Here is a 72,089-nt window from a genome sequence, read left to right on the forward strand (position 1 = left end):
ATGTGCACGTTTTCATTTTGCTAAAAAAGCAGCACTGCAGAACATGCACCACAACGCAGATATTGCCGGTGTTCCCAGGAGCTTTCAGGTCGTGCTTCACCAGAGCGAGCAGACACTGTTTATTTGTGCTGGCAGTATGAGTGTGCACTACCTAGGGGGTGGACCTCCTCATTTGGATGGAGACGTGATGGGGTCTTGACTACTGGGGAGTCAGCCAGAGTGCAGGCCTCTTTTAATGCTCCCAGCTCTGAGAATTGGAGCAGACACACCGGCTCCTGTCTTAACAGCTCTCACTCGCTGCGGAGGGTTTGATACGAGTGTCTCGTTAGCCGTCTCGGACACCTGCCCTCATCACCACGAGCCTCGCATCCAAACCACAACCAAATCAACCCCTCATCATTTAGTGAATGACCTAATACTGGAGTCGATCGGTGACGTCAAGTCTGTAAACTTCCAACAGATCTCCGTTACTTCCTAAAAATACTGAAATAATATTCACTGTATAATCATACTGCAAAAAAGTGATCTTTCTCAGAATAGATGTCTTGTTTTACAGTGCAAGTGTCTAACAATTCTTAAATCAAGATGCAATTACTTGAGAAGCAAAACGACAGAAAATAAAAAAAAGTTTGTGGTTAAAAAAGAACAAATACTGTATTTGCCAGTGGGTTCAGAAAAATCTACGTAATACAAAGGGAAATCTAGTTTTAATATCCCACTGGCAGATATTAGTTTTGCTTTAAGAACAAACTCGATCTATAATTTCGATCCATTTCTCAGAAAATGTAAAAAAAAAAATGCATCTCAATAAATCTTGATGTTTAAAGGATGTTTAGATATTTCAATTGGAAAACAAAACAACAACAACAACAAAAAGACCTTAATTATTAAAAAACAAAAGACCTTTTAAGACGTTCAGAAACCCCGCAAAAGGAAAATTGTTTTATTATTCTGTTACATATTTACATCTCTTAAATAGAATTCGACTGATAAAAAGGGTGCAAGTCAGCTTTTTAATTTTAATCAAATAATTGCAGTGCACTGTAAAATATTTCAAAATTTATGTTGAAAATGTTTGTGCTGCATTAATTAAACTGTGAACTGAAAATAATACATAAATAAATAGTGAACCTACTGTTTTAGTTGAACCAATTGAATAGTGTACTATAAACTATAAAATCTCAAATCATTTCATGAGATTTTGGTCTGCAAATCTGAGCACAGTTTGAGACTTTGAGACCTTTACTAAATAGATATGTGAGATTATATTCTGTTTTCTCAGGAGAAATATCTTATAAGCAAGAGAATTAAGACTAAAAGTCTCCAATTGGAGACTAAAAATAAATGCAGACAATAATAGCTCACATCATGTAATGAAATCTATGACTTTTGCAGACTTTGGGGGAATGTGAGCACAATTTGAGACTTTTCTAAAATCGACTTTCCCCCCTAAGAAGCATGGGAATGAATCGCAGCTGAGATCGTAAAGATCTCATTCGTACCTTCTTTCCTCTGGGATGTCAGTGTTTGTTTGTGAGGGCTAATAGTTCACAGCTCTGCATCAGAACAGAAAGCTAACAAATCCTTCTCAAACAATCTTCTCTTCTGGCAGGTAGCAGATCGGAGTTTCTGCCAGATATCACATTTCCCTCAACTGGCAGCTTCTTCAAGTGAAAAATCACTCTTTGTTTCTAAAAGCTAAACATTCACTTTATTCTGGACGTCTGTTATAGTAATGATGGTAGCTTTGTAATTAACTTCACATCACATTCTAAAACGAGTAGGTTCAGCTGTTTGGGCTTCATCTGAACTTTCTCAGGCCACGAGGAACATTTGAAACGGTTCGACAGTTTCTAAATATTAAAAATTATTTGTCTGTGTAATGAAACCTATGAATACAACAAGCAACTGTACATCAGCAGAATACGAAATCAAATCAAACACTGTAAGAAAACGGTGATTGCGTGACATTTTCGACATTTCAAATAAACTATTTGACGTTTATTTGTAATATTCTAAGAACATCTTAAATGTGTTTTTGTCGTGATTTTAATGTTATTTAACAATGATCAAGTACAAATAACATCGCGAGGTTGTCCTGAGAATGTTAATCTAAGGAATGTTTTCTCTCAACGTTAGGAGAACGCATATCAAATATTAGATATAAAGTTACAAGAACATTCCACAAACGTTACTTAAAGAATGTTTTGTTCTAACATTTAGAATACTTTTAAAAAACGTTAGTAGATTTGCGATAATGTTGAGAGAATGCTAAGTGTATAATACACATAATCGGTGTGAAATTATGTACTGTATCCAAACACATTTACACAGATGTGTAAGTAAAAGTTGCAAACATATTTTTTGCATAATAATTTGCATGTTTTAAAGTACATTTGTGTCCCTGGAGCACAGAACAAGTCTTAAGTTTCTGGGGTATATTTGTAGCAATAGCCAAAAATACATCGTATATGTCAAAAATATTGATTTTATGCCAAAAATCTTTAGGATATTAAGTAAAGATCATGTTGCATGAAGATAGTTTGTAAATTTACTACCGTAAATATATCAAAACTTCATTTTTGATTAGTAATATGCATTGCAAAGAACTTAATTTGGACAACTTTAAAGAAGATTTTCTATAGATTTTTTTTTTGCTCCCTCAGATTCCACATTTTCCAAATATTGTCCAATCCTAAATAAACCATACATCAATAGATAGCTCATATATTCGGCTTTCAGATGATGCATGAATATCAATTTTGATAAACTGACCCTTATGACTGCTTTTGAGCTCCAGGGTCACATTTGTGTTATTTTAAAGATGGAGCTTCGCCCCTCACACGCAGTCTAAACGAACAGAACTGCATGAAATGCTTTCAGATTTTAATGATGATCATTTTTAATGCTGGTCGGAGTCGGACGGGTGTAGGACCCGCCAGCGAAGGCCTGTAATGTTTTCATGCTGTGTAAACCATGTCTCCGGAACATTGTGTTTGTCAGGTCATTCCCTTAAGCACCCTTCATCCTCACGCTGTTATTCTTTTCTATCCCTTTCTCCGTTTGGGATCTACAGATCTACTGCAACCTTTCACAGATTTCCCGCTCGAGTCCTGCCACTGCATGTGTCACAAGAGACACGATGAGGGCGGTTTATTAAAATAAAACTGCACACTTGGTCCAATTTATGCATTTTTTCTTTCAAATAAACTGTTTAATTGTAAAACAAATAGCCTCATTATGCCTCTTCATTAAGTCTCACCAAGAGTCACATTCAATCAATAAATAATGTCTTAAATAATGCCTGAACAGTGTGCTCGCTCTTATAATGTCAGAAAGATTAAAGCATGACTGCTTTTAGTGCATACTTAAGAATATAGTCAAATATTACAATTGGGAAGATATTTTTAGAGCTTTAGTTCTAACCATGCAATTAACCCTAACCTAAGGGTACAATTTCTAAACAAATTAACAAATTCATAAAATGCATTATTGAAGTGTTTTTTCTTAAAAAAAAAAACGTTTGTAATGCAGAGCAATCAAAGAAGCTATTCATGCAATTATTTACAAGAAATCAGATTGTTGGCATCTGCCTACAATAATCTAACCCTAACTCTAACCCTAACCCTAACCCAACCCAACCCAACCCAACCCTAACCCTAACCCTAACCCTAAACATAAACAGTTCCGTTAAATCTGTGAAAATCACATTTGTATTCTTTGTTGTTGATGATTTTAGTGGTCCAGTGTACTTCCACCAATATACCTCAACCAAAATCATTTAGATCTAGTCTTTTAGATGACATATAGATTTAAAACATGCTATTAAACAGACTTCTGAATATTGACATCTACTCACAAATCCCCGTCGAATGATGTGTGTGGTCTTCATGTTTGCCAGATCTACAGAAAAGCCACATCAAAAGCAGCTTGAGTTCTTATTTTGAAGATTTTCAAAGACTAATTTTCAAAGATGCTATAAAGAGAAATGGGTCACGGAAAAGAAAAGAAGCCATAATTGCTATCATAAAAGAGGGCAAAAATAAGATAAATCGCAGTGAGCGTGGCACTTCTGATGGTAACAAAGTGTCAAAGGTTTTTTAAATTCATTGCATGAAAAAGCAGTATGTCTGAAGACTACAAGCGTTGCTACTCTGCACCAACATCTTTTCTTTTAAGTTAAGTCATTTGCATATTCATGAAGTCATAAAAATGCATATTATTAAGCGAATCATAAACCTTTGTGTGTTTAATAAATACTATTGATGCAAATGCACAAAATGAAGAATATCTGCAGATTTGGTTTGGTCTGAAATGAATCAGTGGTAATGAACACACCCATCATAACTGTAATAAAATACATTCTCGTTTTTATTTTACGAGGTGGGATTGATCGTTAGATATTGATGTCAGCCCTGAGATAATTCCTGGGGTTTCCCATTCCCATGTTTCCTACTCCCAGACACATTTTCTCGTACTTAATTGGTGTGTTTTCTTGTTTGTCACTTACTGATGTAATACTGTGGAGAGAAATTATTTTATGTTCCATGTGAATCAAGCTATCATCCGCATATTACTTTTCCAGATGAGCTTAACCACGATTCCAGGAACACCCCGAGTCTGAAGAACAATCCTCATGTGCTTGGAGAGTTGTGTTCTTGTTTACTGTGTGTGTGTGTGTGTGTGTGTGTGTGTGTGTGTTTCTCATGAATGGAAAGCTTGGAATTGCTGTGGTAATGGAATCCCATTGCCTGGTTATTCCAGTTACTGTGAGTAGCGTGTGAGGAGAGTTGGCTACAACTAATTGTATCTCACTTTCTCATCCACAGTGGTTCTTGACTGCTTTTACTTCAGGGCCTGGATTTTAAAGTACACTGGACAGCAATAAAATAATGTCTTTAAATCAATCGTTGAAGTTTAGTAATATTACCGTAACTGCACTGGCCCAGAAATATATTACGTTATTAGTCTAACATGTTTGTTTTTTCATATAACTCTGAAACTGATGGTTTCATGTTTTTCGCCCATCATTTTTGGTAGATGCCATTTTTGCAACCTTTTTAGTGACTTTCTCCCTCAAAACAGCACCTAGAGACTTTTTAGACAGTTGACGATTTTCTCGAATGTCGTTGTAATTATAAATCCGAATTTGAGTTTAGAAGTGACTTCGGTTCAACATGGCCACATTTCAGTCACTATTTCATACTTGTTTTGTTGTCTGACAACAGAAACAGAAAAATCTGTAATTGAAAATCATTTATTGGGAATTTGGCTTTGATAAAATACAGATTGTGAGCACTGAGAATAGGAGAGAAGCAAACAGATGTAAATTACCAATAGTTTTTATAACCTTAAAGTCGATATACGTTCTCAATTTTGAGAGAAATGTTTTTAGAGCAACATTTTCAATTTGTACTTGATTAACTAAGAAATGATTTTGTAACTTATAAATAACATTATAATCTCTACAGGTAGTGGATATTTGATTTTTTTTTAGAATATTAAGCATTTTGTTAAATAACGTTCGATTTCGGGTGATTATAAATATAACAGATAGCTGTAAGAAACTTCTTTGTAAAATTGAAATAATGTCATAATCACCACAAGAAAACTGGACATTTCAGCGTTTTAGAACCATTTTCAAATGATTTTCCCACAATGTATTTATAACGAAATTTGTAACCTGGGATGTTTGCATCGCGCTAATTTTACAGGCAGATTAAACAAATTTGTTGCAAAAAACTATGGTTTGATTGGACACATCACTTTTGACATCCACAACAAAAATAAGGAATAAATCACTTTAACCCATCAAATTTGCATCTTATTCGCATTTAATGTTTTCCTGATGTCGACATCTGCCTGTTTTTTTTGGTCTCGAACCACCAGATCTAACTATCTGAGAGTTTCTGAAGACGGTTTAACAAAGAGATGCGTAAAAGTACAAAATAATTGTGTTGGTTTAGGCTCAGCTAAACTAAATCTAAACAAAACCCACTTAGTGACTTGTTGAAAAATCTTCTTGACCCATTTATGTATGTATATATTTGCAGAAATGGCTTTGCTGTAGACATCAATCAAACGTGTTTGGCATCTCTGATAGATCAGATTGGTTTGCTTGTAAAATTGATGAGAAACAAACAAGCATTATTGAAGCAATGTGCATCTGATTTGTTTGTAGTCCTGGGAATTTCACTGTGAAGCTTAGTCTGGGATTGTTACTGGTCTACAGTCTGTCTTTCACATAAACCCTCTTTGCTCGAGGGTCTACAGGTAAAAGATGCGTGTGAACAGACACTTTTCATGCTTGTATGTTTGTGCATTTGAGTTCCTGCTCTTTGATGTCAAGAAAAAACATTTAAACTTCAATCTAGCAAACATTTAGATTAGAATGGCAAGCGTTCAGTGACTCTTCTTGCATTGGAATCAAATGGATTTAGATTTTTTGGACAGGCTTTTTCGGTGCCCCACTAACAAATGAATAGATAACTAATTAAAAAGTAACTAGATTGTGCAATATTTCCCTGAGAGATCTTGAATAGAGACTGATCACATCATGAATAGTGTTGATAAACTTAAAACACCAGTGTAATGTTCACACATTTTCCAGAAGTGTTTTATCTGTGCTCTGGTTTAAATCAGTTTAAATGTGTTTAAGAGTGTGTATTTTGGCTTTCTTAATCAGGAAATTCTCTAAAATGAAAATGCTTTCCAGAAACCTGCTTTATCTGCCTCCTGCAGCTGCAAAATAATTGTATAGTATTGCACATCTATCTATTAAGCTGTCGGGCTCATTGGCTTCAGTCTTCTCATGGGAATTGCCTCATCATCTGTAAGCGCAGGAGTGATTTAGGGAAACACGGATGTGTGATAATTCTCAGAACAGAAGTGTTGAGTCACTACGGTTTGGCACTGTGTTTCTGCTGTTTTTGGCAAGTGTTTGCGTGATTGGCATTGCTCCGCATTACCCAAAAAAAAAAGAAGCTTTTCCCAGCTTGTCATATGCATGCTGCCTTGAAATCGTGTTAAGATGTTCTAACCCACAAGCTGAGAAATTGTAATTAAGATTAGATGTTTATGAGGTTTTGGTCAGAATATATTGATGCGGTGGAATATTTCATTCCCCAACCCCATCGTATTTTATTGTTCTTAAACAGATTTTACGCATAGTTTTGTGAAACAAATTGTCTAACTCAGCAAGATTTTGCAAACTTTAACAGGATGTTTCCAAATTAAACTGTACAGTCAGAATTACAGCTTAAAAGTATCTGTTAATTAGTGAAATATACAGCTGATAAAACTAAACTGTATGTCATACTGTAAGTGTGTCATCAACTTTGAACATCATGTGGTTTCTTACAGTTTACTTTAAGTCCCTTGTTGAAGAAAAATACTAAAGTTTGCAAAAGTGAGTTTTCCATTGAAAATTGATAACTTTTGGAAAATCAATCCACTGTAATCCCAATTGATCTCAAACTGACTCTACCCTGTTCATGCCATAACCCAGACAGCAAGCAGTTTCGGCTCAGATCCGGCCCACATCTGGCCCACATGGACTTTACAGGGGCCAGATGTGGGCCGGATCTGAGCCGAAACTGCTTGCTGGCATGGTTTAGACATTTCTTTCTCTTTAGCATTTTTCTAGTGAATAAACACTGTAAGTGTATACAACACTGTAACACTGTTTTGAGCTTTAATAATGATGCACAGCTCTGCAAGTGCAAGAGATAATGCATGCATACTTTAAATATTACATGCAGTAGCTATTATAATAATATGAATATGATAGATTTATATCGTCTTGTGCTGTTTCAAGGTCTCATTGGTTCAGATGTCCATTTGCAAAGCATGTAAAGACCAGATGAGAAGGGAGGATGTGTTCTTTGATTGATGGTTTGAAACGCAGCCATCAGTGTGTTCATTTATTAAAGCGTACTTCTGTCCAAAACAACAAAATTGTCAGCTTCATATCAGCTTCATAAAAGCAATCTCGTGAAACTTGTAAAATGCATCCAGCTCATATTTCACCTCAAAACCTTTTGTCCTATTAGTTGTACTGGTTTTAATAAAAAAGTACTTTAATGCAATGTCTTTTTCTGCATTGCAGAATAAATAATCACGACTTGCGAATAAGAATGCAAAACAATTTTCCCCATTATTTGGAGTTGAAATATGACCTCTTTGTGTGAGGTCAAAACAGAGGTGAAAACATCTGATGGTACAAGCTGTGTTTTTTTTTTCAAAGCCAAAACCTCAGCAAATCTACAGGCCAACGATGGGCACGTTGAAGATTGACCGTTTCTCATTGGGAAGGTTTATCAGAAAGACATGTCTCGTGAGTGTGCTTTTGCATGTGTGGTTCGCAGTAAATCAGGGGCATGTACTGTGGCTACCCTGCGTGGTCCAAACCCTCCAGAGCGCTGCGGTGTCATGACAGGAAGCGAGAGGAAAGCAGCATGTGTCTGTTGTGAATTAACCAGTGTAAATGTAAGACTCCCTCTGAGACTCCCTCTGTGCATGTGGGCCGCAAAGCAGCTTTGCACGTTTTTGCATGTGTGTGTGTGAAAAGATGCTATTCAGACGCCACCACCTGTACTATAGAAAAGTAAATTTCTAAATATATTTAGACCTTTAATTTACACGAACGACGAGCAGTGTTTTATTAATATTTATGTGTGTTTGTACAGCCAACTAGCAGATGTGGCTAGCAAAGCATAGCTGTTTTGGAGCAACTTACTGTGCATTAATATAAATATTTAATTTAATGAAATACACAGTATTAAAGTCAACAATGCATTTTATTTACATCTATAAAAACCGTTTTAAGTCACTTTTATAAATAATCTTTTAACATCTTTTTAAAAATTATGGGCTTATGAAAACAAAACAATCATTTCTGACAGTGAATCAATAATAAACTTGGGATTTATTTTGCCATTCTTTTATATATTTATTAAAAGCAATATATTTTAAATAGCTCTTTTAATGACGAGAACTTTATATATTTTTTTCTAGAAAAATACTTACGTATATTTTAGAACCTGTATTTTTGCACAGTAAAATAGATTTACATTACAAACATTGTTCTAAAGTACTATAAAACACTGCTGACAGAGTGGTTACTTTTGCTTTTAAAACTTTAAGATTTAGTCGTACATTAATAATTCTATATAATGACCTATATTTATAATCTGAAGTCCAGTATTGGTAAATATGAAGTACATACCTGATTTTGCATAGAGTAATTTATCAGAGACAGTGGGTTTGAAAGTACACACTAATTTACGCTTCATCAAAGACACTTCCTCTGAGATTTTATAATCAAATCCGTTGCATCCTCTATAGCTTGCTGTAGTCGGTGAACGCCATGCTCGTCCCGTAGGAAACAGACTGGAAGTTCTCCATTGAGAAGCACTAAATCACTGCTTCCCAGTCTAATTTGGTACACATTTCCGTACCTCTTTGCCAACATGGAAAAGGTGATGTGGGGCATTTGGCCAAGCTGCATGGCGTTACCCACAAGCGGCCCAGCGAAGGGCCCTGGAAGCATCTTTTTGAGAGTGAGATTCCTGACCCAGAAACAAGCCTCCAGACAGTAGAGGAAGATGAAAGATGCTCCATTCTTTGAGGATGCAACCAGTATTCATGCCATACTCTGTGTCTGAAAGCGTCATGATATTCTGAAGCTCCGAAGGCTTGTTTTTACATACATTTCGCCTGGTATAAGTGTATTATGAGACAGGAAGAATTTCGGAACCCTGCTGTTTTTTCCCTCTTTGTTTGTGGGGTTACAGGAAGATGGGTCAGGGTTTGCGGAGCTGTGGTGTCTCTCCAGAGATGACCCATTACGGCCGGAGAGCAGACGCCTGGACACACACCTTGAGCCATCTACTGATGCATAATGCTTCAGACAACTACATTTCAGTATGCATTAGATATATCGCATTAGACAGCGAAATACCAAAGCAAGAGTCATTTATTTTAAAGTGTTGAACTTGTTGTTGAACTTGAAGACAGTCAGCAATGTGTTGGTTTGTGGTTAGTGGATCTTCGTTGTTTCTCTACACCTGATGATCCAGGACAACTGCGTGAACTTGAGGAGAACTGACTTCATGCATCCACTAACATCACCAAAATACCAGCTTATTCAAACGTGATGAAGAAAAGTGAGCATTAGTGAGAAGATCCTGCAGCATCTGATTGATGTTCAAACACTGTTTTATCGACTTTTTGGTAGTATCTACTCTATTTGTGTGTATATACAAGAAAGTAAGAGAATATCAGTCATTAGGCTAAACGGAGGCGCGCCTTCATTTAATGATGTATTTTCCTTTCTACATATATTTTTTTAATAGATTGTTCGTTTTATTTGTCTTGCTGTAAAGTGTTGAATTGTCTGAGTAAGTTGAAAAAAAAAAACGTAAAACCTGAAATGCTGTCAATTAATTTTTTACAGAATACATTGTCTAACATATGAGCACAGTGAGTCTGCTCTAATTGGGATTTCATCGTGTTTGTAATCCACAATGTGATGCCCATTGAACGCTAGTGGAATCAACTCACTTTAGGTTTTCAGTCTGTAAACTCTTCAAAGTTTGAAATGTTTTTTAATGCCTCGGACAAAGAACAGATACAAACAATGGAGTTAAATATGTACCAAGACTGTATATTTATCATGAGCTGTAGTTAGAATAATGACTGTTATATAAATTTAATAAGATAATTGGACTTGAAAGATGTGGCTTTACAGAAATACTTCAGCAAACTGAAATATTGGCCATAAAACTAACAATAAGGATATATAGAGACAATATGCATAAGTGAAGACAGATGCAGAACATTTAGATAATAAAACTGTCTTTTAAATGCCTGCCTGGTTTGGTTTGATGTGAATGTAATTTCTTATGAAAGTTAAGAAAGAGAGTGAGTGCATCTGTAAAAAAAGCACTTTATTTATTCCACTTATAGCTTATTTTCCAATAGTAAAAAAAACACATTCAAAATAATACCTGAACGTCAAAATAAAATAAAAAACTGAGCTTGCAAAACATTCAGTGTAATCATTTACCATAATATATGCAATATGATATAGGAGTATATCTTGAGATAGTAGCTCTGATTTATAATACTTGTTTTATACATTATTTTGAAGATTTGTGCATGTGATGAACCTTCAAAATGACATAACGCGACACTTAAGACTTGAGAAACAGAACAGACTCATTGCATTGGTTGCAAATTGGCATTGTCACATTGTCACAATTTGCAGTACTTTTTAAAGCATTAAGTGAATAAAGGTCTATGCATTTTATAAAGAATAGGATTTATAGACACAGTTGTAAAATAAACGATTACATGCCTATAATCACATTGTTATGCAAGTATAATTAAAAACACTGCTATGCCAAATCTGGGACGAGCTCATAGGAAGTAAACGTTCTCCAACAGCTGCTGCCCATTAACATGAATGAACACCATCTACAAACAATTGCATGATATTATATAATAATTGATATGTCTACAGTGATAGTGGCTTAGCATTCGACCATAAACATTTCATATTAGTCTTTTTTTCATTATATTGAAGCTTAAACAATGTTTTATAAACATAAATCAATTAAAACATTACCATTTAGGAGTGTAGAAGAATCTCTTCAGTAACCTGACAACATATTATATGAATCAGTTTATTGAAACATGTATAAATATTAAATATAGATTTACTAAACAGCATTCAGTGCAGCTTTACTAATACTCATTGCTATGTGGAATATATTTGTAGTATGTGCAGTCTTTGCTGGGCTTTAGTCACAAATACAACTCATGCCGGCGATACCAAGCCAAACAGTTTTCCTCGGAGCTTGGCTGAGATTGTGTAATGGAGCGGCTTCAGTGTTAAACCATACGAGCAGTCCATGGAGAGATCCTGAGACGGGTTGCTGTCAAACGAACACTGGTGCAAAAGGATGGCAGAGAACAGAAAGACCTCCACTTTGGCGATCTGATCGCCGATGCATCGTCTCTTACCTGTGGAGAAGACCATCACGCTGTTGGTCAGGTCTTTATCCAGAGCTCCGGTCTCGTCCAGGAATCTCGACGGGTCGAAGACGTGAGGATCCTGCCACTTTTGAGGGTCGTGGTTGACGGACCATTGGTTGATGAACACCACGGTGTCTTTGGGGATGTGGAGACCTTCGATGGTGACGTCTGCGGTGGTGGAGTGTGGGATGGTGACGGGGACGAAGCTGGTGTAGCGCATGGTTTCGTAGATGAAGGCGTCCAGGTAGGTCAGGTTGCTCTTGTCTTCTATTGATGGGAGTCTGTCACGACCGACTACTTTATCAATCTGCTCTTGGAGTTTGGTTTGGATTGATGGGTGTTTGACTAGAAGCAGAAGAATCCATTGCATGGCTGTGGACACCGTGTCTTGTCCTGCTCCGATTAAATCAGTGACCGTAGACTCAACAAAGTCTTTAGTCAGCATGCTCTCTTTCCCGTGCTCAATTACGCCGATGATTGCATCGCTCATGTCACGGGTGACCGCAGGGTCGTACGTGTCTCTATGCTGCATCACTTTGTCCTTCACATAAGCGAAGAACTCTTCGTTAAGGAGCTTGAAGTTTTGATAAACGCTTCGTACCGGATTGGGAAACGACTGCAGCCAAGGCATAACATCCACCAGGCTTCCAGCGCCAACAGTTTCGCCAAACTTCTCCACTCTTTTCAGGAGAGTCCTGAACTCGGGATCGTCGTGGCCATAGCGTTTCCCAAAGCAGAGCGCGCAGATGACGTTTGCGGCGGCGACGGTGAATTCGTGCGAAGGATTGAAGTGTCGTCCGTCGGCGCCGAGCCTCAGAAACTTCTGGACCAGATCCATGGCTTCGCCAACAACGTGTTGTTCGAATGTGTGTTTGGTTTGAGTGTTAGCTAACGAGAATGCTCTTAAAGTCGATTGAGCTACTTTCCGATGCACCTTCCACTGTTTGCTGTAACTGCTGAACACCATGCTCCGTCCGCCGGAGATCATCTGAAAAGACAGAAAGTTTGGCCTCCCGGCAAATTCAGTGCTGTGTTCAATAAGCGCCTTGCGTATAGCAACGTCTCCATTCAGAACCACAATGTCGCTTCGCCCGAGTCTGATCTGGTAGACGTTTCCGTACTTCTTCGCCAGCTTGGAGAAGGTGATGTGTGGCATTTGTCCCAGCTGCATGGCGTTGCCCACCAAAGGCCAGGCGAACGGGCCTGGAAGCCTTTTCTTAATCGTGAAATTCCTGACCCAAAGACAGGCCTCCAGGAAGAAGAGGATGATGAAGGATGCTATCAAAGCCGGCTGAACCTGTCCGCTCCATTCCTTCATGATGCTGCTGCTCTCAAACTCAGCTTCAGTCAGAGCCATTCTTCTGATGCACTTTTATTCTTCTGATGAGATGCTGTTTTCTGCTTAAATAATGTTCATTTTCTATGCTATATAGAGAGAGAAATGTAAGCATCCATTCTTCTTTATGCATGCAAAATTAATGTAAACCAAATCTCTCGGTTCGCAGTTCAGTCTCTTTTAATTATGTTATTTTTTTCCAGGATAAGCTGACAGGGTTTTCTGAGCTGCTTGGTTGGATCCATGTCTTTTATATATGTTTGCAGCACAGGGGGCAGGACCCGATGATAGTCTCACTCCTCCCCTTGTGAAAGCCGCAGAGACTCAGTCAGAAGAAGATCTGAACACGGAGACACAAGTGCGGGAAACCGGGAAACAACGGAACCTGCGGTGAAATAGCGCGTGAATCATCTCTGTTTCGTTGCACGCGCTCTGTGCGGAGTATTTCTCATCATCCTTGCGGAGATGCAGAGAACTTAACTGTGCGAAACTCTTTCGGTCTGTGCCAATCATCATAACTCAAACAGACTGATGCATTAATCCTTTTATGTTGCTGAATTCTCTGCATCTTTTTATTTGACGCGCGCGACTTTCTAGTAGTCTGCGCACTCTTCTAATAGTTATTTCTGCTCTGGTTTGCACGGGATTACAGTAAAAAGTTATTTTAAGCTTGATGCAATCATCGACGGCATCCCAGACTTCAGACTTTTGTCTTGGGGAATGTTTCGTAATAAAAAGACGCTCTGTTTTGCAGACCCACTTTACATAAACCCTAAAAAAGGAAAAGTATGCATGCATGGAGTTATGAAGCACGACTAGACATTGAAAACCCACGTGTGTCCCTTTGTGTATTTAAGCCCGTTGTACAATATATATAATTTATAATATGAATTATGAATATGAATTTCAGTCTGGAATAGCATCGTATGTCATAATAAACATCAAAATGTTTTATGCATATTGTAAAAAATGATCACAGAGTGAAAGTTTTCAAAATAAATAATTTAACATCCATAATTCAGTGTCAATACAAATTTGATCTCCGAGTACAAACAGTTGATTTTTAGTACATATGTCAACATTTTACAACAGAGGGAAACAATAAAGTTTGTGAATGATCTTTAAGAGCATAATCTGATGTTGTGTTCACATGTGGATGGTGCATGGTGTTCTGGGGTCTGTGATCTCATCATAAAGCACCCCAGGTTCTCTCCTGGCACTTTTCCTCTCACAATTTTAGGATAAATTTTCACATGTGTTTCTGGGTATGCAGTCGTTTAGAAATGGATAAATTGCAAGCGTGCTTTCATAACGTGCACTAAAGCAGATCCTCTCAGACACTTATTCTGGAAGAATTAATGGGTCATTTGTCTTTAAAAGATGTAAATGCATATGAAGAAGCTGAAGGATTTTTATTGTGATGCATGTGTATATTACATTTGATTACATTTTTCCATTGCTGTGCGTTCCCTTTGTACAGACTCATATCAGTTTGCATTTGTATTTTTTCATACATGTTTGCACTTCCATTGATATATATTTAATCAAAGTCAATGAAGTGCTGTGAAATCTCTGTAGAACTGAATGTTCTTGATGCATTTGTTTCTCTTCTGAGCGCCAGGCAGGACATAAATGTTCCTTGTTTTCTCAGCAGAAGGAGTTTGTTTGTGCAGGGATCTAATGACTTTAATTGCATCGCTGCAGTGTTTCTAGAGTCAGAGAGACAGTAGCATTGATTTCTTGCTGATAGTACACTTTCCTGGATGCAAACCTCCACTAAAACGAGATGTGCCTGTGAGAACAGAGGAAGGAGAAGCTGCCAAATTCAATCAGTTCCAATCCGCTTGGATTTAGAAGCCCACTGTTTTTGCTCCCTAGGAGAGAATAAACATCTTCACCGAAACAGGATTAGATTTCACCGTGCACTGTTCAGGGAACACTAGAGACGAGGAACTAGTGTGCATTAAACTGTCCATTAATAATCTGTGTTTGTAAGCAGTGGTAACACTGTTAGAAGCCTTAGTTTAATTCATTACAAACATATTTTAATGCATTAATTATGTCTTGAAATGCACTTTATTATGCATTATCATCTCACGAATAACAATGAATCTGAATATGCATTTTAACTTTGGTTAAATGAAAAGATATAATCCATTACAATGCATATTATGAATATGCATTATGAGTTACCAATTGTCTTCTTTAATAAAATAAAAAAAATATTATTCTCTTAAAACTTAAAAGTAATATTTTAATACGTGGTTTTTAAAAGATCATCATTTTGACTGTAATATTTCATATTATGTTACATTTACAAAAGCTTTAGTATTTTAATTTAGTGTAACTTAGTCCTTTATTTTATAGTATAAACATATAACGGATTGTAACGATAATGAGATATTAGTGTGAGATAAGATAATATTTATAATATGTTACAAAATGCAAATATTTTTATATCATTATCTAAATCTAAAGTATGAAAATTATTCTCGTAAATCTTGCAAATAGCATTAAGATGCATGATTTAAAAAATATAGGCAAAATAAAACACAACTAAACCTTTTATATTTTAATTTAGTTTAATAAAAGTGTGATTAGTTAATATTCTGTGTAAAATAAAAACATATTTGTATCATTATCTTCTTAAATCGAATAAAATAAAACATGTTCTCACAGATCTTAATATACATTTTTAAAAGTGCAGCATTTTGACTGACTGTAATATTTGCATCATAAGACAAAATCTTTTAAGTATTTTTGTATTGGACCGTAATCTATTATATTATAACATCAGAAATGATGGATGCATGTAACAAATGTTGATGACTCAGTTTCGCAGTGTTACTATCAGAGCTCAGCAATGCCAGAATCCCATCACATCTTTCCGTTCGGGAGAGTCCTCAGGAATCCCGTGATTCACATATGGTCTCTTACATCAACGTCCGCACTAATCAGAGCCAGCTTTACAGTGTGTGTGTGTGTGTGTGTGTGAAGCTGTCGTGCTTGCCTGCCATTATTCTCTTTAACCTGGCTGTGAAAGGCTGGCCGTGACCCCGGAGGGTCGGGAAGGTCGAGGACTTGGCAGCCGGCAGCGTGTGGACGAGCAGATCCTGGTCTGGAGCTAATCACTGTTTACTAGAAGCATTTCCACTTTTCAGCGAGCTACTGTCACGCACGGCCCTGGGAGGGAGGAGGAGGGAAGCCCGGGGTCCGACCGGCCGTTCAGGAGCCGGCGGGATTCAGGGGAAGAAGGATGAGCTCAAACTAACCACAGGAATGTGAATTCAGATTGATCCAGAAACTTAAATGAGCGCCTCACACTCGGAGAGAGGAAACGAACACACACACTCTCTCTCCAATGCTTTATGACTCACCAGTGCCTGTGCAACTAGGGGAAGTGTGTTTATTCACTGAATGCAATGTGTGAGAAATATATTTTTATGATATGCATGGACATTTTGTTTTTATTAAAGAAATCACATCACACAGGCTATCTTTAACTGAATCCAGTGAGGTTATTGAATTATTGAGAGAGTCGCCTGGGGGAAAACGGCTGCACAGACGTCTCTCAGCGGGATGTTTGTGCTTTCGCCAGGTACATTAAACCACAAATCTCCTCTTACTCTGACCTCTGCTCGACTCTGGGGCCATCGGCCAATCAGAAGTGAGCTGCGCGTGTTTCCTCCAATCAGAACTGACTGTGTGAGCACTAGCGATTTGATGTGGCCTGACATTTAAGAGAGATCAATTTCTATAACTTGATATGTCAATGATGAGCGCTCGTGATCAATCCCCGTGACTTTGGCGAATGAGCGATGATGGAAACTGTAGAGCTGAGTTAGCAAACGCATCAGAACGGTGATGTGCATTAACAGATGCTTTCATGCTTCATCATGATCATATTTATTATTCATTTAGCAGATGCTTTCATATCAACTTATGCAGCATTGCAAATAATTATATAAAATTAATCTCATTTATTTTAAACTGACTGAAGCATTGATTAAGATTAGCATGATGCATCTAGCTCATACTTTAGCATGCATTTTTTGCAGTTTGACATTATTTACATTTATACATTATGCATTTTCAAAAAAAATATTTTCATTGTTTTATTATTATTTAAAAAAATATTTAAAATTATCAAATGATTTATTTATTCGTAATTAATTTTTTTTTTAATAATTTGTAATGTTTGTGTAAACAAATTAAATGGTAAGAATATTATTCTTAAAATCCTAAGTAATTAAAATTTTCTCTGAAATACTTTTTTTCCCCTTTGCATGAAGAGCAGCTTGTTCTTCAGCTGAAGTTTTAAGCCAAGTTTGCAGGGCCTGTTTTTTCTCTTATGCCTAATTATCTGCTGAATTCTGTTGATCTTCTGCATCAATATTTCCACATCAGGAGTATACACTGTAGTGCATTTCATACTAGACTAAAGTCATTCAATGCATTTGTTTCATTTTTATCTGCGGAGTATTAAATGCATCACTATGTGTTGTGATAATGTCCTTCACGTTCTCCTTCACTCCTCTATAGGTGTGTTCTGATGTCTTCTGCAGAGGTTTCTTGCGTGCGAGGATGAGTTTGCGTGCCACACCGGCCTCGCGTGCGCAGATCCCGGTCACCGGCCCCGACCTCCCCTGGGACGAGGAGGAGGAGATTAAAATGAGACGGGGAAGGGGAAAAAAATACGGCGAGAAATGGCTTCCAGATGACCCCGATTTGAGTTGGTTAGCTCATTTGTAGCAGGCAGACGGACTTTGACAGGAACAATTACAGCAGCCTGAAGCTCCACACAGCAGCAGCAGCAGCTCACTTTCTCACTATAAATAAACTTTATTCTGATCTACATTCTGGGCTTTAATAATACAACATTTTAAGGTGTTTAAATGAATATTGGAAGTGGTTTTACACTACAAAAACAATCTTTAAAATTCAAAATAGACTTTTATTATTTGTACGGCTTTAATTATTATAAAAATAAGTTGCCATGAAGTTGCTCTTCACATTGTTTAATTGTTTGGATGATTAATTCTTTAGTTCACTTCTTTCTTTTTTCCATTTATTTGCCATATGGCAAGACTATATTTTCAAATATATTTCAAAAGTGATAGCAAAAATAGCAAAAAATAAATAGTAAAAAATAAAAAATAAAAAAAGGCCAACAAATATTTACTACTGACACAGTACCAAAATATTTTTGAAAAAAAAATTGTATAGTTTTGAAAATGTTTTTAAAAGATAACAAATTAATTTTGACCTCCATATTTTTTTTCAGTCAAAATAAATAAATAAATAAACTTTCTGATTTTTTATTTTAAGAAAAACATTATTTATTGTCTGTAACATATGTGAACTTATAAAACATTTGAAAAAAAAAAAAAAAAAAAATCAATAAACATTAATGATTGATTATTATTTGCATGCGACATAAATTTAAATAAATAAATAAACAAATAAATTAAAATGAGATGTTTTTCCAGTGATTATTTACTTTATTTATTTTATTATTTATTACAGAATGTCTACTTTATTTATTTATTTGCTATTCCGTCTGCTCATTTGGTATGTGCATGTATGCAGAAAAACCCAAGATGGAGAAATCTCATGCAAACATGTTTATTCTCGGTTCATCTTAATGCACTGATAGCAGTTAATCATGTAGGGCCTGTCATGTGTCGCAGCTGGGACAGTAAATGCGGGTGGTCTTTGTGGCAGTGTAATCGTTTTTGTCTTTAATGCCGAATATCACGCTGACAAACCACAGTCATTTACAAGCAACCGTGTAAACGGAGAAGTGCAATTAGAGAGTCGAAACCTGCTCCAAAAGCAGCCCACTTCATATCACAGTACACCCTGGGAAGTCTTTCCTCAAGGGATCATGGAAGAGATCTGATCTCTGTTCTCACTTTATTCTGGAATGAAAGTGTGTGGTAAGCGGCTGCATAAGCCTGTTCTGAATCTTGTTTACAGGCTATAAATCTGGTGCTTATGTGCGACACGAGTGTCACGATGTAGTGGGACAGTAACAGCTCGTAATGACGCTTGTTATCAATCACAGATTCTTTCAGCTCTGCATTACAGATTCTCTGAAGGGAAAATGCAATGAAGCAAGGACTTTCCACCCAAAACAGAAGCACATGTAACCTTTCAGTTGATGAATCATAGTACATTAAGACAATTGATTTGCATTAGAAGGTTTTCTGAAATTATATTCTGTAATTTAATATGGAAGCAATGCATTATTTGATTCATTACTGAAGTATGCATACATTTGCATAATTTTATAGAACAATTAGATGAAGCCAAGTTCAATAAAATAAACACTTATAAGTATATTTTGGATGTTTAATTTCCACTAGCCTAGAACAACATGTTAGGAAAAGCCAAAAAGCCCAAAACTTTATAAAAAAAAAAAAAAAAAAGGTTTTATCCTGTAGTGCCTCACCTTAAAAATTACAATTTATCAAAAAGATACTCAATAAAATATTTGCTTTAAGAAACTTTAAGTGAAAATGTTCCCTGAGAAACTTTGTTCTCTCACGAAACATTTTTGTTCTCTCACAAATGCATTGTTTACCCCCAAAAATATTTGCACTTTCTCAAAACATTTGTCTCCTTTTGTCCATTTTTTTTCACATTTTTAGGAATAAAGTGTTATATAAATCAGTGTGAACGATATATAAACCAACCCTTCTATAAAACCTTCAAAACATAGATAGGAATAAAACAGTAAAATCTGGTTTATGTAAGTCCTGCTGAAGTAGAGATTTTTAAATATAATCACCGGCCAGTTTATTAGGTGCACCTGTTCAATTGCTTGGTAACACAAATTGCTAATCAGCCAATCACATGGCAGCAACTCAATGCAAATCAATGCATTGTAGTGAAGACGACTTGCTGTTCAAACAAGTCGACAAACCGAGTTCAGCGAATAGAAGTGCATTCGTTTTTTCTCCACTAGTCCAAAAGAACATGTGAAAAGCCAAATATCTCAAAATTTGCTGAACAGTGCAAAAAACAATGATTTTGGCTTTAAGATAGTAATTAATTCAAGGGAAACAATTAAAAAGTGTAATGCCATTACAAGCATTTCTTTAAAAGTACAATGATTTTTTTTGTTGTTGTTGTAGGATCTCTGTAGAGGACAGAAAGTTATTCTAGCTGAAGGATTGAAGTGATCCTCAGTCTGAACTCTCGTCAGAATCAACTCCTCAATCACGTTTCCCACATGGTCTCCAGAGCGTCTTTGGCTCCAGCTCCGATTTCCGCAAACATTGTGTTGATTCTGATTCTTGTCTAGTTAGTGGGGTTCCCTTCCTTTGTCTCGTGAGCTGCTAGTCATTCCTGAGGGAGCGTCTGACGGATGGTTTGGAGTCAGTCGTTATTACACTGCAATTAAATGACTCTCTGGGACACTTCATATAATGAACCATTTCCTCGGCTGAAACGTTTCTCCAGCGTTGCCCAACATGTGGTTAAGACAGCATGTCACCATCAGCACGGTTCCCTCGCCTGCTTATAAGCTCTCTGGAGTTACTTCAGGTTCAATTTGTAATAGATTTCAAATGACATTGTCTTCTTTTCGTTTATTATTTGCTGACTCTACTGTTTCCTCAGACCCTGGAGAATCCAGATGTTCAGGTAATAATGAGATGAACAGCAGCAAATGATTCACTTGTTTCTTTCCAAGAAAAATATACGCTATTCTAAGTGAAATATGAAGACCACATGTTTTCTTTGTAGAGAAATGACAGTCACTTTGGGGGAAGGTTTGTGATGTTCCTTAGGGGTGAAAAGCATCAGATAAACAAATAAATGTAAATGTCTTTTTCTGTTCATTGTTTTCAAGACACCTAAATGGTTTCAAGAGGAAATAGTGTCATTGCTCCAGGACTCAGATGTTATGAAACAACATAATCTCATGGCAATTTGTAAATTATTATGTTTTGGCGACTTGGTGGCTAATTTGCATGAGTTCATTGCCGTTCTTTCACAGAATTATGCGGTTTTCCCAAGAAATCTTTCAACGCTGTAACAAAACATTTACATTTCCTGATAAGCATGGCAGTCTTACCAAGAAACTTTGCATTAGCGCTTAAATATTGCATTGTCTCGGGAAACTTTGAATTCCCTCATAAAGCATTTGTGTTCATTTGCAAAAATCTTGCATTTCCTCAAGAAACGTTGCACTTTGTGTTGTTTCCCCAAGAATATTTACACTTTTCATGAATTATTTGCATTCTCTTGCAAAGTATTGTACTCATTCAAAAATATTTGTTTGCTCACATGATGTTTTAGAAATTTTATAATTTCGCTCTCTCACAAAATATTTGCATTTTCTCTCAAAAGTATTGCATTTCCCAAGAAGCTTTGCGTTTGCAAAAATACTGTTTTCCCAGGAAACTGTGTGTTTTCTCAGAAAAGCATTGCGTTCCACCAAGGAACTTTGCGTTGTTTCCCAAAACTTTAGCATGTTTTTGCTCTCAAAATATTTGCATTCACTCACAAAAATATTGCTTTCCCCCAAGAAACGTTGCCTTCACTAGCAAAAGAACAGAAATTGTTTACACATATTATTTCCTTCACAAATGTTATGCAAGCAAATGCATAGTTTCTCAGGGGTAATGCAATTAATTGTTTATTATCTTAATTAATTTTAAGCTTTTCATCAAACTCACAAACCTTAGTTTGGGGGAAACCGCTCTATAGAGCGACCTATTCACTTTTTCCACTTTTTTCGTGCTGGATGCTGGATGCGGTCGGATTGGACGGGTGGTTTTTCCTTCACCTCATCAGGGTCACTGAGCGCCCATCCCAAAGCCATCCAGGACAGCCATTGTCTCAACTTCAGCATGAATATAAATAGAGAGCTCTCACCCCAACACATGTGGAAAGATCAGGGGCCAACGGAGAGGTTTTTCTCTTTATAATGCTCTGAGGTCACATGGACACATACAGTAACCACAATAGTGGAAGCAGAGGTCAGAGGTCAATGTTTGGAACAAGTCAGACCATAGTTTAAATATCGCCATTCAAACGGAATTACTGTACAATTTCCACTGTGTTCTTTTAACATCCCAGATGACTTAAAAAAGGAAATGGCCACTGAAATAATGAAATAGATGTAGCAGGTGGCCCGTTCCAAGATAGCAGCAGAAAATTATGTGTTTTGTAACCTTAAATACATTTCATTACACCAAATACACAAAATAATGTTATTTTTAGCTACCTCATATGACACCTTCAAGATGTTACTATTTATATAAGTGCTAGAGCTCCTGGAGAAACACTTTCTCATTCCCCTATAGTTATTTTTAGAGTGGCTGAGATCATCCTGTGCTCTGCTGGATCCTGCGTGACAAGAGCTGCTCCTGTGTTCTGTACGTGACCGAGTTCTTCCCGTCTGTCACCTCTGGGCCGCTTTCACACCCTCGTTAGGCGGCACACTGCTTGTTTTGGCCCGGCACCCGTGAGACCGTTGCTTTTAGACTGACATGCACAGGACGGGGTCACGCAGAGTTCACAGCGTCACACTGACCAGCACTGATAATTGTCTCGAGGTTTCCCATGCATAGAGGACACCGGGGCTAGTTGTCATTAAATAAATGAATACTCCTGAACCCTACTACAAATAATATAAATAAGAAATTCATTATTAATTATGGGATTAGTTTTATTATATATATAAATTATGGTTTATATTTTCAGGATAAGTTTACTTCATAAATTTAAATTTCATTTTTTTTAATTTAATTTAAATAATTTATTTATCTTTGAATTTTGTCAGGGTTTTTTTTTTTTTACTCATAAAAGAAACATACGTTTTTATTTTAATTTTATTAAAAAAAATTTAATTTAAATGCATGAACCAAATAATACAAAGAGGAAATTAAAGAATAATGTGGTAATCTTAAAGTAATTTTGCACCGATCCGTCTGTCAATCTCACTTTCCATCCTTCCCTCACTCGTGAACAAGACCACAAGATACCTGAACTCCTCCACTTGAGGCAGGAACTCTCCACCAACCTGAAGTGGGCAATCCACCCTGTTCCGACTGAGAACCATGACCTCGGAATTGGAGGTGCTGATTCTCATCCCAGCCGCTTCACACTCGGCTGCAAACCATCCCAGTGCATGCTGAAGATCCTGGTCTGAGGAGGCCTATACGACAACATCATCCGCAATAAGCAGCGACGAAATCATATGGTCCCCAAACCAGAAACTCTCCGGCCCTTGGCTGCGCCTAGAAATTCTGTCCATAAAAATTATGAACAGAACCGTTGACAAAGGGCAGCCCTGCCGGAGTCCAACATGCACCGGGAACAGGTCTGACTTACTGCCGGCAATGCAAACCAAGCTCTTGCTCCGGTCGTACAGGGACCGAACAGCCCTAAGCAGGGGGCCGCTGACCCCATACTCCCAGAGCACCCTCCACAGGATGCCACGAGGAACATGGTCAAATGCCTTCTCCAAATCCACAAAACACATGTGGACTGGTTGGGCAAACTCCCATGAACCCTCCGGCACCCTGGAAAGGGTATAGAGCTGGTCCAGTGTTCCAAGACCGGGATGAAAACCACATTGTTCCTCCTGAATCCAAGGTTCCACTATCAGCCGAATTCTCCTCTTCAGTACCCTGGCATAGACTTTCGGGGAGCCTGAGAAGTGTGATCCCCCTATAGTTGGAACACACTCTACGGTCCCCCTTCTTGAAAAGAGGGATGACCACCCCGGTCTGCCAGTCCAGAGGTACGCCATGCGATGTTGCAGAGGCGTGTCAGCCAAGACAGCCCCACAACATCCAGAGACTTGTGAGGTACTCAGAGTGGATCTCATCACCCCTGGTGCCTTGCCACCGAGGAGCTTTTAAACTACCTCGATGACTTCAGCCCGGGTGATGGACGAGTCCTCCTCTGAGTCCCCAGCCACTGCTTCCTCAACGCAAGACAAGTCGGTGGGATTGAGGAGATTATCGAGGTATTCCTTCCACCCCCAGACGATATCCCCAGTTGAGGTCAACAGGTGCCCATTTCCACTGTAAACAGTGTTGATAGGGCACTGCTTCCCCCTCCTGAGGCATCGAATGGTTTCCCAGAATCTCTTCGGGGCCAACCGATAGTCTTTCTCCATTTCCTCACTGAACTCCTCCCAGGCCTGATTTTTTGTCTCCACGACTACCCGGGCTGCAGTGCGCTTGGCCTGCCGGTACCTGTCAGCTGCCTCCGGAGTCCCACAAGCCATCCAGGCACGATAGGACTCCTTCTTCAGCTTGATGGCATCCCTTAATTTTGGCGTTCACCACCGGGTTCGGGGATTGCCACCTCGACAGGCACTGGAGACCTTACGGCCACAGCTCCAAGCAGCCGCAGCGACAATGGAGGTGGAGAACATGTTCCACTCGGACTCAATATCTCCAGACTCCCTCGGGATCTGGTCAAAGTTCTGCCGGAGGTGGGAGTTGAAGATCTCTCTGACAGGGGGCTCGGCCAAACATTCCCAACAGACCCTCACAGTACGTTTGGGTCTGCTGAGTCTGTCCAGCTTCCTAAACCCGTCATTGGATCCAACTCACTACCAGGTGGTGATCAGTTGACAGCTCCGCCCCTCTTGACCACAAAGTCGATCATCAACCTCGCGTGGAAGTGAGCCCGACTATCTCTGCACCATACCGAGCGATGTCTCGGTCCTTGCTGTATTTGTCAACATAAAAGGGTTTGTGAACTGTTCTTAGTCTTGGGAGACCCTACCAGGAGCATATAGACCTAGACAACATAGCTCCCAGGATCATTTGGGTACACAAACCTCTCCACCACGGTGAGGTGACAGTTCAAGGAGAGGTAGTAGAGAGTAGAGCCGTTGCTCCTCCACATCGAGAGGAGCCAACTGAGGTGGCTCGGGCATCTATTTCGGATGCCTCCTGGACGCCTTCCCAGGGAGGTGTTGCAGACATGTCCCACCGGGAGGAGGCCCCGGAGAAGACCTAGGACACGCTGGACGGACTATGTTTCCCGGCTGGCCTGGGAACGCCTCGGGGTTCCCCGGAAGAGCTGGAAGAAGTGGCTAGGGAGAGGGAAGTCTGGGCATCTCTGCTTAGACTGTTGCCCCCGCGAACTGGCCCGGGATAAGCGGAAGATGATGGATGGATGGATAGATGGAACACAAAATTAAAATCTTGACAACAAATATAACTATAGATTATTCACCCATCATTGTAGAGGAAAGAAGAATTTAACACATTGCGCTCCATAGTGGGGCATGTTGTCACAGTGGAAACCTGTTGTTTAGTGACAATGATTTGATTGAGAAGAGTATCTAATGAAAATGAGCAGCTATTTAATCACTATAGAATTCCAAAATGCCCGTGACAACTTGCCCCAACCTAATGTTTGAAAAACATTAAAGAGAGTTTTGATCTTTCTGTTTGAAACCAGCAATCAAGCTTGAGACCTCAAAGATATACTCAAAGAAACAGAAACTCAATCTCTGAAGCTTTAGTTAGACTCCGAGAGATTTGTGATCTTGTTTTCTGTAAGGTACTTCAATACCATGCTATTATTTACTACCACGACAGAATAAACGATCACCCTTCAGATGAAAGGACAGTAATGGTTGCCTGTACAGTAAATCTGTGATGGTTTCTTGTGGTCACACGGCGAGTCATTCAAGGATTTGGAGTGTTTTTATGACCCAAACTCCCAGGTTGCTTGCCAAGTGCTAAAAGAGATTAATTTTTGCGTTACATCACATCAAGAATGGAGAAAATAACAGTGTGGATTGTTCTGAATTGGTCTATGATTGTCCAAAAGCCTCATTATCAGCAGGAAATGTTAGAAGCGCAAATTTCAGTTTTCCGACTTTTTTGGACCCGGTTTTTCAGGCTTTTGCCATGTTTAAACAGCACCCTTACGACCCAGTGAAAGAAGCAGCTGAATCCGATCCAGGGCGAAAATGAGCCAGTGAATGATGTTCAGCGCTCGCGGTGCTTTCTGGAACGATTAAACAATAAATATTGATTATAGGAAGGTCAGTTTGGAGACAAACTTATGGACTCACTTTATCAAAAGTGCATAAGATGAACTGGATTGGTGAGTCCTGTTTGAAACATCATTCAAGAGTTTGGCTTGAATCTTCTGATTTCATCATTATCCTCCTCTTCAAGCACATCCAGGGGATTTCAATGTGCTCACCCTCAAATCATCAGAATGAGTGTGTTTCTTCATCAGATTTGGAGAAATGTAGCATTGCATCAGTGTCTCATCAATGGATGCTCTGCAGTGAATGGGTGCCGTCAGCATGAGAGTCTGATAAAAACATCACAATAATCCACAGCACTTCATAAAAGCATCTGCCAAATGCATGAATGCAAAGTTTTATTTTTTAGCCTGAAATGAATTGCACTTGTTATTGGTAACAGTTTGCATGCTTTAAAAGAACGAAGGCATATATTAATGTGTGTTTGTAATCTAATCTGTTATTCTGGACAGGATAACACTGGAAACAGGAGCCGAGCATCATAAATCACTGGATTCGTGACAGTTTGATGAAACGTCTGGAGCCGTGTGGTGTGGATTGACCTTTGACCTCAGCTCATTTCACTCTTTACTTCCTCTTAATGCCACGCCATCACAAACCAGACCCTAGTAATGGAAGATGAATATTTCTTTATTCAAGTTAGATCACATGCATATGTTGTCTTCTAGCTGAATGTTGAACTGAAGGCATGTTTGTGTCACAGACTGATCCGCGGTTTGTCTGACTATACTTTCAATGGAAGCACATTTTGTTTTGCCATTCAACCACATTCGAAAGACAAGCATAAGAGACAAATAAGAATTGTTCTTAACTCACGATTCCTTTTGTTTGCAGGAAAAAGCAGGTGGTCTTTATAACGGTGGCTCACATGCTGCTCTGAATTAAAGCTTGAGAATGTATAAAGGTCAAATGAATCCACATGCTTCACGAGACAGACGTAGCTTTATTTAAGATGTTGAGAATTCTGCATGAATGACAGATGGATATTATATTATGGATATTATATATAGGAAAATATTGGTCTTGTTGGAAGATACTGACCTGAAGAGGAAACTTCACTGTAACACACACAGATATATTACATGCAAAAAAAAATAAAAAATTATATATATATATATATATATATATATATATATATATATATATATATATATATATATATGTGCAGTATATGAAACATAAATTTTTTTTAATTTGAAATATTAAAAAACAGCAATTTAAAATAGAGATAATAGAAAATTATTTAAAATTAGATCATAGATCATAAATATAAAAATGATTTAGATAACAGAAAATCTAGAAATAATAATGTAAAATTAGCACAGAAAGAGATCAGAGAAAATAATAATAATATTCAGTTATTTAAAATAAATATTAGATCATATAAAATATATTAAAATTATATTAAAATAAATTATATTAACGTATATTTATTTTACATAAAATATAGATCATATCAAGGATCATTTCGAACAAAGTAGATCACATAAAATATAAAAAATAATATGTGGAATATAGAAAAAAAATCTCTCTCTCTCTCTCTCTCTCTCTCTCTCTCTATATATATATATATATATATATTAAACAAATAATAAAATTAAAAATTAAAAATAAAAAAGATGATAAAACATTTAAGTAAATATTTGAAATAAAATATAAATCACAAAAAATTTAAAAATATTTGTAAAAGTACATATTGCAATTCATTATTTAAAATAAATCAATCAGAAATTCAAAAAAACTTAAAATAAAAAAAATAATAATATAATAAAATATTGACTGTATAAAGTATTCAAATAAATGTAAATTAAATTAAAATGTAAGTAAATCATAAAAATGTACATTATTTATTAATATGTATAACTATTATATAATTAACAGCTGAAATGAACACAAGAAAAGCCCGTCCGTTCATGCATGTTGTGTTGAGAGTTAAAGCGTCAGTCGTGAGAAGATCTGCCGCAGGAGATCACAGACATGAAACAGACGAGATGATTTGAGGAGCATCACGTCTTCTGTCTTAGATTAGCTCACAGAGCAGACACAGTTACTTCAGCTATGACCTTTGACCCTGAAGCACTGCTGGTGTTCACTGCAGTGTAAGGAGCCGTTCACATAAAAACAACTATAATTGTGAACATAAAATAACCATTCTTAGTTCTTTGGGTCATTTTGTGTTCAGGGTTTACATTTATTGGTTTGTTAATGTTAAAACTGTGCAACCCTAAGGCATAAATCTTAAATCCACTTGACACACATGCACATAGACCAACAAATCAAATCAAGTAAAGCACAGAACGTGTAGTGTGTGAACGTCTCTTAATCTCTGTGCTGCGTTCAGTCAAGAGCAATAAAGTGCCTCTCAAATCAGTCTTTCATTTAAACGACCCACGTTACGAGCTCCACGTCATTAGGGTGATATAAAAATGATTGATGGCTTCCCAGATGCCCCTGTGTGACATTTATTCATACACACACACACACACAACACACACACACACACACACAGACGTGTGTCAGGATCTGCAGTCACGCAAGCATTGCCCTGAACACAGACCTCTGCAGAAAAACCAGACACTCCAAAGAGTTTCACAAGTTACAGGGGAATAAATCATCTCAAGGACGCATGAGGAGGAGTGTGTGTGTGTGAGCGACGAAAAGCAGCACAACTCACCGTGTTACTCCATGTGTTTAACAGAGATACCATAGATTTCACTTTTAACTAAACTATACTTGTATTTAACTAATAAGTGGTGATTTACTACAGATTCATGTGATGAAAAGTTGAGTGTGTCGTCATGTTTATTTATATTTAGCATTTTTTTTCTGTTGCAAATCTGTGTTATGCACCAAAATATTACTGATTAGATTTAAATGAAAATGTGCAACTTTAAGTTTCATTTGTTAAGTTCCTACAAACATATGCTACTGGTCAATTTTTTTTAATAATTAATGATTATTATTTTTTTATGATTCTGAAAGAAGTATTTTCTGCTCACAGGGGCTGCGTATATTTGATCAAAATGCCAAAATTAGTGAAATATTATTACAATTTAAAATATCTGTTTTCTGTGTGAATCTGTGTTAAAGTGTAATGTATTTCTGTGATGCTCCGCTGTATTTTCAGCATCAATCCTCCAGTCTTCAGTGTCACATGATCTTCAGAAATCAGAATAATATGCTGATTTATTGCTCAGGAAACATTTTTGATTATTATCAGAATAATATATCAATGTTGAAAGTTATGCTTCTTTATATTTTTGTAGAAACCACAAAGCATTTTATTTTTCAGGAGTCACAGATCCAGAAAGTTCAAAAGAACATCATTTATTTAAAACAGAAATATTTTGTTACATTATAAATTAATAAAATAATTAAAATTAAAAATTAAAACACATTTGTACTGGCACTTTGATGAATTTAATGTGTCATTGCTAAATTAATTCCTTTTTTTAACAATAGTGTGCAGTATCTCTAAAAAGTCGTATTTATTTCCACCAAAAAAGCCTGCAATATAATCGGAGCTTGTATGACATTCAAATTATGGCAATTAAATGAGGTATTCTAAAAATGAAATAATGTTTCCAGTGTTTGGGAGGAACTAAGTAGAAGTATTGATGCTGAGGCCTAAACTGACTCTTCTAATGATCATCTGTAGAAATCTGGAAGTGTCTGGCAGCTTTGAGATGCTGTTTGGATGTCCTCCAGACCGCAGATTCATGTTTGAGGTTGTGCGGCATATCAGGACCATCAGGAAAACACCAGTCCATCCTGGCAACTATCATTTAATCACAAACTTCTCTGCTATGTACATTTTGGAGCAAATCACCATTTCATGCAAAGTGCGACTCCCTGCCAAATCGGCGAAACGTCAAATCCAATGCACTGTCCGAGACTTTTTGATTACAACAAGAGCCAATGGGTTTGAGACAAAGTGCATTTAATGGAAATACAGATCTATGATGCTGGGATCAACAATCAACAATCAATATTATGTACACTGTAGCATGAACAGTTCAGTTTCTGGAGGGTTTAAATGTCATGTTGTGAAGCTCATATTGTTGTTAAAGTGGTTATTTTCATTATCTTGTGTATAAAACGTGTTATTTGAGCTGTTTAAATTGAATGTCACAGCCTATTTTATCCTAATGATAATAAATCTACATGGAATAGAAAGGCAAAGTGCTTGTATAAACAGTTTCAATTGTAATGCATTTTAATATTTACTGAAAGTGATGCTAATTTTTCACCAGTTAAAGCACACAACTCTACAAGTGACTCGCGGAGGAAGATTGTTTTGGTAGTTACGTGAGTTGTGCTTCGCCTCCGCTTTTCTATGCAGATTAATCAGTTTTTTTTTTTTATTGCGAGCACAGTGCCACTGTGATTACAATGAGAGTTGGCTGTTTTTTTTTTCAGTGTGAATTTCACTAACAAAAATTAAACGACAGATATTGAAGAAATATGTCTGATGAGAAGGTAAGCTGCTTATTCCAACGTTATTTTGACTTGTTAAATTAATTGCTTTATATATAACTTCACGAGTGTTTAGCAGCTGACATATTAGACACTGATGTTCATATCTGATAAGGTGAAATTGTGGAAACATACTTGGCTATGAACGTAACCTCAGTTCCCTGAGATGGAGTTCCTTGATGACGGAGTTTGACAGAGGCCATCGTATCATATCGAGAGGACCCGAGCATGCAAGGTCGGGATGTCCAGGTTATAGAATCTGACAAATGTGGATGTCGAGGACCAGCCGGCCGACTCACAGATGTCCTTGATGGAGACACCACTAGACCAGGCCCACGAAGAGGCCATCACTCTAGTGGAGTGGGCTCTCACTCCTATGGGGCAATCAAGGCCTGTAGAGGACTAACACAGGGCAATAGTGTCAGATTATCCAACATGAGAGGCGCTGCTTTGAGACTGAATACACCTTAGTGTGGCCACCAAAGCAGACAAAAAGCTGGTCAGATTGCCGGAGCGGTTGTGACCACTCAACATAAATGAGTAATTCCAGCTCTCACTATGTATGGTGTACACTACCGTCTCCATGCTCACAGCGTCCCAAACACAAATTATTTTTATATTTATTTATTAAAACAATTATTTTCATTGTCTGTCTTTCTGGTACTTTGGTATTCAGTTAAAGGTTAGGATTATAACTTTTCAGTAGTATTAAAATCACATTGTGAGTGTATATGAACATCTTTTGTTGTTTTCTTGTGGTATCTGATAGAGCGTTTGTACCCAGAAGCGGTACTACATGATGTCAGACTTAACAAGCAAATTGGGACCAAACTCAAGGCATGTAGGGCTCACCGAGAGGGCCTGCAGATCGCCAACATGTTTGACCAATGCTAGCGCAAGTAGCAGAGGGGTTTTGAGCATTAGGGGCTGAAGGTCAGCAGTCTGCAACAGCTCAAAGGGAGGCACTTTGAGTGCTTCGAGGATCGTGGAAAGGTCGTAAGTGGGAACAGTGAGAGGACGTCGGATTCAACCTCTTAGGAAACGTACAATGAGGCTGTTTCAACCCAGCATGTAATTCTGCAATGGCTGCTACATACACCTTGAGAACGGAAGGGGTGCGACCCTTGTCCAGACGCTCCTGGAGAAATGAGAGTATAGGAGATACATGACACTCAACAGGGTCTTCGTTTTGCGCTGAGCACCAGTCAACTAAGACCGACCACTTTTGGGTTTAGAGGCGTCTTATAGACTGGTGGCAGAGGTACTCTAAGTGGCTGAGGATCACAGATCTGTGATGGTCTAACTCAGTCCGCAACTGGATCAGAATGAGCCAGTTAGATAATTTAGAACACAGATTCCCATCTGCCTCAGAGGGGAAAGTGCCTCATTCATGCACTTCATGGACTGTATATTGGTAAGCCATGCCCTCGAACGTAGACCTCAAGTTTCGTCTGTGATGGGGGGCTATCTGAATGTGTAAGTTAGCATCTTTCAGATCCAGTGAGAAGAACCAGTCCTCGGGCAAATCTGTGTGAGGATCTGTTTCAATGTTAACATCCTGAACCTCCGTCCCATGAGGGAGAGGTTCAGGAGTCTGAGGTCTAAGATGGTTCTGAGAATACCATCTTTCTTGGAGATGAGGAAATAACGACTATAAAACCCCAATTCGCTTTCTGAGGAGGGAACCATTTCTATGGCTCCCTTCCTTAGCATAGTGATCACTTCAGCGAGGAGTACCTGAGCATCGCCCGGTTCAACAAAAAGTAACTACTGATCACCCCCCGGAAACACAAGTGTATTCGGTTGAACTGCATTGTGTAGCCATGTTTTATTATCCACAAAACCCACTTGGACACTGGAGATGGCCTGTCAGGCGTTAGCCCACGTGACAAGAGGTTGGATAGTGTCGGGTGGCACAATAAGAGCATGAAGTCTCTGTGAGTGCCACCTCAGTGTGGGGTTTTCCCAGGCAAAAGATGCACTCACCGTGGCCATCATCATCATGCAGAGGGGCTCTGCATATGACACTGTGATCCACTGAGAAGTGGCTGAAAGCGGGAAGCGGGCAGCTCGAGAACAGTGCTAGAGAGCGGCAATCTGCGAGAACGTCGAGCTGCAGGTGATCTCAGCTTCGATGGCGAGAGCTTGTTCCAGGCAAAGGGGTTCAGCAAACCAGATCCAGCGAAGTGAAGTTGTCGCTGAAGGAGAGCGATCTGAAATCCTATGGCGATTTGCCTGCTTATATAGCCATACGTTCCACCTATTGACGGGCTTTGGTGCATAGCTACACAGCGCCAGCATTGGTTTAAAAGGTTTAACAGTTTAAGCCAATGGAAGTCCAGTTGGACTGTGCTATTGAAAAAAAGGCTTCGGCATTGAGGAAAAAATTAACTTTTCCCCCATACGCAGTATGAGTGAAGTATCGAAAGGAAACTGTTTCTTTGGACCTACCTATGCTAGTTATAGGTATGTTGACCAAAGTGGTAGCTAGTTTAGAGATTGGTATCATTATAAACATGAGCACTGGTTTGTGTACTGGTCAAATGTTATTCTACACAAACTATGTTGATTTGTGTTTTATTGTTGGTGTTTTTGTTTCCTTCTTTTTAACTCTTCACGGTCTGAGGTTAATTTGTTTTGAATCCAAGATACTAGGACATCTTCCACTGTTTATAATAGTTATGGGCGCTTTCTAAGCACTGCTTAATGTAGCTTCAAAACCCTTTTGATTAACTTGTTTTGAGCCAGTGTTTCAAATGCGTATCAAACCGCCGAAGTCACATGATTTCAGTTAACGAGTCTTCTTTGGGTCATAATTTTTTCGTGTTTAGAAATGTAAATTCGCTGCTTAGTAAGTGGTGAGCTCATGAACTATGGTTTTTTACCTGAATTTGGATCGGTTTTCTAAACTTGTAAACATGTTCCGTCCTGACAGCTTTATAATACAGCTACCGATACTACATAAATAAATACTAAAAATAGGCGTATTATAGCCTTACAGTTGTGACTTAGTGCAGAAACATGTTTAGGATGATGGATTTATGATGTATTTACATTTCCTTAATTTAGAGCAAACTCATGTTGCTCAATAGACATGCCACGGACAGCGATTTTCCCAACTATTTCCTGATACGATTCCAGTCCTGCCACATCAGACTGAAAAGCTGATCCATGTAAACATTTCTGCGAGTCTCACCGACCGCAGTCCTTTTCCTGGTATTCCCTGTCTCCAGCGAGATGATTTAGAGGAGAAGAAGTCAAGCCACACAGGGAGAGTTCTGCTATATCTTGTCCAGGCAGATGAGCATTAAGCATCTGAACAAACAAACATCTCTGACCAGACGCTGTGGTTTTTTACTCATAAGTACTAGATTTTGAAAATTGCACGAAACATACGCTCTAAGTCTTGGTGCTTTACAAAGAATCATCAGTGGTTTTTGCCAGTATGGCTAACTGTGCATGCAATGCATTGTTTGTTGCATAATTAAAATAGTCCTGCAACCTCTAGTCTTGAGTTCTCTAGATATTTCTTTGACTCGGTTTATGATTTTGAAAGAAGGCTCCCCTGCTCACCAAGTCTGCACTTATTGGACCACAAATACATTACAAATAGTGAATAATTATTACAATTTCAAACAACTGATTGCTATTTAATTATATTTAAAAATGTAATTTATTCCTATGATGGAAAGCTCAATTTAAACAAAAAACCTAGAGGAATTAAGAAAGAATGCAGTTTTCCGCCAAATCTGTCTGGAAAGCTCTAAAATATAAATAATTGCGTTTTAGGGTTAGGCAAACAAAGAGTTTGGATATGGTTTTATAATGTATTTGCTCATTAGTTACATTTTGAACGGAATTTATTTGAAATAGAAATCATTTGCAACATTATAAATGTCTGTAATGTCACTTTTGATCAAAAGTTGAATGCCGTCCTTATCAGCAGTGTGAGTTTGACTGGAAGCATTATGATTTGCATTCCTCAGTGACCATTAAAACACATCCACAACATTAAAGCCAGTCAATCTGAAATCGACTCATTCAGCTGGATTGGGGAGGTTTATTAGTCACTGTGAACCAGAACTAAGTATTGAGTCATTAGCTGGTTGTAATAGCAACTACAGTACATTAGTCTGCTATCTCATCATCATCACCAGCTCATTCATGAGTTACACACTGCAATCTGAGACCCTAACAGCGCCCTCTGCTGGCACACAAATCTGTCAGTCTACAATCAATGCATTTTTACATTTACACTTATGCATTTATTCAAAGCAAGTTACAGTGCATTCAGGCTAAAAAAAAAATTCAGAATCGAACACACAACCTTTGTGCTGCTAATGCAACAAATATAGTAGCCTAACACTGATATACTCACATGTAGAATGACAATAATAATAATAATAACAATACATAAATGGATGGAGAAAATAGTTAATATTATCATCTTAATGCACTGTAATATAAAAAATACCACGGTTATTAATATTATTGAATGATTTTCAGTTTTATTTACCACTCAGAAATATATACCTAAAATAAACTCTAGATGGAAACTGCATTAGAATTATTTGAACCGAAACCTTTTATTTGACATCTTTACTCCTAATACATCAACATCTAATAATAAATGAAAAAATGTTTATTATGAGTCAAACAATCTATATTTCATGACTACAATTACAGTTACTTTAAAGTCACAAATACAAAAAATATGAGACTTGTTGCTTCCAGTTACAATGCTCATGTACATGTTAAATTAACTTTGTTTAAAATGTCTTAAAAGCTAACAATCCCATTTATGATCCCATTATAAATGATATTCCCATCACCATTCAGAATATTATTAAACACATCTAGTATTCTGGAAGTCTGCTGTTTACTTATCAGCTGTCTAAGAAACTAATAGGTGGTGTTCTGTTTTAATTAGGATAATTATAAACATTTTCCAGACCATTCATGTTGGGTGGAACCATTGTTGTGGTGGAGCCAGAGCTTCTTGGATCATCAGAGAAACGACCCTCAACGTCATTGTGAATGTAGTAGTAATACAAGAAGAGGAAAAACCCTGAAATCAAACAATCAACAATAACAAAACATAAATTTAAATGATTTCATTCAGATATTTAATTGAAACAATTTTCTGTTTCGTGTTCTACTAAACCAAATGTACTCCATTTAATAGTTTCTCACCCTGAAATGAGTTCAGCGCAGTGAATATGTAATATGAGGGAATGCGCATCGGTCCATAACTGAAGAACGCCACAGACCACGTCAGACCGAAGAGCAGGAACAAACTCAACACCATCATCAGCTGCTTTCTGAACGTCTTTCTCTTGCCGTCAATTGCTCTTAGGCGTCTGGCCTGAACAACTCTAGTTAAGATAGTGATGAAGATTGCTGTCGTGAAGATGAAAACTAAAGCATAGTAGCCGATGTTCACTATGTAGAGAATGACGGGATTTGTAATCCAGCACCTGTTATTAGAAGAAAATGAAATTTAATTAGGAAGAAAATTATATACATTTACTGCATAAATATGCATTTACATAAAATCTTTTACAAAACTTACATTCGTGAAATTTTTTCAGATGTTGATTTTATGATCACTGTTTTATATTCTCCTACAGAAGCAATAGCTATGACTATTGGAGCGGGAAACACTGAAAACACACAGAGACAAGGTGTATTATAGTTAAAAAACTGAGTATAGTTGAGTATATTGAGTATATTAGAATTTTTTTGTTACTAAAAAAACTAGGGCTGGTAATTTAGCGGGTTAATTAGATTTATTAATTATGGAGAAAAATAATGCGTTAAAATTATTAACGCATTTAACACACTTGACCCTCCCCAGACTTATGTGGATCATCTGCCATTTCATACAATCGATTGATGAGTAATATTAGACAGGGCAACAACTTAGCCTACTGCGTGATGGAGCCTAGAGAATATCCCTAAAATTCAAGATATGGGGCAAAATGCCCCTGTTTGATATTTACATCACATAGTTAAGAAATATCACATGAGCTGTAGACTATATCACATGAGTGCAAATGTGATACTCATCTTATACAACAGTTATTTAATAAGTTAATACTGTGTTATTTTAGAAACAATGTTGTCTGTTTTGCTCAATTTTGCCAACCAAAATATAAAGACAAAGCACAACTATTAATCTCTGAGCAACTCACAGCGGCATTTCATTTCTTAATTCATGTTTCAAACGAATTTGGTGAATCATTTGGTGCGTTGAACCATTGGCCACAGTCACGATGGATAAGAAGTCATCACTGATCGGTGTATGATATCAAAGTACCACGAGAACAATTCAAAAGCATGAGGAGTCGTCTGCTCTCTAAGATCTAGCGGTACTTTGATGTCACACAACGATCAGTCTGATGGTGATGACCCGCTTCAAGTCGAACAAGCCAAATGATTCAATGAAACATTCATAAAGAACCATTTACTTCACTCCTGAATGAATCAGCCATTTGAACGAATCAAACTTAATCATTAAGACATTTACCACCACCTACTAGCAGTTTTAGTTTATTATTAAGAGTATCATTTCATTAAAGAAATAGTCATATTTTCATGGTAATAATAATAAGTTATAGTTATAGTTCATAGTATAGTTCAGTGGCTTAATTAATGAAAAATAAAGCCTCAACAGGTGTTGACATTGCCCAACATCACAGCAGTAATGACTTTATGAACTACCTTCTAAAATCCATACTATTAGAGATAAAATTGCAACCATTCAGCCGTCAGCTACAGTATCACATCAGACAGTGCACTATAGACCCCCTGAGGAACAGTTCCACTCATTCTCTACTATAGGAGAGGGAGAATTGTATAAACTTGTTAAATCATCTAAACCAACAACATGTATGTTAGACCCTATTCCATCTAAGCTCCTAAAAGAGGTGCTTCCAGAAGTCATAGATCCTCTTCTGACTATTATCAATTCCTCATTGTCATAAAGATATGTACCCAAAACCTTCAATCTGGCTGTTATTAAGCCTCTCATCAAAAAAACACAACTTTACCCCAAAGAACTAGTTATAGACCGATCTCGAATCTCCCTTTTCTGCCCAAGATACTAGAAAAGGTAGAATCCTCACAATTATATTCCTTCTTAGAGAAAAATGGTATATGTGAGGATTTCCAGTCAGGATTTAGACCGTATCATAGTACTGAGACTGCTCTCCTTAGAGTTACAAATGACCTGCTCTTATCATCTGATCGTGGGTGTATCTCTCTATTAGTTCTATTGGATCTTAGTGCTGCGTTTGACACAATTGACCACAACACTCTTTTGCATTGAATTGAACATTTTGTTGGCATCAGTGGAAGTGCATTAGCATGGTTTAAATCGTACTTATATGACCGCCATTAATTTGTAGCAGTGAATGAAGAGGTATCATATCGATCACAAGTGCAATATGGAGTACCTCAAGGTTCAGTACTAGGGCCACTACTCTTCACGCTTTATATGTTACCCTTGGGAGATATCATCAGGAAACATGGTGTTAGCTTTCACTGTTATGCTGATGATACGCAGCTCTATATTTCCACATTTCATACTCAGTTCTATATTTGAAAAACTAATGAAATGTATAGTCGATATAAAAAACTTGATGACGAGTAATTTTTTAATTATGAAAAAAAAAAAACAGAGGTTTTAATTATAGGACCTAAGATTTCTGCATGTAATAACCTAGAACACTGTAGGCTGTTCGTTCAATTCTTCGTCATCAGTTAGGAACCTAGGTGTACTATTTGATGGCAATCTTTCCTTAGAAAGCCACGTTTCTAGCATTTGTAAAACTGCATTTTTCCATCTCAAAAATATATCTAAATTACGGCCTATGCTCTCAATGTCAAATGCAGAAATGTTAATCCATGCGTTTATGACCTCATGGTTAGATTATTGTAATGCTTTATTGGGTGTTTGTTCTGCACGCTTGGTAAACAAACTACAGCTAGTCCAAAATGCAGCAGCAAGAGTTCTTACTAGAACCAGGAAGTATGACCATATTAGCCCGGTCCTGTCAACACTGCACTGGCTCCCTATTAAACATTGTATAGATTTAAAAATATTGCTTATTCCTTATAAAGCCCTGAATGGTTTAGCACCTCAGTATTTGAATGAGCTCCTTTTACATTATACTCCTCTACATCCGCTACGTTCTCATAACTCAGGCAATTTGATAATACCTAGAATATCAAAATCAATTGCGGGAGGCAGATCCTTTTCCTATTTCGTGCCTAAACTCTGGATAACCTACAGTACCTAACATTGTTCGGGAGGCAGACACACTCTTGCAGTTTAAATCTAGATTAATAATATGCTTTAACCTTTCTAGATTTTTAGGCTGCATTAATTAGGTAAACCAGAACCGGGAACACTTCCCATAACACCCGATGTACTTGCTACATCATTAGAAGAGTGGCATCTACGCAAAAAATAAGCCTGTTTCTTTCTTATTCCGAGGTCACCGTAGCCACCAGATCCAGTCTGTATCCAGATCAGATGGTGGATCAGCACCTAGAAAGGACCTCTACATCCCTGAATGACAGTGGAGACCAGGACAACTAAAACCCCAGATACAGATCCCCTGTAAAGACCTTGTCTCAGAGGAGCACCAGGACAAGACCACAGGAAACAGATGATTCTTCTGCACAATCTGACTTTGCTGCAGTCTGGAATTGAACTACTGGTTTTGTCTGGTCAGAGGAGAACTGGCCCCCCAACTGAGCCTGGTTTTTCCCAAGGTTTTTTTCTCCATTCTGTCACCGATGGAGTTTCGGTTCCTTGCCGCTGTCGCCTCTGGCTTGCTTAGTTGGGGTCACTTCATCTACAGCGATATCATTGACTTGATTGCAAATAAATGCACAGACACTATTTAAACTGAACAGAGATGACATCACTGAATTCAATGTTGAACTGCCTTTAATTGTTGTGACGAGTGGGGCGGGGCAGAGGGCCGTGGCAACGAGGAGCAAGGCTGGTGGAGTGATTGGAGATGAGCGACACCTGTTCGACCCACCAGTCTCGAGTCCCACAGAGGAGATGGAAGGATATAAAACTGGAGCGACAAGAGTGAAGGACGAGAGAGGGTTTTTATTTTGAATTATTAAAGTTTCATTGTATTGTCCACTGGTTCCCGCCTCCTTCTTCCCGATGATTTCGAAGGTTATAGTATTACAGTGGTGCCGAAGCCTGGGAGAAGGAGGGACACGCTGTTGAAGATCCCTTGCCGCTGTGGTGAATCCGCGGTGCCATCGAGCTGGCGCGGAAGTGTGCCGCCATGGACGCTCGAGGCGGAGGGCTGGAGTTAGTTGCCGGGGATGGGCGAGCTTGCTGCCAGCCGCCCGCGATGTGGAGGCGTGGCTACCGTCCGTGAGGGAGCGGAGGAGTTGGCGCCGTTTGCCAGGGGGCCGGAGCCTGCTGCCTCCGTGAAGGAATCCGGAGGAGCAAGGAACAGGGGACTCCTGCCGGCTGCCCAAAACCGGAGGAGCCGTCGCCGTCCACTGGGCGGCGGAGGAGTGTCGTGCCGTCCGCCGAGGGCCGTCCAGTGCCACCGTCAGGCACCGCGGAGGAGATCACCCAGCTGGTGGAGGGCCGAGCAGCAGTGCGTCTGGGAACCGGAATTTGTTTTTTTTTCTCCTGTCTCCCCTCTCTCGTCTCTGTCGCTCCTCCCTCCATCTCCTTTTCCCTCGCCTCGTCTGTCCTACCCCCAGGTTCCCGCAGGAGGGGAGCGCAGTCTCGAGGGTACCCCCCGGCCAGCGAGGGGCAATGGGGGTATGTGACAAGTGGGGCGGGGCCGAGGGCCGTGGGAACGACGGGCGAGGCCGGTGGAGTGATTGGAGATGAGCGACACCTGCTTGACCCACCGGTCTCGAGTCCCACGGAGAAGATGGAAGGATCCCGCCTCCTTCATCCCGTGATCATGGAGTTATATCATTACAATTGTCATTTTGCATTATTGACACACTGTTTTCCTAATGAATGTTGTTCAGTTGCTTTGACGCAATGTATTTTGTTTAAAGCGCTATATAAATAAATGTGACTTGACTTGACTTGACTTTGCACAACGATGAATTTAAATTATCTTTTCAGAGTAATTTCTCCAAATTTGATGTGGAATTAATTAGATAAAAAAATTTAATCGCTTACCAGGCCTAAAAAAATATACAGACATATTTACCAAAAAACGAAATGACAAAACTTCCTCAAAAAAACAAATTAAACTGATTCAAAATATCAATGAAAACTATTAGTATCTTAATGATACTAAAATAAGTGTTCAGATGCTCTTAAAGGAACAGCTCAAGAAAAGGACAAAACACCATAAAATTATCATGACAGTAGTTTAATATATTTTCTACTCATGTGCAATATATTTTCTTTTTAGTGGAACCTGATGGTTGGAAAAGGTTTATATATATATATATAGAGAGAGAGAGAGAGAGAGAGAGAGAGAGAGAGAGAGATGTTTTGTTGCTGTAACTGACCCCAGCCCAACACGGTGATCTTCCTCATGTAGTTTGTGATGGAGACGTTCTGTCTGATGAGCCATAAGTACATATGAAGAGCTTGAATGAAGAACCAGGTGAATGAGGCCAGCATGGAGTAATGCAGGAGCAGCGCTATGAAGACACACGCAGCGTTGTCTCCTGTGTTAGCGATGCTCTCGTTTGACAAAAATGAGGCATTCAGTAGAGACAAAGCCACAAACATGTTCATCAGGATCTTCGTGGCCTGATTTGATTTGGCTTTCCTATTAAAACATAATAATAATAAAAAACTGTGTAACCCTGGTAACTTTTTAAAGCAAATAAAATGAAGTAGAAGTTAAGATATTCTACCGTAGCAGGAAATGCATGAATAAAGCAATGGCCATAAAAAACATGGAGATGCCGCAGCCGATAGAAGTGATTAAAGTCAGTGATTCCAGATCCGGCACTGGGTCGATGCTTACATCTGACTGAGGGATCTGAGAAAATACAACAAAACACATCATTGGGAGGAATTTAAAACCAGTTGCTCTTTGTTAGCAAGAATCAGATCTTGTCAGTGGTGGACGAAGTACACAAATCAAGTACTTGAGTAAAAGTACAGATACGAATAATAAAATATTACTCCAGTAAAAGTAAAAGTACTCCTTTTTAAATTTTACTCAAGTGAAAGTACAAAAGTAATCAATTTTGTATGTACTTAAGTAAAAAAGTACTGAAAGATAGATGTTTGCAATTTTATATAGGCTAATTTAATTTTATATTAGCACTTTTTTTTTTTATATAATCCTATGCTCAAAATACCTGGGATTTTTTTCCAAAATAACCACTATATGGAGTCAAGATATATTTTTGTTGTTGATATGGACTACGCTGATGAGAGTGATGTTCACTGTGAAGCTTACACTGTGATGAACCTGAGAGAAAACTGATCTTCACCCGTAAGAAAAAAGTATTTTAAAGTTTGTGGTTTTACAGAACACCACTGTTTTATATGACATGATAATAAGGCCTGAAGTTAGGAAGAACATCTTAAGGAAAATATAATTATATTTTCTTAATGATTTTTTTCCTTCTCAAACCTTGTCTGTGGTGTAAAAACACCCCTGGCCAAACGGGGTGCATCTCTTCCCCTCTTTGATAATTACTGTAGTTACCATGTTCTGAACATCACATCCTTTCTTTTCTCCCCAGATGTAATCTATATATCTATATCTATATCTATATCTATCTATCTATCTATCTATCTATCTATCTATCTATCTATATATATCTATCTATCTATATATATATATATATATATATATATCTATCTATATATATATATATATATATATATATATATATATATATATATCTATATATATATATATATATATAAATATTTGGACATTATTTATAAAAATTACCTCAAGTTAGCACCAGCAAGCCTGCTAGACATTTAGCATCAGCTACAATATTTACTTATTTTCAGTACCGTTCTGAATAAACTGAATAAAATTCATGTCTGTCTAACGTTACTCGTCTAAAAAAAAAAGCCTCAAGTTCAAATATTCATTTTTCACCAATTAACTGTTTGACAAACACTTCCTGCTTCGAGATCTGAATTTAAAAAAAAAAAATCAAACATGCTCCGAAGTGCCGATCGGTATCAACCGAGTCGCGAACATGCTCCGAAGTGCCGATCGGTATCAACCGAGTCGCGAACATGCTCCGAAGTGCCGATCGGTATCAACCGAGTCGCGAACATGCTCCGAAGTCCCGATCTGAATCAACCGAGTCGCGAAAATGCTCCGAAGTCCAGAAGTCCCGATCTGAATCAACCGAGTCGCGAAAATGCTCCGAAGTCCAGAAGTCCCGATCTGAATCAACCGAGTCGCGAAAATGCTCCGAAGTCCAGAAGTCCCGATCTGAATCAACCGAGTCGCGAACAGGCTCCGAAGTCCTGATCTGAATCAACCGAGTCGCGAACATGCTCCGAAGTGCCGATCTGAATCAACCGAGTCGCGAACATGCTCCGAAGTCCAGAAGTCCCGATCTGAATCAACAGAGTCGCGAACAGGCTCCGAAGTGCCGATCTGAAAACTTCGACCAAAGAATGTAAAAAATAATTCTATTTCTCTAATAACTCTAACTCTACAACTCTATGAAAGACTCAGATCACGTATCTAAAAATAAATCGCTATAGTAAAAGAGAGAGGAGTGAAGTTTCCTACCGCTCTGCTGTGTTTGGTCCTCAAGCGCGTCTGACGCTCCGCAGCGCGTCTCCGCCCCTCACAGGCGCGTTTACAGCGCTAAATTAATCATCTTTGCTAATTATTATACATTTACTTCATTGTCAGCTTCAGGTACTTCATTTATTATTGTTCAATGGACTGTTTGAAACAAAAAAAGGTTGTATTTCAGTAATAATTCTAAATTATCAAAATAAAAAATATAAAATAAATAATAAAAAAATATGATTTTCAGTTACAATAATTAATCCTAAATTCCGACATTAATAACTTACTTTTAGCAACATCAGACGCACCCGCTCACAAGATCTGCCGGTTCTTACTGACTCGCACTAAACGGTTCATTTGAATCAGTGAGTGGTCGACTCCAGAACAGCTGCAATCGGATCATTCTAATTCGTAAACGAATCGTTTGGTGCGATTCGCGATCCGATTTAAAGGCTTATTTTGAAAAGACTCAGTTCGTTCATGATGAATCAGACGCCGCTTCTGCGTGTCGGAGCACGTGATATTTTATAGGGAGTAACGATATGATTTTTGAAATGTAGTGAAGTTAAAAGTACGATCTTATGCTTTGGAATGTAGTGAAGTAAAAGTAAAAGTTACTCAAAATAAAACTACTTCAGTAAAGTACAGATACTTGAAAAATGTACTTAAGTACAGTAACGAAGTAAAGCTACTCCGTTACTGTCCACCACTGGATCTTGTTAGCAAATTAAAACATATATATATTTTGTCATCTTTTATGTGTTCACTAGCATATGTGTCCACATATATACGTGGCCTAAAATACTCTGATATTGTTTTAATTGTTTTTTTTTTTTTTTTTTTTTTTTTTTTTATTAAATATGAATTATGAAAGTGTAAGTTCTTATTCTCTGAGAAGTTTCTCACCATCAGCACTGCAAAGAAGGTCAGATGTGAGCAGGAGCACTTTATGGTGTTGCTGTCGATTGTTTCTGTCACACAGCCGAACGTCGTCCAATTAAGTTCTCCTTCAAAGAAAAGATAGTGTTGAATGAAATTTGTAATACAAATTATATAAAATTGTGTTTGTTGATAGGAACTGATCAATACAGTCATAAATGAACGTACCTTTGCCATCCCAAGAAACACAGGACTCATTACTGACCTGTGAGAACATGTTTATTTTTTACATTGCTTTCTCAGTGTAATATTTGTAAAATAATTTTTGCAGCAAAACCGTTACCTTATCCTTATGTTCAAAGGTCATGTCAATAGTGCTGGTAAGGTTGTGTATATTAGCCCCCATCGTTACTCCATAAACCTCATTGTTCAAAATACTGTAATTTTGAGTTGCATTCTAAATTTGAATGCAAGATCAGAGCGATCATTAATCAAATATAAATATGTGAATACAGTAGATCAAGAAACATTTGTCCAAACAACAGTTCACCCAAAATGTCTGCTATTATATTTTCAGTAGAACGTGACTTCACAAAGGGTCACAAAGAGGATAAAACAATCCCAAAGAAGCATCTTAACAGTACTGGATATGACATGTTCAACTGTTCTTAGGTCATATGACAGATTTGTGTCACAGCGCTGTGTGTAAATTTATTTCATGGAACATAATGACAAAATTACACATTTTCAGTTAACATTCCTGTAAACTTTCCTTAATGTCCAAATGTTGAATATTAAAATTTTGTGAGTACCGTATTTCTCATGTTTTTAAATGGTAGAATCCCAACAAAAGCTGCTCCATTGTTTTCCCGTCGTGATTTATTAAAGGCTTCACTGGAAATCTTCACAAACCAGGGAAAACCAGCCTTCAGGACACTTTGACAATCAAAAACCTGTGTAAAAACAGTAATTAGCGTGATAAACGAGGATTCATATCATGTTTAAATGCTTTTGAATTCTTACATTAATTGTGTCCTCTTTTGAAGAGTAACATATGTCTTTGGTTTCTGTGTTCTTGTCTTGTACATGAAGAAGACCCACAACATCCTCCAAGACAATTGCAGCTTTGCTTGTGTTGCTTCTTTCCATCTCTTCTATTTTAGACTTCAGATCGTTCAAGATGTCTCTATAAAATATATTAAATTACATGGAAGTCTGTAGCTGTTTTTAGACTTTATAACCACTGGTAAAACATACACTTACGATGCTTTTGAGGGATTAGTATGTCCATCCTTGTCTCTTGGTTTTGTAGTTATATTGAAGATTGGTCTGTCCTCGCAGGACACACACTCCCAGTCACTATTCCCGTTTTGACTCAGAATGTATTTGCTTCTTTCATTCTCTTCAGCAGAGAGAAATAAACAAGCGATGGATTTTATTTATATATTTTTGCTTTTGAAAAAAAAAAGAAAAAGAGTATATATATATATATATATATATATATATATATATATATATATATATATATATATATTTAATATATATATAGTTTTATTTATTTTTTGAAAACTTTGAAATGTATTTTAATTTCAGCATTATGTTTAGAGATGCATATTATCACAGTTCACATAAGTGTTGTCACAATACCAACATTTTGACTTCAATATGATACCTGACTAAAATATCTTGTTAATATTACTGAACCGATACCATGACAAGAATTTAAAGAAAGAAAGAAGGAAACCTCTTGATCGTCGTTCCTGTCCATCATTTTGATAATTTCCTTCCCCTTAAAAAAATAAAACAATCACATGCCAGTGACACCACAACACAAATTTGTGAGAAAGCCCTAACCATGCCCCCTAGTGGCACGTAGCATGCTCAGCTCCGTTAGAAGCGGACATTTTGACTTGACAGCAGCAGGCTACAAATCAGCCTGGCTGGACAGTTGTTTATGTTTTTACCATGTGTAAATGATTACGGACCACATTTGTGTGAAGTAACATATTCAACCAGTCTATGATTAAAAGAGTTAAATTGGGATCCTTTCTCCTGTTTCTCTAACCGGAAACACACACCATCATCTTGGCTCCCCTACACATGAACCCACTGAGCGTCCCATACGCTCGTATATGGTCCTTCGAGCCGGATGTGCATCAAGATGGATCCTGAACCTCCCAAATCAACTGAGCCTTTCATCCAGCCTAGTCCTCCAAGAGAGAGACACCTTCCTGCCCATATTGCTGATTATGACATCCAGCTCCCACCTAACCTACATCCGGAGCCACCTCCTGCTGATATGACTTCGCAGAGACCATCTAGACCATCAAGACATGCACCAGACATGGACTCTCTGATCTTCAAGCTGCCCTGTTTGGAGGAAAGGCTAAATACTCTGGACTTGGAAGAACTTCAACAACAGATTGAAGAGGACGCCATTATAGATAAGGAGTGTGAGAGACTAGATGCTCAGGCTAGAGAAGCGCAGTATAGACAGGAACAAGCCACTAAAGCTAGAGAGTTACTATCTATGCAGGTAGAAAGCCGCCGACGTCTCAAAAAGGTCCAAAATGAGCTTGAGGTTGATAAATATGTTTGCATACTTCTTAAACAGGAATCCCAAGATGTTACTGTCGCTGCTTCACAGTCCAGCTTAGCTGTTGATCCTCTGTCTGAGATAAGCACTCGACAATTTAGTGTCACGTACGGGAACATAGAAAACGGAAGATCCAAGTGCGGTGTGAGATTTATTGGGGTAATCCAAATCAGAGTCAAAAACAAACCGGGTTCGTAACAGAACATCAGTCCAACATCAATCCACGAGTAACCAGCTCTGTTCAGCTTTTCCGTGTCTTGTGTTTGGATGCTTTAATGTTTAAATCGACAAGCGGTACGGCTTAAAAACACGTGAAAAATATAAGCTTTCATGAAGATGCGCAGCAGTGGTCCGTCAACTGTCCTGACTATGTTTTTAGGCTGTCCTCAGCATATCAGTTATATAAAATATCAAGGTGAAAGTCATCATAGCTCGCTTAGTATAGACCCAGCTCTCAACCAAACTTTGAGAATAAATTAAAAAAAAATTTTATCGCCCGATAAGTGTCTCATGTTAACGCCGATAACGGCCCACCACTATGTATATATATATATATATATATAAATATAAAAATAAAATGTAATAGTAAAAAATTATATTGTTAGAAAATATTTCTATTTTGAATAAACACAAGTTTTCATTCATCAATAAATCCTGAAAAAAGCATCACATATTTCCCCCCAAAATCCAAAAATGTCATATTTAAAATTTGTATTTGCATGCATGTGAGCCTATGATCAAACAAACTGTTTATATTTATGTTTGTATATGATAGTTTTATCAATTTCTCCAAATTAAAAATTGATTCCTATAAATTCCCATAAATTCCTGGTAAGTTTCAAATTTCAAATTGTCCACCTCTTTGCAGCCTTAGCTGTGCTGATATCTAGGCCAGTGAGCACGCAGGAAGCTGAAGCAGAGCGCTGCACAAACACTGTCCTTCTGTCTGTAGCATGTCGATGCAACACACTGCTCTTATTAAAACGCTGTCATTACTGGGTTCGAATCCACTGTGAGACACCAATGTGTCACTTAACCCCTAGTTGCTCCAGAGGCGTGTGACCTCTGACATATATAGCAATTGTAAGTCACTTTGGATAAAAGCGTCAGCTAAATGAATAAATGTAAATGTATTAATGTACCTGTACTAGTAAAGTGAGGAATCGTACCATTTTTAAAAGCGGGGTATTAGGGCTGTCAAAATAGCTGAAAAACTAATTTCAAATTTGGTACTTAAAGTGAAAGTGACGAGACATTCAGCCAAGTATGGTGACCCATACTCAGAATTTGTGCTCTGCATTTAACCCATGCAAAGTGCACACACACAGAGCAGTGAACACACACACACACACACTGTGAGCACACACCCGGAGCAGTGGGCAGCCATTTATGCTGCGGCGCCCGGGGAGCAGTTGGGGGTTCGATGCCTTGCTCAAGGGCACCTAAGTCGTGGTATTGAAGGTGGAGAGAGAACTGTACATGCACTCCCCCCACACACAATTCCGTCCGGCCCGAGACTCGAACTCACAACCTTTCAATTGTGAGTCAGACTCTCTAACCATTAGGCCACGACTTTCCCAAAGGGTTGCTATTATTCTCTTTTGCAAAGTCTTAATTTTGTTTAAGGAAAACACATTATTTTTCACATATTTTATATTATTACAACACTTCACTCCCCGGCCTGGCATGAATGGCTGAAATAGTTACTGTATCAAATGAAGGCCCACCTCCTGCATTACACAATGCACTATTATCTTTGAGGGGAATTTTTTTATTGTGTCAAATTATTGTAATCTAACCTAGTTTACTGAGGCCCTAGTTGAGCATAAATTAAGCATAAATCGTAAGACACAGACTTACCATTACATGTAGATAATTTGTATGTGGCATCCTTACAAATCACTCCAGGATCAACAGCAGGGATTTCCTTACAATCTCAAGAGACCATGAGGACACATAACACAACATGATTCTCAAATCATACAGTATATGAAGTCAAAGCAATAAAACATCTTATCTGCTCCTTTCACTAAATATCACAGCAAAATAGCACAGAAAACTGCTTTGTAATCAGTGTTGACTTTTGAAAATTTTAATTAACTATTTTATGTTGAATTTTCTTTTTGTCCCTGTATACTTTATCTTGTAAGTTTACTCTTTACTCTTACACGACTGCTTCAGATTTGCACTTGCCCTGTTAAACAAGGTTGTCCTGCACTGATTGAACACACAAGCAAACACAACACCACTAAAGTAGACAGACTCTTACCTGTCTGTAGGCATATCAGTTTGAGGTCCTTGATTTTATTTGTTTGGCAATTCACAAGGTAACCTAAAGTGGATCATGCAGAAGGTCAGAGATTATTAATTATCATTAATATCAAAACTTTTAAAAAAATTGTAACTAATAATTTATCATCTAAAATATTTCGGAATTATTCGAAAAACTAAAATTGTTGTACCATGATACCTGCTCTTCCAAACTCAGAAACTGATTGCAGTCTTTACATGACAATTAACATACAGTTTTGCATTTTGCTTCAAAAACAATGAAACACACACCCACACACACACACCGTTCAACACTAATGCTGCTTCTGTTTATATGATGACACTCACCTACTGTAATCAGATCTTGCAAACAGTTGCATTTATCTGTCATAAAATATATTTTGTTTTCTTCAACCATCTCATTTGTTGTGACATAATTCTGCCCACGATTTGTTATGTTGAAACTGTATGTTCTGCATCGTCCTGAAAACACAGAGACCATTTATATGTCAATAAATAAAATATATAAAATAAAAAGGTATGTGAGAGCAATTTAGAAATTTAATTATTGATTTACCATTAGAAGAGATGTTTAGTTTGACATTCATTTTTTCAAAATTATTTTTATCGTCATAAGATAGACATGTCAGATTTATAGCTGAAAACAAAACAACAACAACAACAACAAAACAGAAATGAACTCAATGAGTTTGTCCGTCATCACAAGTGCTTTCAGATAATAACTATACAGTACCACACAGTCATGTTAGCAGTATATTTCACATCTACCTGGATCTTTTGAGCTACTGCTGTTCCAGAAACACTGATCTGATGAATCGACTTGGATGTTGACTTTCGCTTTTTCTGGTTTAGCTGAACAAAGAAAGACAACATTTAAGGTTAATATGTAAAAATGTATGATATAAAACACTGTTTTAAATGTCAAAATTTAGATGCCCACAGCAATTAATCTGTTTTACAATTTTTTTTTTTTTTTTACTTGTTTTCTAATAGGCATCAAACAACATATTCATTGACATTAATTTCTTGTTAATGAAAGCATTTTCTAAAGCAACATACTTATCTGGTATGTAGAACAGCAAATGATCATCAGAAACAACAAATTCTGCTTTTGTCCAGACATGATTCCCAGAGACAGTGACCTGTTAGAGACACACACGTGTTTAATTAAGTTCTCTTCAGGCAAAGCTGATAAATCTTTAATACTTTTCTTATATTACATTCATGAGCTGAAGTCCACAGTCCAAGAGTTGAGAGAGTCTGATGCGTGCACATATGAAGATGTTTGATTATGAGCCGAAGAACACTGACATACAGTTCATTTGATAACATGCAAATCATGTTTATTTGGGCTTTAACTGAGAATCTCATTATCTGCTTACATTCAGATCCAGTTTATCAAGTCACCTTTGTTCACAGAGAACTATATATATAGAATTTTTTTTTTTTTTAATAATTGTAAAAACTGTTTGAAGAAGCTAATGAAAATGGATTTCTGACAGGATTGTAAGTGACATTTGCTTTGATATTTTGTGACCTGATGAATTACATCCATCTATTTAAAAGTGTAACTAAAGTGAATAAATGACTTTGCAGTCAGTCCATCATGATTAATACAATTATATTTTATTAGCGTCATTAGAAACACATACTGAGAAATATAACAGAGAATCATAAGTAACATAAAACTGATGGATTCACTGATTATGACTGTATTTGTTGTGTTTCCCAGTGTGTGTGGATTTTACCAAGCTGCTTCATGAAATGATAATGCAAATATCTGAATCCACAAGCGTGCACACATTACTGTCATCCTGAAGATGTAAATTTGTTTTCTAAATAAGGTTGAGTGTTGAGTCACTCTGACACACACGTGATCACACATGATGATTATAATGCTCAATAATACAGTAATATCACATCATATCAGAGATTTGAATGCACAATAAAATAAAAAAGGTTTTTAGTAACAACAGATATTTTTCATTTGTTTTGAGTGATTTCAGTAAAATGTAACTTTTTTAGGGTCATTTTAGGCTAAGAGAAAGAAAGCGTTCAGTCTTAATTATGCTAGTGATAAATATTGTCTACAGCATTAATGCTGGATTGAGTGATGGTTGTGTTGGAGTCTGTGTTTTCTGGATCATCAGAGAAGCTACCCGCGACGTCATTGTGAATGTGGTAGTAATACAGGAAGAGAAAAAACCCTGAAAACAAGATCAGAGAAACTTATTTCAACTAATGCAAATACATTTCAGATATGATTAAAGTGCCCCTATTATGCCATTTCCAAAATTGCCTTTCATGCAGTGTGTAATGTAGCTGTATAATGTAAAAGATCTGCAAAGTTGTAAAGCTGAAAGTGCATGATAAATAAAGTTATTGTCTCCCAAAATAAAGAATTGACAACTTGACTCCGCCCACAAACACGTCATTAACTGATAACTGCTTCTCTAATCTCAGGGAGTTCAATGCGGGATTCACCAAACGCTTGCTGCTGAAAGATGAATCAGTACCCAGTTTATTTGGATCAGCAGAGTCTACTATTGGAACTATTGGACTATTGGAAACTGGTGTATAGTTTCTGACACTGCTGTACATAGACCAATCACAACAGACTAGGCCATCTGACCAATCAGAGCAGAGCAGGCTCATGAAAGGGAGGAGTTTAGATAGACTGAATCTTAGAACTGCTTCAAATTATTTGTTTGAGAATCACTGGAAAATTAGCTGATATTTAAGTATATTTTGAGAAAACCTATGCAATTTTTTTTTACCTTGCATTAATCCTATTGTAGGAGACTCCAAAACAATATTAGGAACTGTGAAAATTGTCGGGTCTCAGGACTAATCACCTGCCTTTTGGGGTTGTGTGTGTGTGTGTGTGTGTGTTTGGATGGTTTGACAGCTCACCGCGTCTGTCTGTTGGATTTGAGTTTCCCCCCGCCCTCCTTGTTTCTCCGTTGTTAACCTGAGGTTACTATTAACATGACATTACTATTAAGAACAGGTGCCCCCTACATTTAATGTCTTCTGCTTTTGAATTATTGCAGGGAGCTTGAGTCTTCACCAAGTTAAAACCTGCGCAATGCCTACCACTTGGTGCGCATTCGGGAGGGGGATGAGTGGAAGACAGCGTTTAACTTCGGGACACTACGAGTACTTGGTTCTTCCATTTGGTCTTACCAATGCTCCAGCTGTTTTCCAGGGACTCGTCAACAGCGTGTTGGGTGAAATGATCAATCAATTTGTCTTTGTGTATTTGGATGATATCTTGATTTTCTCCCCTTCTCTCCAATTACACACCCAGCATGTCAGACGTGTTCTCCAGTCGTTGCTAGAAAACCAGTTGTTTGTCAAGGTGGAGAAGTGTGAATTCCACGCTGAGTCTGTTGCTTTCCTTGGCCACATTATTTCTACGGGAGGGATCAAGCCTGATCCCGCTAAGATAGAAGCTGTCGCCCTGTGGCCAGTCCCTGATTCCCGTAAGGCTCTGCAGCGTTTTCTGGGTTTTCCCAACTTCTACCGGCGATACATCAGGAATTTTGGTCAGATCGCTGCACCGCTCACAGCCTTAACCTCCACTAAGGTGTCCTTCAGATGGAACCGGGAGGCGCAGGTAGACTTTGACATTTTAAAGTCCCGTTTTGTCTCTGCACCTGTTCTGTTGGTTCCAGATCCTGAGGCCCAGTTCATTGTTGAGTTTGATGCTTCGAATGTTTGGGGTTAGCGCAGTTCTATCTCAGCGTACCCTCCATGATGGGAAGCTCCACCCATGTGCGTTCTAACTACGACATCGGCAATAGAGAACTGTTGGAGGTACGACTGGCCTTGGGTGAGTGGCGTTACTGGTTGGAGGGGTCGGTGCAGCCCTTCTTGGTCTCGACGGATCACAAAACCTTGAATACATCCATTTGGCCAAGAAGCTGAGCTCGCGTCAGGCCCGTCGGGCGCTCTTCCTTGCCAGTCAAATGCCCTCCTGATAGTCTACTTAATCCTCTCCCTATCCCTTCCTGCCCTTGGTCACACATTGTGCTTGATTTTATCTCTGGGCTTCCCCCGTCGAAGGGTAACCCTGTGATTCTCACGTTGGTGGATCGCTTTTCCAAAGCAGTTCATTTTATCCCCCTGCCCAAGATGCCCTCCGCCCGGAAGACCGCCTAACTGGTGGTGGATCACATCTTCCGTCTTCACGGGTTGTCGTTGGATGTGGTTTCAGACACGTCTCCCGGTTCTGGAGGGAATTTTCTGGTGCCAGCAGCTCTCCTGGGCGGAATATGCTCATAACACCCTTCCTGTGGCTGCGTCAGGTATGTCTCCTTTTGAGTATGCTGTTGATTATAACCCACCTCTGTTCCCATCGCAGACGCAGCGGTTCCATCCGCCCTGGCTTTCGTCCAGCGCTGCCGTTGCACCTGGGAGAAAGTCAGGAGGATTTTGGTCCAAACCTCTGGCCGAACCAAGACTGCAGCCGATCGTCACTGGTCCTCTCCTCCTGCCTATGTGTGTGGTCAGCGGGTTCAGCTTTCTACCAAGGATCTGCCTCTCCGGGTTCCTTCTTGTAAGCTGGCACCCAGATTCATTGGGCCATTCCGCATCACCAAGGTGGTTAGTCCGGTGGTGATCAGGCTCAAATTTCCTCCTACTCTTGGTCGGGTTCACCCGGTGTTTCATGTTTCCAGGGTCAAGCCGGTGTTCTCTTTCCCCCTTAATCCTGCTTGTAGTCGCCGCAACCCCCCACTCCTTCGTCTTGTGGATGCATCTCCTACCTGTATGGTTAAGAGATTACTCGATGAGCGGCGCCGCGGCAGGGGGTTTCAGTATCTTGTGGACTTTTCTCATGAGCGCAGAAGCTTCCAGTTGTCATTCCTCCGGTGTCGGCTGTCAAACGAGCTATACTGTGGAACGTTACTCATCCGCTTTGACTCATCTGCTTGGACTTCTCATTCCCTCACTCGGGTGCCGGCATTCCTGGACCCTACGAGCTAAACTGTGGAACGTTACTAATCTGCTCTGTCTCATCTGCTTTAATAAAGCACAGTGTAAAGCCGCAACTGAATCCAGCCTGTTTCTCCTGACAAAAATGGCATAATGGGGCACTGGAAATTCAGTTGCATAATTTTTAAACCATCCAAAAATAATCAGACTTTTGTTCAAATTAATCATTTTAGTTTAAGTACCATTATATCCTATTTTAGTAAAATAACAAAATTGTTTAAATAATTATAATAATTATTAAAAAATGTATATATATATAATAAATAATAAAAAACAAATCATTAATGAATCAATTCAAATAATAGCTGATTCTGTAGAATGATGCGTGTAATTGTTTCTCACCCTGAAATGAGTTCAGCACAGTGAATATGTAATATGAGGGAACGAGCATCGCTCCATAACTGAAGAACGCCACAGACCACGTCAGACCGAAGAGCAGGAACAAACTCAACACCATCATCAGCTGCTTTCTGAACGTCTTTCTCTTGCCATCCACAGCTTTTATGTTTCTGGCCTGAACGACTTTAGTGACGATCATGATGAAGATTCCTGTCGTGAAGATGAAAACTAAAGCATAGTAGCCGATGTTCACTATGTAGTGAATGTAAGAGTTTGTAATCCAGCACCTGTAATTAGAAGAGAATGAAGTATAATTAATAAGACAATCAGTAGACATTCAGAAATGCACATTTAAATTTAATGTACAGAACTTACATTCGTGAAATTTTTTCAGATGTTGATTTTATGATCACTGTTTTATATTCTCCTAAAGAAGCAATAGCTATGACTATTGGAGCAGGAAACACTGAAAACACACAGAGACAAGGGGTATTATAGTTAAAAACGTTAAAGTATACAACATAATAAATCTAAAATCATAAAACTATCTTTACAGTAGTTTATATGATTTGTGTGCAATATATTTTTTTGTTTTTGTATGAACTAAAATTTGGTTTTAGATGTTTTGTTGCTGTAACTGACCCCAGCCCAACACGGTGATCTTCCTCATGTAGTTTGTGATGGAGACGTTCTGTCTGATGAGCCATAAGTACATATGAAGAGCTTGAATGAAGAACCAGGTGAATGAGGCCAGCATGGAGTAATGCAGGAGCAGCGCTATGAAGACACACGCAGCGTTGTCTCCTGTGTTAGCGACGCTCTCGTTTGACAAAAACGAGGCATTCAGTAGAGACAAAGCCACAAACATGTTCATCAGGATCTTCGTCGCCTGATTTGATTTAGCTTTCCTGTTAAAACACAAAAACGACTGTGTTTGCAATCACTGCATATTTTTTACTTCAAGTAAAAAGCACTGTGTTCAGATACTCTACCGTAGCAGGAAATGCATGAATAAAGCAATGGCCAGAAAAAACATGGAGATGCCGCAGCCGATAGAAGTGATTAAAGTCAATGATTCCAGATCCGGCACTGTGTTGTTGCTTGCATCTGGTGGAGACTAAATGATTGGAGAAAACCGAACAAAACCAAGCTGGATGATTTTTTTTTTTTTTTTTTTTTTTTGAGCAAAAATTCGATTTTGTTAGGAAGATCTGTAATTTTTAAATATATGTTGATATGACAACAGATTACAATATAATCACAATGTTATTGCTGTGATTTATGTTTACAAAAGGATTCATTTTTAAGTCTGTAAAGTTCATACATAAATATTTTAGGTTTTAGATGTTGTCATAACATCAATATTATACATTTAGTCACTGTCAGTTCAGTATATTTCAGTGTCATTTAAATGTAAGGATATGTACGTTAGGTAGAACTTTAATGTAAAAATACATATGAGATCATGTGTGTTAGTTTACAACAAAATATATGCTGTTTAATAAAAAAAAATAAAAAAATATGGAAATGGGGTCTTCAGATGAAACATAAATTATTAAAGCATAAGTTCTTCTCATCTGAGAAGTTTCTCACCATCAGCACTGCAAAGAACGTCAGATGTGAGCAGGAGCACTTTATGGTGGTGTTGTCGATTTCTGTGTCACAGCCGGACGTCGTCCAATTAAGTTCTCCTTCAAATAAAAGTGAGCAATGGATTAAATTATATATATATATATATATATATATATATATATATATATATATATATATATATATATATATATATATATATATATAAAAATATTACATATATATATAATTATTATTATTATATATTATTTGAAACTGATCAATACAGTACACTTAGAATGTACCTTTGCCATTCCAAGAACTGCAGGACGGCTTATTGACCTGAAACATGTTTAATTTTTATTTTGCCTTCACATTGTCTGATCATTATAACAATATAAGTTCTGCAATAAAAAAACTTCATTACCTTATCACTACGTCTAAAGTACATGTCAATATTGTCCGTAAGGTTGGAGATATTAGCCCTCATCGTTATTCCATAAACCTCCTTGTTTAAAACTGTGTAATTTTCATTCTAAATCAGAAACCAAGAGAGCAATCATGAATCAGATATAAATGTGTATGAATATAATTGATCAAGAAACATTTGTCCAAAAGTAGAACATTTTCTAAATCATTCCATACAAGACTTAAAAGTAAAAACAACAACAAAAAAACATACAGCACCTTATTTCCCATGTTATAGAATCGTAGAACTCCAACAAATGCAGTTCCATTGTTTACAAGACGTGATTTATTTAAAGCCTCCTTGGAAATCTTTGTAGACCAGGAACTGTTTGTATTCATGTCACTTTGATTCACAACAACCTGTGAAAAGAAGTATGGCCATGAAAACTGATGAATAATTCAGTGTTTTAATGCATCTTATAATGCACTTCAGTAACTGTCTGGTTCAGCTCAGCTTCTAAATCTGCCCTCAGAAGACTACAGAGAGTAGTCCGGACTGCTGAGAGAATCATAGGTACAACCCTCCCTTCTATTAGTGAGCAAAAGTAACTCTGGATCCCTCACATCCAGCACACTCCCTCTTTGAACTGTTGCCATCTGGTCGACGCTACAGAGCACTGAGCACTAGAACGACCAGACACAGGACCAGTTTCTTCCCTCAGGCAATCCATCTTATGAACAGCTGACAATAACTGTGGAACACACTACACTATTTATATTTACACTTAAAATTTGCACATAATATACCTGTACATACATACCTGCTTATATACCTGCCATACAATTGTCAATTTGTATATTGTCATTCCTTACCTACTTATTTGTATGTCTACTATATTTTATTCGTTTATTATGTGTTTTTTGTTCTGTCGCTGTCATTCTGTTGCACTGCTGAGCTTCTATCACGAAAACAAATTCCTTGTATGTGTGAACATACCTGGTAATAAAGCTCATTCTGATTCTGATTTCTAAGTTTTACCATAGCTTGATCTGAAGAGTAGCATATGTTGATCTCTTTGGTTTCTGTGTTCTTGGCTTGAACGTGAACAAGACCAATAACATCTCCCATGACAATCGCTGCATTGCTTGTATTGTTTTTTTCCATCTCTTCCAACTTAGACCCCAGCTTGTCCAAGGCCTCTCTGCAAAATGGACTGAATCACATGATATTCTGTAATTGGTTTAAAACTTGATATTCACTGGTAACTGCAAACTTACGATGCTTTTGCGGGATCAGTATATCCAGGAGTTGTACTTTGTGATGTGAAATTTGTAGTGGGCTTTTGAGTGGTTGTTTGTGATGTCAGTCTGGTACTGGGATTTTGAATTGTATTGTGTGATGTGAAACTTGTAGTTGGATTGTGTGTAGTTGTCGTGTGTGATGGTGGTGTAATGGTGGTTGAACTTCCATCAAAGCAGGTCACACATGTCCATTCATTATTTTGATTATATTTCAGAATGTATTTGCTTCCTTCATTCTCTTCAACACAAAAAGAAATAAGGGATACATTTAGCAATTTTTCCCTAGAGCAAAACATATTATGTCATGGTGTAGAAATTAATTTTAATTCTGAAATCAAACTTTGATGTTTGTGAAATAGGCAACAGAAACAACTGAAAAACAGATTATACATCTTATAACAGACTTACCTCTACATATATTTTGGTTATATACCAAATTTTTACATTTCTCTTCAGACTTGCTGTACCCACAACCTCAAGAGTCATGACATGACACATAATTCAACATGAGCCAATATTTGAAAGTTTGACAACAAATAGAAGTCTTTTTAGAACTTTTAGAACACAGCAAAAAACGTTGGGTTGTTTTTTTAACCCAACCATTGGGTTACACATATTGGGTCAATGTGTTGGGTTATCTTAAAATTTGTTGGGTAATTTTTTTTTCGTCGTTGGGTTATTTTTAGTTATAACCCAACTGTTGGGTTAAATATGTTTCCCGCTTCACTCCTGTTCAAATTTTAACGGTCCAGTCAGAGACTGAGCCATCAGTGGCAGTCTGCATGATTATGAAGGGTAAGTAACTGTTAATATTTATTATTAAATTTATTATTACAACTGGGGGTTCAGTGCCTTGCTCAAGGGCACTTCAGCCATGAGTATTGAGGGTGGAAGAGATCATTGTTCATTCACTCCCTCCACCTACAACTCCTGCCAGCACAGAGACTCAAACCTGCGACTTTTGGGTTACAGGTCCAACTCTAACCATTAGGCCACAGCTATGAACTGTATTAGCACATTTGTGTGTTTTGATAATGAATCGACATATTTGTACATCTTGAAAATGTCAGTTGTATTTTTACACGTTCTTGTACATGTAAATAAAACATTTTTAAATATATTTGTAAATGTGTTACTTGCATATTAAAATAAAATCTGTAAGTTACAACAAAGGGCTAGTCACCGCTGACCTTCCAGAGCCAAGGCTAGGTACTATGGACTTTCCAGAGACAAGGCTGGTCACCGTTGACCTTTCAGAGTCAAGTCAAGTCACTGGTGATTTTCAAGGACTGAGTCAAGTCACCGGTGATCTTCCGAATGTGACAGTTTGGGGGGGTTAATATTTAAGCTCTTGTATGTTCAATTAATTTGGGAGCAAGAACCCCCATAAGGAACCATACCGCCAAAGATAAATTGTTTCAATAAACTCGCCAGTAACTTGCAAAAGTGTTCCGGACTGAACTAGCTTTACTTACAAAATGCACATGACAATAACAATTACGTTCGATTAATCATGCAGCCCCACCACTACATAATGCAATTTTTCACTAAAAGTTTAGGATTTAGGATACAATTATTGTGCACTCATTATTATTCTATCTGGAATAACTTTTGCCACTAAATTATCCATTAACCTAGTTTATAATAGTATTTTTGTTTGTTATTTTTCTTTATAATTAAGCTGTCTATGTTTAGTAAATTGTGTGTAACATACAAAAGATTGATGATCGACCTACACATTAATGAATATACATTTTACACTGATTTGAAAACAAAACTGCGCAGTTATCAGACCGGTATCAGTTCTGAAAAAGTCGTATTGAGCCAGCTCTAAAACACATACAATCTGTTTTCCCATAATCATAATCAGATTGTGTCATGATGATCTAAAGACAATGGATCACAAATACTGACACGCGCATTGATAGGCTGTTATAGCTCATCTGTAGATGGCTTTTGCACCTGTTCTGTTACTGTAAATGACTGTCTGCTGCTGTTTTTGAAGACTTAAACTTAAAAAAAAAAGAAACACTGTAGAAGAGGACAAAATCCTACCTGTGTATGTGATAGGATTGCCATTGGATAGGTAGACATCCTTGAATATACCAGAACTGGAGTTAATGCAGCTGCTTTGGTGATAAGTGGTAGTATTTTTTATGCATCCTGCAGAATAGAAGAGATGAAATGTGTACAGCACTAGAAATGAACTAATCAAAGATAGTCTGAATTTGTACATCTGCTTTTTCTCAGAAACTCATTACAGAGTTTACAACAAACACTCAGACTCCATTCAAATGATTTAGAGATCGAGCAATATTTTTAATTTACTAATACCAATGCAGATTTTTGCATGTGAATGTGGCCAATACCTGATATGCAAAACCAAAATATATTTATTGTAATTTGTCAATACTGTAATTTCTATATTTTACCCTCATCAGTAATTTCAGTCCTCTTAAAAACCAACAAAAAAACTGTCAAAATTTAGCAGTCTTTCATGTTAAATTTCTTCTTCATATTAAAAATGTGTCTTTTTAATTTATAAAAGCAACAGCAACACTAATATTAACCATAGTCAAAAAAAAAAAAGTTTACTAAGTCTAATGTTTACAAATGGAGAACAAATAAATTGAAAAATAGGTTTAATTATTCATTTTAAAATATAGTTTTTATTAATAATATTAATAATTCAAAGAGTGAAGACAACTAATTCATTGCCTGCCTGCTGACAGAGCACTTTATCTTTTTACACGGATCTTATTCTCAAATTGCAATATTTTGTGGAGATAATAATTCATTTCTACATAGTTATAGTCGGTTCCTGTGGTCTTGTGTCCAGTCATCAAAACACACACAAGATGGGGCCATTTATCAGTGGATCCAATATAACATAACCAATGTCCGATTATGGACAAAACTCACATATACTGTAAGACCAATTATCGGTTGATCTTTAGTTTGATTTATAGATAATTTATAGAGTGTTTTTATCTGTTTTTCCTTTGTACTGATTGATAGAATGATCTAACTATAGTAATGACTTATTTTGTATTTATGAGGAGGTGTATGTGTGTGTGTGTTTGTGTGTGACAGAGAGAGAGAGAGAGAAAGAGAGAGAGAGAGAGAGAGAGAGAGAGAGTAGGGGTTGTTATTGTTATACTCCCCCCCCCCCCCAAAAAGGGACAATAAAATACTCATATTCTTCGTCATTAACTCTGTCTGTTGTAGAATAACACACAGCTGATGAATTCAGGACTGAGGACTTACCATCATCATCCGGCAACCACAATGTAATGCCTTCAACCGTCTCGTTCATTCTGAATTCATATTTCCCATCATCTTTTGTTATGTTGAAACTGTAAGATCTGCATTGTCTTGAAACTACAGAGAACATTTACATTTGTACAGAAATATTTTTAAAGAGCTCTGAACTCAATTCAGGTTTATAAATAAAACAGAAGCAGGTTTTACCAGGAGAAGAGATGTTTAGTGTAATAGTCTCTTCATCTTTTGATAGACATGTCCGTTTTATATCTGATTGAAAATGAGAAATGAACTCAATGAGTTTGTCAGTCATCACAAGTGCTTTCAGATAATAAATATGCAGTATCACAGAGTCATGTTAGCAGTATATTTCACATCTACCTGGAACTGTTGAGTTACTGCTGTTCCAGAAACAATGATCTGATGAATTGACTTGGATTATCAGCTTTTTCGAGAAGGCTGTACAAACAAACACATTATTAGACTCTTAGATAATGAAGTATGACATTGTACAACACTCTATATCTATATCAATATTACATTAGTGTTTTGTAATGTGTTATTTTGGCTCTAGAGTTCCCGAGTGTGCTCTCACGTCAACATTGTGCCTTTCATAATCAGTGTTTCTTTTCACGTTTCTCATTCTGGGCTGTCTATTTAAGCTGATCACTTCCTTTGCAGCTTTGCTTGGTTATTATTGTTCCTAAGCATGTTGCTGCCGTTAGTCTGCTCTAGTTCCAAGATCTATTCTTTGAAAGTCTTTTTGAATTGTTTTCCTGTGATGAGTTTTGCTGTTTTTCTCTGAGTTTTTTATTTTGTTATTTTGCTCTTTTTGACCCTTTCTGGTCTGAATATTTTTCTGTTTTGTAACGTAACTATAAACAAAGGACATTTTGTTCCCTTTTGCTGCTTTTGCTCAATAAACTCTTCTGAGCTAAGTTAAGAAGGCGTCTGACTATTGGGTTTAACAACCTCCTGTGGCTCAGTGATAGAAATTCTGGCTCTGGCATCAGAGACCTAAGTTTGAGCCCCGGTTCTGACACCATACACATTCATAGTTTTTTTTTTTAAGCAAAATTAAAAGTGGATCAAAAATATTGACACGTTCATTGATAGGCTGTTACGTCTCATCTGTTGATGGCTTGTGCATCTGTTCTGTTACGGTAAATGACTGTCTACTGCTGTGTTTGAAATACTGTAGAAAAAGACAAAATCCTACCTGGGGGTGTGTTTGACAAGATAGGATTGCCATTGCATAGGTAGACATCATTGAATATACCAGAGCAGGAGGGGATGCAGTTGATTTTGAAATAATTGTTAGTATGTTTTATACATCCTGCAGAATAGAAGAGATGAAATGTGTACAGCACTCTCTAAATATGACTGTTCACACATAGTCTGCATTTGATCTGCTCTTTCTCAGGAACCCGATACAGAGTTTACAACAGACACTCAGACTCCATTCAAGTGATTTAGAGATCGAGCAAGGTTTTTATTTTTTATTTTTTTTAATTAACTGATACCAATACAGATTATTTGCATGAGTATGAGCCCAATACCTGATATGCAGAACCAAAAATGTAATTTGTCAATACTGCAATTTCTGTATTTCACATTAATCTGTAATTTCAGTCCTCTTAAAAACAAAAAGCTGTCAAAATGTAGCAGTCTTTCCTGTTAAATTTCTTCATATTAAGAATATGCACCTTTTTATTTTTAACAGCAGCAGAAACACTAATATTAAGCATAGGCAAAATAGATTTAAAAAGTCTTATGTTTTCAAATGGAAACAAAGAAGTATATAAAATGTGTATAAAAGTTTAATTATTTATTTTAAATTATATTTTGTATTAATACATCAAAGAGTGAAGACAACTATTTCACTGGAATGTAGAGATCATCAGGAGAGTAAAAGTGAACACATAATTGTAGTTTCACAGTCCATCTCAACTGTGCTATCATAATTATTAATAATGTTTAGATTATGAAATGCCTGCTGACAGAGAAATGTTTTATCCATTTACACACATCTTATTCTCAAACTGCAAACTTTTGTGGAAATGATAATATAGATAATTTCAGCTGTGTGTCATTATCAGTTTTTCCTTTGCACTGATTGATTGACTGATCTAACAACTATAGTGATGATCACCCCCCCCCCCCCCCAAAAAAAAGGAAAATAAAATTCTCACATTCTTTAACATTAACTCTGTCTGTTGTAGAATAACACACAGCTGATGAATTCAAGATTGATGACTTACCATTACCATTTGGCACTGACCACAGTTTAATGGCTTCAATCGTCTCGTTCATTCTGAATTCATAATTGTTACCCTGTTTTGCTATGTTGAAACTGTATGATCTGCATTGTCCTGAAAACACAGAGAACATTTACATTTGTGCAGAAATACTTTTTAAAGAGCTCTGAACTCAAGAATGGTTTATAAATAAAACAGAAGCAGGTTTTACCAAGAGAAGAGATGTTTAGTGTAATAGTCTCTTCATCATCGGATAGACATGTCTGTTTTATATCTGAGAGAAAAACAGAAATGAACTCAATGAGTTTGTCAGTCATCACAAGTGCTTTCAGATAATAAATATGCAGTATCACACAGTCATGTTAGCAGTATATTTCACATCTACCTGGAACTGTTGAGCTACTTCTGTTCCAGAAACACTGATCTGATGAATTGACTTGGATTATCAGATTATCTGAGGAGCCTGCACAAACACAACATTATTAGACTCTTAGATAATGAGGTATGACAATGTACAACACTCTATATTTATATCAATATTACATTAACATTCATTACATACACATTCATAGTTTTTTTATTTATTTATTTTTTATTAAAAGTGGATCAAAAAATCTGATTTGTTCATTGGCTGTTACAGCTCATCTATTAATGGATTGGGCATCTGTTCTGTGACTGTCCACTGCTGTGTTTGGAGAATTAAACTGAAATAGGAAACACTGTAGAAGAGGACAAAATCCTACCTTGGAGTTTGACTGGATTGGATTGGATTGGAAAGGCTTGGCAGCCACCATTGAATAAACCAGAGCTGGAGGTGATGAAGTTGATTTGACAACTCTCAACAACTGGTTTGCATCCTGCAGAATGGATGAGATAAAAATTTAATTAAATATGACTTAAAAATATTCTGTGTTTGTATCATGATCTGCTCTTTCTCAGGAACTCATTACAGAGTTTACAGGACAAAGAACATACAAACTCCATTCAAATGATTCAGAGATCGACCAATAATGTTTTTATGACTGATATCAGTACAGAGGTATGACAATGTGTAACACTGTGTATCTATATCAATATTACATATACATTTACATACACATTCATATTTTTTTTCTAATGTGTACAAAACAACATATTCACTGGCATATAATTCTGTTTAAGTTAATAAATAAAAATGTTTAAAGCAACATACTTGTACTTATCTGACACGGAGCACAACAGATGATCATCAGAAACAACAAATTCTGCTTTTGTCCAGACATGATTCCCAGAGACAGCGACCTGTTAGAGACACATGTTAGTTTTGTTTTCTACAGGCTTTGGAAATAAACCTTATATATTTTTCTCAGTACATTCATGAGCTGAAGTCCACAGTCCAAGAGTTGAGAGAGTCTGATGCGTGCACATATGAAGCTGTTTGATTATGAGCCGCTGGACTCTGACATACAGTTCATTTGAAAACATGCAAATCATGTTTATTTGGGCTTTAACTGAAACAGATCCAGTTTCTAAAGTCATCATAAGTCTGTCATGTCATATTTGCTCACGGAAAACAATATAAATATAGAAAACACATATTTAATAATAGTAAAAGCAATTTGAAGCTGCTAATGAAAAAGTAACTTTAATATTTTCTTTAGTGGATATCTGATATGGTTATAAGATACAGAAAATGAATATGAAAATGAAATATGAAAGTTTCTGTACAGTAATTGACGGTTTGATATTTTGTGACCTAATAAATGACATCCACATAAAAGTGTAACTAAAGTGAATAAATGATTTTGGAGTCAGTCCATCATGATTACTGAAATTACATTTTACTAGCTCCATTTAGAGAAATATAACAGAATCATAAGCATCATAAAACAGCGATGCATTCACTGATTCAGAATGTGTTTGTTGTGTTTCCAATAACCAAATATGTTTCACAGTCGTGTGAATTTGAATGACTCCACGAGCCTGCGGACATTACTGTCCTGAAGATGTAAATTAGTTTTCTTGTTTCACACACACGATCACACATGGATGATTATGATGCTCAAAAAAAATTAAACAGTAATATCAGATCATATCAGAGGTTTGAATGCAAAATTGTATCTTCCTACCAGTTTTTAGGACTGGTAGCAAACTGATATTTGTCATTTGTTTTGAGTGATTTCAGTAAAACTGACTCTTTTAGGGTCATAATTTGATGTACATTATTTTAGTCTAAGAGAAAGAAAGTCAGAGACAAAGAAAGCATTGAGTCTTAATAATGCTAGTGATAAATATTGTCTACAGCATTAATGCTGGATTGAGTGATGGTTGTGTTGGAGAAACGATCCATGACGTCATTGTGAATGTGGTAGTAATACAGGAAGAGGATAAACCGTGAAAGAAGAACATAAAAACTCATTTCAACTAATGCAAAAACATTTCAGATGCTCTTGTTTCTCAGTAAATTTACTAGCAATATCTGAGTGAAAAAGGTTTCTTAGTATTAGTCATTATGCATTACTAAATAGCACAGACTTTATAATCTACTTTAGGAAACTCTACTGTAGCAGGAAATGCATGAATAAATCGATAGCCATTAAAACCATGGAGATGTCACAGTTGATAGCAGTGATGAGCCAAATATTCCTGGTACTGCGCTGTTTCATTTGCATATGACTGAGACTGAGGGATCAGAGAAAACACCACGAAACACAGATCAGCTGTTTGTAATGAATACTTATATTTGCTTGTTTTTGCATGAGTTTGAATTAGTTCACTAACACATAAACTAAAAGACTGATATCGATTTCACATCTTTAAATGAAACATGAATTCTCAAAGTGGAAGTTCTTCTTTTCTGAGAAGTTGATCACCATCAGCACTTGTCAGCATGTCAGATATGAGCACTTGGCACATGGTGTTTGTTTCTGTCACAGAAGAGAACAATTGTAATTATGTAAAATAAACTGGGTTTGTTGATAGGAGCAGATCAATGCATTCATAAATATATTAACCTTTGCCATCCCAAGAAACACAGGACACTTTACTGAGAACGGTGAGAACATGTTTGATTTTTGATTTTCTTTTGACAATGTCTGGTCATTATAGAAAAAATCTGAACCTTCATTACTGGATCTTTCCGTTTACTGAATATTTCAATATTATCGGCAAGTTTTGAGATTTTGGATATAGCTACCCACAGCTACACACTGTGTGTGTTCACGAGTATGGGTTACCATGCTTGGCAAATGTCTCTGACTTTAACTTTTCCAAACCCGAGACCGCGGTCTCACCTACTGACACTACCCACACAAAACTGCAATGCTGGCGGTGTCAGAGGGGACATAAACATGGCAAGCATGGAGACACACAACTTAGACTAAGGGCTACCCCCCTAGACCAGCGATTCCATCACTCATGCTCTCAAACGTTCGCTCTCTGGAAAATAAACTGTACTTGTTTTCACAGAGATATGGCTAAACAACAACAACAATCATGGACTTGCCTGCTATCGATTGGACGTAGACAAAACACTGTCTGGTAAGTCTGGTGGAGGTGGATTTTGTGTGTACGTCAACAAAGAGTGGTGTAATAATGCTGTGGTAGTGATAAAACACTGTTCATCGCTGGTGGAGTTTAGGTTTGTGAAGTGTTGGCCGTTCTTTCTGCCGTGGGAGTTTACGATCATTGTTATTGTTACAGTTTACATCCCAGCGTGTGCTAATGCAAAGAACGTGCTTCACGAGCTGTACAGCACCATCAGCGGACAATATACAAACAACCCCGACACCTTTTTCATAATAGTTGGTGACTTCAACCATACAAACCTAAAGACAGTTTTGCCAAAGTTCTACCAACATGTGAGCTTTGCAACAAGGGCAAAAAACACACTGGACTTAGTTTACACAACAGAAAATAACGCGTACAAGTCTGCCCCCACCTTGGGTACTGTGATAACATCTCTGTTAGGCTAATTCCAGCATGCAGACCCATTCTGAAACTCACCAAACCGGTTCAAAAACTCATCACAGTTTGGTCAGATGATACTAACACAAAACTACAGGACTGCTTTCAGTGCACAGACTGGAACATGTTTAAAGAGGCAGCCCCCTACAACAATCTCACAGACCTGCAGGAGTACACTGAAACTGTGAGTGATTACATCAAAAGTGTATTGATTATGTTACAGTCACCAAGACCATCACCACATGTGGATGACAGCAGAGGTTCGTGTGCTGCTAAACACCAGAGATGAAACACTCAGATCAGGAGATAAAGCAGCCCTCAAAACAGCAAGAGCTAATCTTTCTTGTGGCATCAAAAATGCAAAACAGTGATATGTTCAAAAAAATCAACAATCACTTCACAGACAGTAGAGACATACACTGCCTGTGGCAAGCCATTCAAACCTTCACAGACTACAAGCCCCCACCACAGGCCTGTGATAATGACACTGCCTCCTAGATACACTCAATCAAGTTTATTCACAGTTTGAAATGCAGAATGACACACCTGTACAAAAACATTCCACACCTCCCAACAACCAGGTGTTCTGTCTCCAGCCGATGTAAAGTAGACCCTATATAGGATTAACTCATGCAAGGCTGCAGGTCCTGACAACATACCTGGCCGTGTACTGAAAGACTGTGCTGCACAGCTGACAGATGTCCTAACAGATATCTTCGACACCTTGCCGAATCAGGCAGTCGTCCGCACATGTCTCAGATCCACAACAATCATACAGGTACCAAAGAAATCACCTATGTCCTATTTAAATGACTACCATCCTACAGCACTGACCCCAATCATGATGAAGTGCTGTGAGAGGTTAGTCATGCAACACATCAAAACCAGCCTCCCCAACACACTCAATCCATTCCAGTTTGCATACTGTCCAAACCGATCTACAGACGATGCAATTTCCACCACCCTCCACATGGCTTTAGCTCACTTATAAAATAAGACTCCTATGTCAGAATGCTGTTCATCGACTTCAGCTCAGCATTCAACACAATAATACCACAGCAGCTCATTGAAAAACTAAACTTGCTGGGCCTTAACAATTCCCTTTGTAATTGGATCCTGGACTATGTAACAGGAAGACCTCAATCAGTCCGTGTCGGCCACTACACCTCAAGCACTACCACACTGAGCACAGGTGCCCCACAAGGTTGTGTGCTCAGCCCGCTTCTCTTCATGCTGCTGATATTGCCAAGTTTAGCTCCAACCACATTATCAAGTTTGTAGGTGACAGCTGTGGTAGGTCTCATCAGAAACAGCAATGAAACACACTACAGAGAGGAAGTGGCACAGATGGCTGAATGGTGTGGCACTAACAACCTCTCCCTCAGTGTGGAGAAGACAAAGGAGGTTGTGATGGACTTTAGGAGAAACTCTGTTGACCATCCCCCTGACTGACGATCGACAGCTCGGCTGTGGAGAGAGTCAGCAGCACAAAATTCCTGGGGATACACATCTTTCTACAGAGGAACCATAGAAAGTGTGCTGACCAGCTGCATTACTGTCTGGTATGGGAACTGTAGTGCAGCAGACCCTCCAGCGGACAGTAAATACAGCTGCAAAGATCATCGGTGCCCCTCTCCCCTCCATCCTGGATATTTTTCTTACACGATGCTCCAGCAAAGACCCCAACCATCCCATCCTTCCCACAGTCTCCTCCAGTTCCTTCCATCAGTTATACAGTACCGGAGCATCAGAGCCAGCTCCACCAGACTGTTCAACAGCTTTTTCCCCATGGCTGTGAGAGCCTTGCACTCAAATCATCCCGCCCTCCTCTAAAACCCCACACAAACCCCCTACCCCCTGTGTTATGACAAATTTCTCCTAAGGGAGACAATAAAAGAGACCTAACTAACTAACTAATGTTTCTCTTTGCACATGTACAGTATTATGGGAAGCATTCATACATGCTCGATGGGTGACATGTCCTGTGAGTATGCTGACCATGCAAGAACTGGGATGTTTTCAGCTTCCAGGATTTGTGTACAGATCCTTGCAACATTGGACCATGAATTTCCATGCAGTAACATGAGGTGATGGTCGTGGATGAATGGCACAACAATGGGACTCAGGATCTCGTCATGGTGCTGTATCTGTGTGCATTCAAAATGCCATCAATAAAATGCACCTGTGTTCGTTGTCCATAATAAACCCCTACCCATACCATAACCCCACCACCACCATGGGCCACTCGATCCACAGCATTGACATTAGCATCTGCCATCTGCCCTGTACAGTGAAAACTGGGATTCATCCGTGAAGAGAACAACTCTCCAAAGTGCCAGACACTGTAGAATGTGAGCATTTGTCCACTCAAGTTGGTTACGATGTTAGGTCGAGACCTCGATGAGGACGGCGAGCAGCAGATGAGCTTCCCTAAGACAATTTCTGACATTTTGTGCAGAAATTCTTTGGTTATTCAAACCGATTGTTGCAGCAGCTGTCTGGGCGGCTGGTCTCAGAAGATTTTGGAGGTGAAGATGTTGGATGTGGAGGTCCTGGGCTGGTGTGGTTACACATGGTCTGCGGTTGTGAGGCCGCTTGGATGTACTGCCAAATCCTCCGAAACGCCTTTGGAGACAGCTTATGGTAGATAAATGAACATTAAACTCATGGGCTACAGCCTTGGTGGACATCCTGCGGTCAGCATGCCAACTGAACGCTCCCTCAAAACTTGAGACATCTGTGGCATTGTGCTGTATGATAAAACTGCATATTTTAGAGTGGCCTTTTATTTTGGCCAGTAGGGCTGAAATTATTACATTATTGACATTATCAATAACCTTATATCAAGCAGCTTTACAGTATTGTTAAACAGTATTATTAAACATGAAAAACCACTGTTAGTGTCAATTTCAGTAAGAATTACAACTTCGTTTCTATTATAAAGCAGCTCTCCAGTGTGGAGCTAGCAAATGATAAAATGTTTTTATTAGTGGGGGGAAAATCATTAAAGTTATAGTTTAGTTTGCAGAGTTCAAAGCTTGATCCAGCTCAGGTCTGTTTTGTTTATCATAACCCTATAAATTAATTTAAGAGAGATTATATTGTGAATATTAGTTTATCCAAAAATTGAAATGTCTCATCACTTAACCTTTATTTTTATTTCTTATCTTAAGACTTACAAAAAAGTGGCCACTCAACTGAGACTGCCCTGCTGTCGGTTACTGAAGCCCTGCGACTGGCAATAGCAGCTTCAAAATCCTCAGTACTCATCTTACTGGACCTGTCTGCTGCTTCTGACACCGTTAATCACCAGATTTTCTTGTCCACCTTCAGAAAGATGGGCATCTCTGGAACCGCACTCCTGTGGTTGAAGTCCTACCTCTCTGACAGATCCTTCAGTGTGTCTTGGAGGGGTGATGTTTCGAAGTCATAACAACTCGCTACTGGGGTTCCTCAAGGTTCATCGTTTCATCACAACTATACAGCTGGGTTTGTCAACCATAACTCCTTCCAGGACAGCCAGAAACCTAGTAATTGTGATGGATTTTACATTTACATTTACAATTGCTATATATGTTATATATGTCAGAGGTCGCACACCTCTGGAGCAACTAGGGGTTAAGTGTCTTGCTCAGGGACACATTGGTGTCTCACAGTGGATTCGAACCCGGGTCTCCCACACCACAGACGTGTGTCTTATCAAAATCACTCTCACGGACCTTTTCCTGGACTGCGCCCAGCTCTTGGAATGACCTCCCAATCTCAATTGAGTCTTAACTCATTTTTAAAAATCATCTATAGACTCATATTTTTTGCCAGCACTTAACCAACTAATACTTGCTCTTTTCTTTTCTTGTTTTTCATATTCTTAAAAATGAAAAAAAAAAAAAAACCTGCCTATGCGTTCTCCACTAGACTAACTGAGACTTGTCATGGCACTTGTATACTTTTTTTGTTCTCTTGTTGATCTGATTGTTTCTATTGTTCTCATTTGTAAGTCGCTTTCGATAAAAGCGTCTGCTAAATGATTAAAAGTATTGTAAATGTTAATGTAAATTTAAACATTTAATTGATAGCATAAGCTTTATCAAATCCTATTAAGCAATATTTAGATCAATTTGGAACATTTACGTTAATTGTCCCATACACAAAATGCACATATTTAACATTATTAAAACACAATCTTTCTTTTCTTTATAAGTCGTCAACTTTATTTATATAGTGCTTTATACAATACAGATGTGTCAAAGCAACATTACAGTGTAAACAGGAGAATAGTGTGTCAATAATGCAAACAAAATTGAACACTAAAGAGACTGTTCATGTCTTTATAGGCATCCAGTCTGTGATCAATGCAGTTGACAAGATAGTCAATAGTAACATTAAATATGTCCACTTCAAATTTACTGCTTCCACTGAGGCTTTCATCACCGTCTGCTGTCTCATCAGCAAAAGGTTTTCTTTCCTTGATTTGTTGTACTCTCTTATGTGACTGTAATTTAGCCAAAGAGTTATAGTTGAAACAGGCCTACAGCTCCACCAAGTGTTAGACAAAGGCTTAAGTGTCAAATTTGTCTTTTAAGTGTCTGCATTATGT

General features: G+C 37.8%; 3 protein-coding genes and 1 long non-coding RNA gene across 4 annotated transcripts; all 4 read right to left on the minus strand.

Annotated features, from left to right (window-relative positions):
• Positions 1–10,931: 10,931 nt before the first annotated feature.
• Positions 10,932–13,600, minus strand: LOC127933142 (cytochrome P450 1B1-like). Its single transcript, XM_052529892.1, has one exon. It carries the CDS (start codon positions 13,394–13,396, stop codon positions 11,822–11,824), a length of 1,575 nt encoding a protein of 524 aa, XP_052385852.1. The 5' UTR covers positions 13,397–13,600; the 3' UTR covers positions 10,932–11,821.
• A 26,637-nt stretch (positions 13,601–40,237) lies between these two features.
• Positions 40,238–44,927, minus strand: LOC127933351 (adhesion G protein-coupled receptor G3-like). Its single transcript, XM_052530293.1, has 6 exons — positions 44,865–44,927; positions 44,750–44,786; positions 44,549–44,649; positions 41,772–41,899; positions 41,418–41,683; positions 40,238–40,350 (listed from the first exon to the last, which is right to left on the minus strand). The coding sequence occupies exons 1-6, from the start codon at positions 44,925–44,927 to the stop codon at positions 40,238–40,240; spliced, it is 708 nt and encodes a 235-aa protein (XP_052386253.1).
• A 6,056-nt stretch (positions 44,928–50,983) lies between these two features.
• LOC127933144 (adhesion G-protein coupled receptor G2-like) lies at positions 50,984–55,840 on the minus strand. The gene is made up of 5 exons (XM_052529894.1): positions 55,739–55,840; positions 55,389–55,654; positions 55,122–55,212; positions 54,750–55,033; positions 50,984–51,616 (listed from the first exon to the last, which is right to left on the minus strand). The coding sequence occupies exons 1-5, from the start codon at positions 55,780–55,782 to the stop codon at positions 51,480–51,482; spliced, it is 822 nt and encodes a 273-aa protein (XP_052385854.1). The 5' UTR covers positions 55,783–55,840; the 3' UTR covers positions 50,984–51,479.
• A 518-nt stretch (positions 55,841–56,358) lies between these two features.
• LOC127933147 (uncharacterized) lies at positions 56,359–56,852 on the minus strand. Its single transcript, XR_008147445.1, has 3 exons — positions 56,743–56,852; positions 56,621–56,657; positions 56,359–56,437 (listed from the first exon to the last, which is right to left on the minus strand). It is a non-coding gene; the product is annotated as an uncharacterized LOC127933147 (long non-coding RNA).
• Between the last annotated feature and the right edge of the window lie 15,237 nt (positions 56,853–72,089).

This window comes from Carassius gibelio, chromosome A17 (genome assembly GCF_023724105.1).
Source record: "Carassius gibelio isolate Cgi1373 ecotype wild population from Czech Republic chromosome A17, carGib1.2-hapl.c, whole genome shotgun sequence".
Classification (NCBI taxonomy): domain Eukaryota; kingdom Metazoa; phylum Chordata; class Actinopteri; order Cypriniformes; family Cyprinidae; genus Carassius; species Carassius gibelio.

Bases quoted from the DNA above. Each gene is read 5' to 3' on its own strand.
- LOC127933144 (XM_052529894.1), bottom strand. From the start codon at position 55,782: ATGTTTTTTCTGGCCATTGCTTTATTCATGCATTTCCTGCTACG. The intron at 55,655-55,738 runs GTAGAGTATCTG...GTGTTTTAACAG, and splicing joins TTCATGCATTTCCTGCTACG to GAAAGCTAAATCAAATCAGG. The intron at 55,034-55,121 runs GTAAGTTCTGTA...TTCTAATTACAG, and splicing joins TCTGAAAAAATTTCACGAAT to GTGCTGGATTACAAACTCTT.
- LOC127933351 (XM_052530293.1), bottom strand. From the start codon at position 44,927: ATGGGGGCTAATATACACAACCTTACCAGCACTATTGACATGACCTTT. The intron at 41,900-44,548 runs GTGAGAAACTTC...GTATTTTCTCAG, and splicing joins CCTTCTTTGCAGTGCTGATG to ATCCCTCAGTCAGATGTAAG. The intron at 40,351-41,417 runs GTCAGTTACAGC...TCACGGAGGCAG, and splicing joins GATCACCGTGTTGGGCTGGG to CAGGCTCCGGCCCCCTGGCA.
- LOC127933142 (XM_052529892.1), bottom strand. From the start codon at position 13,396: ATGGCTCTGACTGAAGCTGAGTTTGAGAGCAGCAGCATCATGAAGGAA.